This window comes from Limanda limanda, unplaced genomic scaffold (assembly GCF_963576545.1).
Source record: "Limanda limanda unplaced genomic scaffold, fLimLim1.1 SCAFFOLD_34, whole genome shotgun sequence".
Lineage (NCBI taxonomy): Eukaryota > Metazoa > Chordata > Actinopteri > Pleuronectiformes > Pleuronectidae > Limanda > Limanda limanda.
This window is the reverse complement of record NW_026870402.1, coordinates 2,700-74,608: the sequence shown is the minus strand read 5'-3', so window position 1 is coordinate 74,608 and position 71,909 is coordinate 2,700.

Sequence of the window (71,909 nt, the reverse complement as noted above, 5' to 3'; positions counted from 1 at the left end):
GCGCGCATCGATCGGTACCATCCTTGAGCTTCTCCGACTTTCGGAAGGGTTAGGGTTAGGGTTAGGGATGAAAGCACATAGGAGAAAGAGATATTCTTGAATAACTTTTTTTGTGAAGGTCGGAGAGACTTGCAAGTAGGCTCTACCCCCACTAAATGGGGTAGCGCGCATCGATCGGTACCATCCTTGAGCTTCTCCGACTTTCGGAAGGGTTAGGGTTAGGGTTAGGGATGAAAGCACATAGGAGAAAGAGATATTCTTGAATAACTTTTTGTGTGAAGGTCGGAGAGACTTGGAAAGTGGTTGCATCTGGACTAATTTGGGTCCTGCGGATCGATTGGTACCATCCCCGAGCTTGTACAACCTTCGGAAGAGGTCGACCGACGAAATTCCCCCAAATCTGAGGAGATATTCTTGAATAACTTTTTTTGTGAAGGTCGGAGAGACTTGCAAGTAGGCTCTACCCCCACTAAATGGGGTTGCGCGCATCGATCGGTACCATCCTTGAGCTTCTCCGACTTTCGGAAGGGTTAGGGTTAGGGTTAGGGATGAAAGCACATAGGAGAAAGAGATATTCTTGAATAACTTTTTTTGTGAAGGTCGGAGAGACTTGCAAGTAGGCTCTACCCCCACTAAATGGGGTAGCGCGCATCGATCGGTACCATCCTTGAGCTTCTCCGACTTTCGGAAGGGTTAGGGTTAGGGTTAGGGATGAAAGCACATAGGAGAAAGAGATATTCTTGAATAACTTTTTTTGTGAAGGTCGGAGAGACTTGCAAGTAGGCTCTACCCCCACTAAATGGGGTAGTGCACATCGATCGGTACCATCCTTGAGCTTCTCCGACTTTCGGAAGGGTTAGGGTTAGGGTTAGGGATGAAAGCACATAGGAGAAAGAGATATTCTTGAATAACTTTTTTTGTGAAGGTCGGAGAGACTTGCAAGTAGGCTCTACCCCCACTAAATGGGGTAGCGCGCATCGATCGGTACCATCCTTGAGCTTCTCCGACTTTCGGAAGGGTTAGGGTTAGGGTTAGGGATGAAAGCACATAGGAGAAAGAGATATTCTTGAATAACTTTTTTTGTGAAGGTCGGAGAGACTTGGAAAGTGGTTGCATCTGGACTAATTTGGGTCCTGCGGATCGATTGGTACCATCCCCGAGCTTGTACGACCTTCGGAAGAGGTCGACCGACGAAATTCCCCCAAATCTGAGGAGATATTCTTGAATAACTTTTTTTGTGAAGGTCGGAGAGACTTGCAAGTAGGCTCTACCCCCACTAAATGGGGTTGCGCGCATCGATCGGTACCATCCTTGAGCTTCTCCGACTTTCGGAAGGGTTAGGGTTAGGGTTAGGGATGAAAGCACATAGGAGAAAGAGATATTCTTGAATAACTTTTTTTGTGAAGGTCGGAGAGACTTGCAAGTAGGCTCTACTCCCACTAAATGGGGTAGCGCGCATCGATCGGTACCATCCTTGAGCTTCTCCGACTTTCGGAAGGGTTAGGGTTAGGGTTAGGGATGAAAGCACATAGGAGAAAGAGATATTCTTGAATAACTTTTTTTGTGAAGGTCGGAGAGACTTGGAAAGTGGTTGCATCTGGACTAATTTGGGTCCTGCGGATCGATTGGTACCATCCCCGAGCTTGTACGACCTTCGGAAGAGGTCGACCGACGAAATTCCCCCAAATCTGAGGAGATATTCTTGAATAACTTTTTTTGTAAAGGTCGGAGAGACTTGCAAGTAGGCTCTACCCCCACTAAATGGGGTAGCGCGCATCGATCGGTACCATCCTTGAGCTTCTCCGACTTTCGGAAGGGTTAGGGTTAGGGTTAGGGATGAAAGCACATAGGAGAAAGAGATATTCTTGAATAACTTTTTTTGTGAAGGTCGGAGAGACTTGCAAGTAGGCTCTACCCCCACTAAATGGGGTAGCGCGCATCGATCGGTACCATCCTTGAGCTTCTCCGACTTTCGGAAGGGTTAGGGTTAGGGTTAGGGATGAAAGCACATAGGAGAAAGAGATATTCTTGAATAACTTTTTTTGTGAAGGTCGGAGAGACTTGGAAAGTGGTTGCATCTGGACTAATTTGGGTCCTGCGGATCGATTGGTACCATCCCCGAGCTTGTACGACCTTAGGAAGAGGTCGACCGACGAAATTCCCCCAAATCTGAGGAGATATTCTTGAATAACTTTTTTTGTGAAGGTCGGAGAGACTTGCAAGTAGGCTTTACCCCCACTAAATGGGGTAGCGCGCATCGATCGGTACCATCCTTGAGCTTCTCCGACTTTCGGAAGGGTTAGGGTTAGGGTTAGGGTTAGGGATGAAAGCACATAGGAGAAAGAGATATTCTTGAATAACTTTTTTTGTGAAGGTCGGAGAGACTTGCAAGTAGGCTCTACCCCCACTAAATGGGGTAGCGCCCATCGATCGGTACCATCCTTGAGCTTCTCCGACTTTCGGAAGGGTTAGGGTTAGGGTTAGGGATGAAAGCACATAGGAGAAAGAGATATTCTTGAATAACTTTTTTTGTGAAGGTCGGAGAGACTTGGAAAGTGGTTGCATCTGGACTAATTTGGGTCCTGCGGATCAATTGGTACCATTCCCGAGCTTGTACGACCTTCGGAAGAGGTCGACCGACGAAATTCCCCCAAATCTGAGGAGATATTCTTGAATAACTTTTTTTGTGAAGGTCGGAGAGACTTGCAAGTAGGCTCTACCCCCACTAAATGGGGTTGCGCGCATCGATCGGTACCATCCTTGAGCTTCTCCGACTTTCGGAAGGGTTAGGGTTAGGGTTAGGGATGAAAGCACATAGGAGAAAGAGATATTCTTGAATAACTTTTTTTGTGAAGGTCGGAGAGACTTGCAAGTAGGCTCTACCCCCACTAAATGGGGTAGCGCGCATCGATCGGTACCATCCTTGAGCTTCTCCGACTTTCGGAAGGGTTAGGGTTAGGGTTAGGGATGAAAGCACATAGGAGAAAGAGATATTCTTGAATAACTTTTTTTGTGAAGGTCGGAGAGACTTGCAAGTAGGCTCTACCCCCACTAAATGGGGTAGTGCACATCGATCGGTACCATCCCTGAGCTTCTCCGACTTTCGGAAGGGTTAGGGTTAGGGTTAGGGATGAAAGCACATAGGAGAAAGAGATATTCTTGAATAACTTTTTTTGTGAAGGTCGGAGAGACTTGGAAAGTGGTTGCATCTGGACTAATTTGGGTCCTGCGGATCGATTGGTACCATCCCCGAGCTTGTACGACCTTCGGAAGAGGTCGACCGACGAAATTCCCCCAAATCTGAGGAGATATTCTTGAATAACTTTTTTTGTGAAGGTCGGAGAGACTTGCAAGTAGGCTCTACCCCCACTAAATGGGGTTGCGCGCATCGATCGGTACCATCCTTGAGCTTCTCCGACTTTCGGAAGGGTTAGGGTTAGGGTTAGGGATGAAAGCACATAGGAGAAAGAGATATTCTTGAATAACTTTTTTTGTGAAGGTCGGAGAGACTTGCAAGTAGGCTCTACTCCCACTAAATGGGGTAGCGCGCATCGATCGGTACCATCCTTGAGCTTCTCCGACTTTCGGAAGGGTTAGGGTTAGGGTTAGGGATGAAAGCACATAGGAGAAAGAGATATTCTTGAATAACTTTTTTTGTGAAGGTCGGAGAGACTTGGAAAGTGGTTGCATCTGGACTAATTTGGGTCCTGCGGATCGATTGGTACCATCCCCGAGCTTGTACGACCTTCGGAAGAGGTCGACCGACGAAATTCCCCCAAATCTGAGGAGATATTCTTGAATAACTTTTTTTGTAAAGGTCGGAGAGACTTGCAAGTAGGCTCTACCCCCACTAAATGGGGTAGCGCGCATCGATCGGTACCATCCTTGAGCTTCTCCGACTTTCGGAAGGGTTAGGGTTAGGGTTAGGGATGAAAGCACATAGGAGAAAGAGATATTCTTGAATAACTTTTTTTGTGAAGGTCGGAGAGACTTGCAAGTAGGCTCTACCCCCACTAAATGGGGTAGCGCGCATCGATCGGTACCATCCTTGAGCTTCTCCGACTTTCGGAAGGGTTAGGGTTAGGGTTAGGGATGAAAGCACATAGGAGAAAGAGATATTCTTGAATAACTTTTTTTGTGAAGGTCGGAGAGACTTGGAAAGTGGTTGCATCTGGACTAATTTGGGTCCTGCGGATCGATTGGTACCATCCCCGAGCTTGTACGACCTTAGGAAGAGGTCGACCGACGAAATTCCCCCAAATCTGAGGAGATATTCTTGAATAACTTTTTTTGTGAAGGTCGGAGAGACTTGCAAGTAGGCTTTACCCCCACTAAATGGGGTAGCGCGCATCGATCGGTACCATCCTTGAGCTTCTCCGACTTTCGGAAGGGTTAGGGTTAGGGTTAGGGTTAGGGATGAAAGCACATAGGAGAAAGAGATATTCTTGAATAACTTTTTTTGTGAAGGTCGGAGAGACTTGCAAGTAGGCTCTACCCCCACTAAATGGGGTAGCGCCCATCGATCGGTACCATCCTTGAGCTTCTCCGACTTTCGGAAGGGTTAGGGTTAGGGTTAGGGATGAAAGCACATAGGAGAAAGAGATATTCTTGAATAACTTTTTTTGTGAAGGTCGGAGAGACTTGGAAAGTGGTTGCATCTGGACTAATTTGGGTCCTGCGGATCAATTGGTACCATCCCCGAGCTTGTACGACCTTCGGAAGAGGTCGACCGACGAAATTCCCCCAAATCTGAGGAGATATTCTTGAATAACTTTTTTTGTGAAGGTCGGAGAGACTTGCAAGTAGGCTCTACCCCCACTAAATGGGGTAGCGCGCATCGATCGGTACCATCCTTGAGCTTCTCCGACTTTCGGAAGGGTTAGGGTTAGGGATGAAAGCACATAGGAGAAAGAGATATTCTTGAATAACTTTTTTTGTGAAGGTCGGAGAGACTTGCAAGTAGGCTCTACCCCCACTAAATGGGGTAGCGCGCATCGATCGGTACCATCCTTGAGCTTCTCCGACTTTCGGAAGGGTTAGGGTTAGGGTTAGGGATGAAAGCACATAGGAGAAAGAGATATTCTTGAATAACTTTTTGTGTGAAGGTCGGAGAGACATGGAAAGTGGTTGCATCTGGACTAATTTGGGTCCTGCGGATCGATTGGTACCATCCCCGAGCTTGTACGACCTTCGGAAGAGGTCGACCGACGAAATTCCCCCAAATCTGAGGAGATATTCTTGAATAACTTTTTTTGTGAAGGTCGGAGAGACTTGCAAGTAGGCTCTACCCCCACTAAATGGGGTTGCGCGCATCGATCGGTACCATCCTTGAGCTTCTCCGACTTTCGGAAGGGTTAGGGTTAGGGTTAGGGATGAAAGCACATAGGAGAAAGAGATATTCTTGAATAACTTTTTTTGTGAAGGTCGGAGAGACTTGCAAGTAGGCTCTACCCCCACTAAATGGGGTAGCGCGCATCGATCGGTACCATCCTTGAGCTTCTCCGACTTTCGGAAGGGTTAGGGTTAGGGTTAGGGATGAAAGCACATAGGAGAAAGAGATATTCTTGAATAACTTTTTTTGTGAAGGTCGGAGAGACTTGCAAGTAGGCTCTACCCCCACTAAATGGGGTAGTGCACATCGATCGGTACCATCCTTGAGCTTCTCCGACTTTCGGAAGGGTTAGGGTTAGGGTTAGGGATGAAAGCACATAGGAGAAAGAGATATTCTTGAATAACTTTTTTTGTGAAGGTCGGAGAGACTTGCAAGTAGGCTCTACCCCCACTAAATGGGGTAGCGCGCATCGATCGGTACCATCCTTGAGCTTCTCCGACTTTCGGAAGGGTTAGGGTTAGGGTTAGGGATGAAAGCACATAGGAGAAAGAGATATTCTTGAATAACTTTTTTTGTGAAGGTCGGAGAGACTTGGAAAGTGGTTGCATCTGGACTAATTTGGGTCCTGCGGATCGATTGGTACCATCCCCGAGCTTGTACGACCTTCGGAAGAGGTCGACCGACGAAATTCCCCCAAATCTGAGGAGATATTCTTGAATAACTTTTTTTGTGAAGGTCGGAGAGACTTGCAAGTAGGCTCTACCCCCACTAAATGGGGTTGCGCGCATCGATCGGTACCATCCTTGAGCTTCTCCGACTTTCGGAAGGGTTAGGGTTAGGGTTAGGGATGAAAGCACATAGGAGAAAGAGATATTCTTGAATAACTTTTTTTGTGAAGGTCGGAGAGACTTGCAAGTAGGCTCTACTCCCACTAAATGGGGTAGCGCGCATCGATCGGTACCATCCTTGAGCTTCTCCGACTTTCGGAAGGGTTAGGGTTAGGGTTAGGGATGAAAGCACATAGGAGAAAGAGATATTCTTGAATAACTTTTTTTGTGAAGGTCGGAGAGACTTGGAAAGTGGTTGCATCTGGACTAATTTGGGTCCTGCGGATCGATTGGTACCATCCCCGAGCTTGTACGACCTTCGGAAGAGGTCGACCGACGAAATTCCCCCAAATCTGAGGAGATATTCTTGAATAACTTTTTTTGTGAAGGTCGGAGAGACTTGCAAGTAGGCTCTACCCCCACTAAATGGGGTAGCGCGCATCGATCGGTACCATCCTTGAGCTTCTCCGACTTTCGGAAGGGTTAGGGTTAGGGTTAGGGATGAAAGCACATAGGAGAAAGAGATATTCTTGAATAACTTTTTTTGTGAAGGTCGGAGAGACTTGGAAAGTGGTTGCATCTGGACTAATTTGGGTCCTGCGGATCGATTGGTACCATCCCCGAGCTTGTACGACCTTCGGAAGAGGTCGACCGACGAAATTCCCCCAAATCTGAGGAGATATTCTTGAATAACTTTTTTTGTGAAGGTCGGAGAGACTTGCAAGTAGGCTCTACCCCCACTAAATGGGGTAGCGCGCATCGATCGGTACCATCCTTGAGCTTCTCCGACTTTCGGAAGGGTTAGGGTTAGGGTTAGGGATGAAAGCACATAGGAGAAAGAGATATTCTTGAATAACTTTTTTTGTGAAGGTCGGAGAGACTTGCAAGTAGGCTCTACCCCCACTAAATGGGGTAGCGCGCATCGATCGGTACCATCCTTGAGCTTCTCCGACTTTCGGAAGGGTTAGGGTTAGGGTTAGGGATGAAAGCACATAGGAGAAAGAGATATTCTTGAATAACTTTTTTTGTGAAGGTCGGAGAGACTTGGAAAGTGGTTTCATCTGGACTAATTTGGGTCCTGCGGATCGATTGGTACCATCCCCGAGCTTGTACGACCTTCGGAAGAGGTCGACCGACGAAATTCCCCCAAATCTGAGGAGATATTCTTGAATAACTTTTTTTGTGAAGGTCGGAGAGACTTGCAAGTAGGCTCTACCCCCACTAAATGGGGTTGCGCGCATCGATCGGTACCATCCTTGAGCTTCTCCGACTTTCGGAAGGGTTAGGGTTAGGGTTAGGGATGAAAGCACATAGGAGAAAGAGATATTCTTGAATAACTTTTTTTGTGAAGGTCGGAGAGACTTGCAAGTAGGCTCTACCCCCACTAAATGGGGTAGCGCGCATCGATCGGTACCATCCTTGAGCTTCTCCGACTTTCGGAAGGGTTAGGGTTAGGGTTAGGGATGAAAGCACATAGGAGAAAGAGATATTCTTGAATAACTTTTTTTGTGAAGGTCGGAGAGACTTGCAAGTAGGCTCTACCCCCACTAAATGGGGTAGTGCGCATCGATCGGTACCATCCTTGAGCTTCTCCGACTTTCGGAAGGGTTAGGGTTAGGGATGAAAGCACATAGGAGAAAGAGATATTCTTGAATAACTTTTTTTGTGAAGGTCGGAGAGACTTGCAAGTAGGCTCTACCCCCACTAAATGGGGTAGCGCGCATCGATCGGTACCATCCTTGAGCTTCTCCGACTTTCGGAAGGGTTAGGGTTAGGGTTAGGGATGAAAGCACATAGGAGAAAGAGATATTCTTGAATAACTTTTTTTGTGAAGGTCGGAGAGACTTGGAAAGTGGTTGCATCTGGACTAATTTGGGTCCTGCGGATCGATTGGTACCATCCCCGAGCTTGTACGACCTTCGGAAGAGGTCGACCGACGAAATTCCCCCAAATCTGAGGAGATATTCTTGAATAACTTTTTTTGTGAAGGTCGGAGAGACTTGCAAGTAGGCTCTACCCCCACTAAATGGGGTTGCGCGCATCGATCGGTACCATCCTTGAGCTTCTCCGACTTTCGGAAGGGTTAGGGTTAGGGTTAGGGATGAAAGCACATAGGAGAAAGAGATATTCTTGAATAACTTTTTTTGTGAAGGTCGGAGAGACTTGCAAGTAGGCTCTACTCCCACTAAATGGGGTAGCGCGCATCGATCGGTACCATCCTTGAGCTTCTCCGACTTTCGGAAGGGTTAGGGTTAGGGTTAGGGATGAAAGCACATAGGAGAAAGAGATATTCTTGAATAACTTTTTTTGTGAAGGTCGGAGAGACTTGAAAAGTGGTTGCATCTGGACTAATTTGGGTCCTGCGGATCGATTGGTACCATCCCCGAGCTTGTACGACCTTCGGAAGAGGTCGACCGACGAAATTCCCCCAAATCTGAGGAGATATTCTTGAATAACTTTTTTTGTGAAGGTCGGAGAGACTTGCAAGTAGGCTCTACCCCCACTAAATGGGGTTGCGCGCATCGATCGGTACCATCCTTGAGCTTCTCCGACTTTCGGAAGGGTTAGGGTTAGGGTTAGGGATGAAAGCACATAGGAGAAAGAGATATTCTTGAATAACTTTTTTTGTGAAGGTCGGAGAGACTTGGAAAGTGGTTGCATCTGGACTAATTTGGGTCCTGCGGATCGATTGGTACCATCCCCGAGCTTGTACGACCTTCGGAAGAGGTCGACCGACGAAATTCCCCCAAATCTGAGGAGATATTCTTGAATAACTTTTTTTTTGAAGGTCGGAGAGACTTGCAAGTAGGCTCTACCCCCACTAAATGGGGTTGCGCGCATCGATCGGTACCATCCTTGAGCTTCTCCGACTTTCGGAAGGGTTAGGGTTAGGGTTAGGGATGAAAGCACATAGGAGAAAGAGATATTCTTGAATAACTTTTTTTGTGAAGGTCGGAGAGACTTGCAAGTAGGCTCTACCCCCACTAAATGGGGTAGCGCGCATCGATCGGTACCATCCTTGAGCTTCTCCGACTTTCGGAAGGGTTAGGGTTAGGGTTAGGGATGAAAGCACATAGGAGAAAGAGATATTCTTGAATAACTTTTTTTGTGAAGGTCGGAGAGACTTGGAAAGTGGTTGCATCTGGACTAATTTGGGTCCTGCGGATCGATTGGTACCATCCCCGAGCTTGTACGACCTTCGGAAGAGGTCGACCGACGAAATTCCCCCAAATCTGAGGAGATATTCTTGAATAACTTTTTTTGTGAAGGTCGGAGAGACTTGCAAGTAGGCTCTACCCCCACTAAATGGGGTAGCGCGCATCGATCGGTACCATCCTTGAGCTTCTCCGACTTTCGGAAGGGTTAGGGTTAGGGTTAGGGATGAAAGCACATAGGAGAAAGAGATATTCTTGAATAACTTTTTTTGTGAAGGTCGGAGAGACTTGCAAGTAGGCTCTACCCCCACTAAATGGGGTAGCGCGCATCGATCGGTACCATCCTTGAGCTTCTCCGACTTTCGGAAGGGTTAGGGTTAGGGTTAGGGATGAAAGCACATAGGAGAAAGAGATATTCTTGAATAACTTTTTTTGTGAAGGTCGGAGAGACTTGCAAGTAGGCTCTACCCCCACTAAATGGGGTAGTGCGCATCGATCGGTACCATCCTTGAGCTTCTCCGACTTTCGGAAGGGTTAGGGTTAGGGTTAGGGATGAAAGCACATAGGAGAAAGAGATATTCTTGAATAACTTTTTTTGTGAAGGTCGGAGAGACTTGCAAGTAGGCTCTACCCCCACTAAATGGGGTAGCGCCCATCGATCGGTACCATCCTTGAGCTTCTCCGACTTTCGGAAGGGTTAGGGTTAGGGTTAGGGATGAAAGCACATAGGAGAAAGAGATATTCTTGAATAACTTTTTTTGTGAAGGTCGGAGAGACTTGAAAAGTGGTTGCATCTGGACTAATTTGGGTCCTGCGGATCGATTGGTACCATCCCCGAGCTTGTACGACCTTCGGAAGAGGTCGACCGACGAAATTCCCCCAAATCTGAGGAGATATTCTTGAATAACTTTTTTTGTGAAGGTCGGAGAGACTTGCAAGTAGGCTCTACCCCCACTAAATGGGGTAGCGCGCATCGATCGGTACCATCCTTGAGCTTCTCCGACTTTCGGAAGGGTTAGGGTTAGGGTTAGGGATGAAAGCACATAGGAGAAAGAGATATTCTTGAATAACTTTTTTTGTGAAGGTCGGAGAGACTTGCAAGTAGGCTCTACCCCCACTAAATGGGGTAGCGCGCATCGATCGGTACCATCCTTGAGCTTCTCCGACTTTCGGAAGGGTTAGGGTTAGGGTTAGGGATGAAAGCACATAGGAGAAAGAGATATTCTTGAATAACTTTTTTTGTGAAGGTCGGAGAGACTTGGAAAGTGGTTGCATCTGGACTAATTTGGGTCCTGCGGATCGATTGGTACCATCCTTGAGCTTGTACGACCTTCGGAAGAGGTCGACCGACGAAATTCCCCCAAATCTGAGGAGATATTCTTGAATAACTTTTTTTGTGAAGGTCGGAGAGACTTGCAAGTAGGCTCTACCCCCACTAAATGGGGTTGCGCGCATCGATCGGTACCATCCTTGAGCTTCTCCGACTTTCGGAAGGGTTAGGGTTAGGGTTAGGGATGAAAGCACATAGGAGAAAGAGATATTCTTGAATAACTTTTTTTGTGAAGGTCGGAGAAACTTGCAAGTAGGCTCTACCCCCACTAAATGGGGTAGCGCGCATCGATCGGTACCATCCTTGAGCTTCTCCGACTTTCGGAAGGGTTAGGGTTAGGGTTAGGGATGAAAGTACATAGGAGAAAGAGATATTCTTGAATAACTTTTTTTGTGAAGGTCGGAGAGACTTGCAAGTAGGCTCTACCCCCACTAAATGGGGTAGTGCGCATCGATCGGTACCATCCTTGAGCTTCTCCGACTTTCGGAAGGGTTAGGGTTAGGGTTAGGGATGAAAGCACATAGGAGAAAGAGATATTCTTGAATAACTTTTTTTGTGAAGGTCGGAGAGACTTGCAAGTAGGCTCTACCCCCACTAAATGGGGTAGCGCGCATCGATCGGTACCATCCTTGAGCTTCTCCGACTTTCGGAAGGGTTAGGGTTAGGGTTAGGGATGAAAGCACATAGGAGAAAGAGATATTCTTGAATAACTTTTTTTGTGAAGGTCGGAGAGACTTGCAAGTAGGCTCTACCCCCACTAAATGGGGTAGCGCGCATCGATCGGTACCATCCTTGAGCTTCTCCGACTTTCGGAAGGGTTAGGGTTAGGGTTAGGGATGAAAGCACATAGGAGAAAGAGATATTCTTGAATAACTTTTTTTGTGAAGGTCGGAGAGACTTGGAAAGTGGTTGCATCTGGACTAATTTGGGTCCTGCGGATCGATTGGTACCATCCCCGAGCTTGTACGACCTTCGGAAGAGGTCGACCGACGAAATTCCCCCAAATCTGAGGAGATATTCTTGAATAACTTTTTTTGTGAAGGTCGGAGAGACTTGCAAGTAGGCTCTACCCCCACTAAATGGGGTAGCGCGCATCGATCGGTACCATCCTTGAGCTTCTCCGACTTTCGGAAGGGTTAGGGTTAGGGTTAGGGATGAAAGCACATAGGAGAAAGAGATATTCTTGAATAACTTTTTTTGTGAAGGTCGGAGAGACTTGCAAGTAGGCTCTACCCCCACTAAATGGGGTAGCGCGCATCGATCGGTACCATCCTTGAGCTTCTCCGACTTTCGGAAGGGTTAGGGTTAGGGATGAAAGCACATAGGAGAAAGAGATATTCTTGAATAACTTTTTTTGTGAAGGTCGGAGAGACTTGGAAAGTGGTTGCATCTGGACTAATTTGGGTCCTGCGGATCGATTGGTACCATCCCCGAGCTTGTACGACCTTCGGAAGAGGTCGACCGACGAAATTCCCCCAAATCTGAGGAGATATTCTTGAATAACTTTTTTTGTGAAGGTCGGAGAGACTTGCAAGTAGGCTCTACCCCCACTAAATGGGGTTGCGCGCATCGATCGGTACCATCCTTGAGCTTCTCCGACTTTCGGAAGGGTTAGGGTTAGGGTTAGGGATGAAAGCACATAGGAGAAAGAGATATTCTTGAATAACTTTTTTTGTGAAGGTCGGAGAGACTTGCAAGTAGGCTCTACCCCCACTAAATGGGGTAGCGCGCATCGATCGGTACCATCCTTGAGCTTCTCCGACTTTCGGAAGGGTTAGGGTTAGGGTTAGGGATGAAAGCACATAGGAGAAAGAGATATTCTTGAATAACTTTTTTTGTGAAGGTCGGAGAGACTTGCAAGTAGGCTCTACCCCCACTAAATGGGGTAGTGCGCATCGATCGGTACCATCCTTGAGCTTCTCCGACTTTCGGAAGGGTTAGGGTTAGGGTTAGGGATGAAAGCACATAGGAGAAAGAGATATTCTTGAATAACTTTTTTTGTGAAGGTCGGAGAGACTTGCAAGTAGGCTCTACCCCCACTAAATGGGGTAGCGCGCATCGATCGGTACCATCCTTGAGCTTCTCCGACTTTCGGAAGGGTTAGGGTTAGGGTTAGGGATGAAAGCACATAGGAGAAAGAGATATTCTTGAATAACTTTTTTTGTGAAGGTCGGAGAGACTTGCAAGTAGGCTCTACCCCCACTAAATGGGGTAGCTCGCATCGATCGGTACCATCCTTGAGCTTCTCCGACTTTCGGAAGGGTTAGGGTTAGGGTTAGGGATGAAAGCACATAGGAGAAAGAGATATTCTTGAATAACTTTTTTTGTGAAGGTCGGAGAGACTTGCAAGTAGGCTCTACCCCCACTAAATGGGGTTGCGCGCATCGATCGGTACCATCCTTGAGCTTCTCCGACTTTCGGAAGGGTTAGGGTTAGGGATGAAAGCACATAGGAGAAAGAGATATTCTTGAATAACTTTTTTTGTGAAGGTCGGAGAGACTTGCAAGTAGGCTCTACCCCCACTAAATGGGGTAGCGCGCATCGATCGGTACCATCTTTGAGCTTCTCCGACTTTCGGAAGGGTTAGGGTTAGGGTTAGGGATGAAAGCACATAGGAGAAAGAGATATTCTTGAATAACTTTTTTTGTGAAGGTCGGAGAGACTTGGAAAGTGGTTGCATCTGGACTAATTTGGGTCCTGCAGATCGATTGGTACCATCCCCGAGCTTGTACGACCTTCGGAAGAGGTCGACCGACGAAATTCCCCCAAATCTGAGGAGATATTCTTGAATAACTTTTTTTGTGAAGGTCGGAGAGACTTGCAAGTAGGCTCTACCCCCACTAAATGGGGTAGCGCGCATCGATCGGTACCATCCTTGAGCTTCTCCGACTTTCGGAAGGGTTAGGGTTAGGGTTAGGGATGAAAGCACATAGGAGAAAGAGATATTCTTGAATAACTTTTTTTGTGAAGGTCGGAGAGACTTGCAAGTAGGCTCTACCCCCACTAAATGGGGTAGCGCGCATCGATCGGTACCATCTTTGAGCTTCTCCGACTTTCGGAAGGGTTAGGGTTAGGGTTAGGGATGAAAGCACATAGGAGAAAGAGATATTCTTGAATAACTTTTTTTGTGAAGGTCGGAGAGACTTGGAAAGTGGTTGCATCTGGACTAATTTGGGTCCTGCGGATCGATTGGTACCATCCCCGAGCTTGTACGACCTTCGGAAGAGGTCGACCGACGAAATTCCCCCAAATCTGAGGAGATATTCTTGAATAACTTTTTTTGTGAAGGTCGGAGAGACTTGCAAGTAGGCTCTACCCCCACTAAATGGCGTAGCGCGCATCGATCGGTACCATCCTTGAGCTTTTCCGACTTTCGGAAGGGTTAGGGTTAGGGTTAGGGATGAAAGCACATAGGAGAAAGAGATATTCTTGAATAACTTTTTTTGTGAAGGTCGGAGAGACTTGCAAGTAGGCTCTACCCCCACTAAATGGGGTAGCGCGCATCGATCGGTACCATCCTTGAGCTTCTCCGACTTTCGGAAGGGTTAGGGTTAGGGTTAGGGATGAAAGCACATAGGAGAAAGAGATATTCTTGAATAACTTTTTTTGTGAAGGTCGGAGAGACTTGCAAGTAGGCTCTACCCCCACTAAATGGGGTAGCGCGCATCGATCGGTACCATCCTTGAGCTTCTCCGACTTTCGGAAGGGTTAGGGTTAGGGTCAGGGATGAAAGCACATAGGAGAAAGAGATATTCTTGAATAACTTTTTTTGTGAAGGTCGGAGAGACTTGGAAAGTGGTTGCATCTGGACTAATTTGGGTCCTGCGGATCGATTGGTACCATCCCCGAGCTTGTACGACCTTCGGAAGAGGTCGACCGACGAAATTCCCCCAAATCTGAGGAGATATTCTTGAATAACTTTTTTTGTGAAGGTCGGAGAGACTTGCAAGTAGGCTCTACCCCCACTAAATGGGGTTGCGCGCATCGATCGGTACCATCCTTGAGCTTCTCCGACTTTCGGAAGGGTTAGGGTTAGGGTTAGGGATGAAAGCACATAGGAGAAAGAGATATTCTTGAATAACTTTTTTTGTGAAGGTTGGAGAGACTTGCAAGTAGGCTCTACCCCCACTAAATGGGGTAGCGCGCATCGATCGGTACCATCCTTGAGCTTCTCCGACTTTCGGAAGGGTTAGGGTTAGGGTTAGGGATGAAAGCACATAGGAGAAAGAGATATTCTTGAATAACTTTTTTTGTGAAGGTCGGAGAGACTTGGAAAGTGGTTGCATCTGGACTAATTTGGGTCCTGCGGATCGATTGGTACCATCCCCGAGCTTGTACGACCTTCGGAAGAGGTCGACCGACGAAATTCCCCCAAATCTGAGGAGATATTCTTGAATAACTTTTTTTGTGAAGGTCGGAGAGACTTGCAAGTAGGCTCTACCCCCACTAAATGGGGTTGCGCGCATCGATCGGTACCATCCTTGAGCTTCTCCGACTTTCGGAAGGGTTAGGGTTAGGGTTAGGGATGAAAGCACATAGGAGAAAGAGATATTCTTGAATAACTTTTTTTGTGAAGGTCGGAGAGACTTGCAAGTAGGCTCTACCCCCACTAAATGGGGTAGCGCGCATCGATCGGTACCATCTTTGAGCTTCTCCGACTTTCGGAAGGGTTAGGGTTAGGGTTAGGGATGAAAGCACATAGGAGAAAGAGATATTCTTGAATAACTTTTTTTGTGAAGGTCGGAGAGACTTGGAAAGTGGTTGCATCTGGACTAATTTGGGTCCTGCGGATCGATTGGTACCATCCCCGAGCTTGTACGACCTTCGGAAGAGGTCGACCGACGAAATTCCCCCAAATCTGAGGAGATATTCTTGAATAACTTTTTTTGTGAAGGTCGGAGAGACTTGCAAGTAGGCTCTACCCCCACTAAATGGGGTAGCGCGCATCGATCGGTACCATCCTTGAGCTTTTCCGACTTTCGGAAGGGTTAGGGTTAGGGTTAGGGATGAAAGCACATAGGAGAAAGAGATATTCTTGAATAACTTTTTTTGTGAAGGTCGGAGAGACTTGCAAGTAGGCTCTACCCCCACTAAATGGGGTAGCGCGCATCGATCGGTACCATCCTTGAGCTTCTCCGACTTTCGGAAGGGTTAGGGTTAGGGTTAGGGATGAAAGCACATAGGAGAAAGAGATATTCTTGAATAACTTTTTTTGTGAAGGTCGGAGAGACTTGCAAGTAGGCTCTACCCCCACTAAATGGGGTAGCTCGCATCGATCGGTACCATCCTTGAGCTTCTCCGACTTTCGGAAGGGTTAGGGTTAGGGTTAGGGATGAAAGCACATAGGAGAAAGAGATATTCTTGAATAACTTTTTTTTTGAAGGTCGGAGAGACTTGCAAGTAGGCTCTACCCCCACTAAATGGGGTAGTGCGCATCGATCGGTACCATCCTTGAGCTTCTCCGACTTTCGGAAGGGTTAGGGTTAGGGTTAGGGATGAAAGCACATAGGAGAAAGAGATATTCTTGAATAACTTTTTTTGTGAAGGTCGGAGAGACTTGGAAAGTGGTTGCATCTGGACTAATTTGGGTCCTGCGGATCGATTGGTACCATCCCCGAGCTTGTACGACCTTCGGAAGAGGTCGACCGACGAAATTCCCCCAAATCTGAGGAGATATTCTTGAATAACTTTTTTTGTGAAGGTCGGAGAGACTTGCAAGTAGGCTCTACCCCCACTAAATGGGGTAGCGCGCATCGATCGGTACCATCCTTGAGCTTCTCCGACTTTCGGAAGGGTTAGGGTTAGGGTTAGGGATGAAAGCACATAGGAGAAAGAGATATTCTTGAATAACTTTTTTTGTGAAGGTCGGAGAGACTTGCAAGTAGGCTCTACCCCCACTAAATGGGGTAGCGCGCATCGATCGGTACCATCTTTGAGCTTCTCCGACTTTCGGAAGGGTTAGGGTTAGGGTTAGGGATGAAAGCACATAGGAGAAAGAGATATTCTTGAAAAACTTTTTTTGTGAAGGTCGGAGAGACTTGGAAAGCGGTTGCATCTGGACTAATTTGGGTCCTGCGGATCGATTGGTACTATCCCCGAGCTTGTACGACCTTCGGAAGAGGTCGACCGACGAAATTCCCCCAAATCTGAGGAGATATTCTTGAATAACTTTTTTTGTGAAGGTCGGAGAGACTTGCAAGTAGGCTCTACCCCCACTAAATGGGGTTGCGCGCATCGATCGGTACCATCCTTGAGCTTCTCCGACTTTCGGAAGGGTTAGGGTTAGGGTTAGGGATGAAAGCACATAGGAGAAAGAGATATTCTTGAATAACTTTTTTTGTGAAGGTCGGAGAGACTTGGAAAGTGGTTGCATCTGGACTAATTTGGGTCCTGCGGATCGATTGGTACCATCCCCGAGCTTGTACGACCTTCGGAAGAGGTCGACCGACGAAATTCCCCCAAATCTGAGGAGATATTCTTGAATAACTTTTTTTGTGAAGGTCGGAGAGACTTGCAAGTAGGCTCTACCCCCACTAAATGGGGTAGCGCGCATCGATCGGTACCATCCTTGAGCTTTTCCGACTTTCGGAAGGGTTAGGGTTAGGGTTAGGGATGAAAGCACATAGGAGAAAGAGATATTCTTGAATAACTTTTTTTGTGAAGGTCGGAGAGACTTGCAAGTAGGCTCTACCCCCACTAAATGGGGTAGCGCGCATCGATCGGTACCATCCTTGAGCTTCTCCGACTTTCGGAAGGGTTAGGGTTAGGGTTAGGGATGAAAGCACATAGGAGAAAGAGATATTCTTGAATAACTTTTTTTGTGAAGGTCGGAGAGACTTGCAAGTAGGCTCTACCCCCACTAAATGGGGTAGCGCGCATCGATCGGTACCATCCTTGAGCTTCTCCGACTTTCGGAAGGGTTAGGGTTAGGGTTAGGGATGAAAGCACATAGGAGAAAGAGATATTCTTGAATAACTTTTTTTGTGAAGGTCGGAGAGACTTGCAAGTAGGCTCTACCCCCACTAAATGGGGTAGTGCGCATCGATCGGTACCATCCTTGAGCTTCTCCGACTTTCGGAAGGGTTAGGGTTAGGGTTAGGGATGAAAGCACATAGGAGAAAGAGATATTCTTGAATAACTTTTTTTGTGAAGGTCGGAGAGACTTGGAAAGTGGTTGCATCTGGACTAATTTGGGTCCTGCGGATCGATTGGTACCATCCCCGAGCTTGTACGACCTTCGGAAGAGGTCGACCGACGAAATTCCCCCAAATCTGAGGAGATATTCTTGAATAACCTTTTTTGTGAAGGTCGGAGAGACTTGCAAGTAGGCTCTACCCCCACTAAATGGGGTAGCGCGCATCGATCGGTACCATCCTTGAGCTTCTACGACTTTCGGAAGGGTTAGGGTTAGGGTTAGGGATGAAAGCACATAGGAGAAAGAGATATTCTTGAATAACTTTTTTTGTGAAGGTCGGAGAGACTTGCAAGTAGGCTCTACCCCCACTAAATGGGGTAGCGCGCATCGATCGGTACCATCCTTGAGCTTCTCCGACTTTCGGAAGGGTTAGGGTTAGGGTTAGGGATGAAAGCACATAGGAGAAAGAGATATTCTTGAATAACTTTTTTTGTGAAGGTCGGAGAGACTTGGAAAGTGGTTGCATCTGGACAAATTTGGGTCCTGCGGATCGATTGGTACCATCCCCGAGCTTGTACGACCTTCGGAAGAGGTCGACCGACGAAATTCCCCCAAATCTGAGGAGATATTCTTGAATAACTTTTTTTGTGAAGGTCGGAGAGACTTGCAAGTAGGCTCTACCCCCACTAAATGGGGTTGCGCGCATCGATCGGTACCATCCTTGAGCTTCTCCGACTTTCGGAAGGGTTAGGGTTAGGGTTAGGGATGAAAGCACATAGGAGAAAGAGATATTCTTGAATAACTTTTTTTGTGAAGGTCGGAGAGACTTGCAAGTAGGCTCTACCCCCACTAAATGGGGTAGCGCGCATCGATCGGTACCATCCTTGAGCTTCTCCGACTTTCGGAAGGGTTAGGGTTAGGGTTAGGGATGAAAGCACATAGGAGAAAGAGATATTCTTGAATAACTTTTTTTGTGAAGGTCGGAGAGACTTGCAAGTAGGCTCTACCCCCACTAAATGGGGTAGTGCGCATCGATCGGTACCATCCTTGAGCTTCTCCGACTTTCGGAAGGGTTAGGGTTAGGGTTAGGGATGAAAGCACATAGGAGAAAGAGATATTCTTGAATAACTTTTTTTGTGAAGGTCGGAGAGACTTGCAAGTAGGCTCTACCCCCACTAAATGGGGTAGCGCGCATCGATCGGTACCATCCTTGAGCTTCTCCGACTTTCGGAAGGGTTAGGGTTAGGGTTAGGGATGAAAGCACATAGGAGAAAGAGATATTCTTGAATAACTTTTTTTGTGAAGGTCGGAGAGACTTGGAAAGTGGTTGCATCTGGACTAATTTGGGTCCTGCGGATCGATTGGTACCATCCCCGAGCTTGTACGACCTTCGGAAGAGGTCGACCGACGAAATTCCCCCAAATCTGAGGAGATATTCTTGAATAACTTTTTTTGTGAAGGTCGGAGAGACTTGCAAGTAGGCTCTACCCCCACTAAATGGGGTAGCGCGCATCGATCGGTACCATCTTTGAGCTTCTCCGACTTTCGGAAGGGTTAGGGTTAGGGTTAGGGATGAAAGCACATAGGAGAAAGAGATATTCTTGAATAACTTTTTTTGTGAAGGTCGGAGAGACTTGCAAGTAGGCTCTACCCCCACTAAATGGGGTAGCGCGCATCGATCGGTACCATCCTTGAGCTTCTCCGACTTTCGGAAGGGTTAGGGTTAGGGTTAGGGATGAAAGCACATAGGAGAAAGAGATATTCTTGAATAACTTTTTTTGTGAAGGTCGGAGAGACTTGCAAGTAGGCTCTACCCCCACTAAATGGGGTAGTGCGCATCGATCGGTACCATCCTTGAGCTTCTCCGACTTTCGGAAGGGTTAGGGTTAGGGTTAGGGATGAAAGCACATAGGAGAAAGAGATATTCTTGAATAACTTTTTTTGTGAAGGTCGGAGAGACTTGCAAGTAGGCTCTACCCCCACTAAATGGGGTAGCGCGCATCGATCGGTACCATCCTTGAGCTTCTCCGACTTTCGGAAGGGTTAGGGTTAGGGTCAGGGATGAAAGCACATAGGAGAAAGAGATATTCTTGAATAACTTTTTTTGTGAAGGTCGGAGAGACTTGGAAAGTGGTTGCATCTGGACTAATTTGGGTCCTGCGGATCGATTGGTACCATCCCCGAGCTTGTACGACCTTCGGAAGAGGTCGACCGACGAAATTCCCCCAAATCTGAGGAGATATTCTTGAATAACTTTTTTTGTGAAGGTCGGAGAGACTTGCAAGTAGGCTCTACCCCCACTAAATGGGGTTGCGCGCATCGATCGGTACCATCCTTGAGCTTCTCCGACTTTCGGAAGGGTTAGGGTTAGGGTTAGGGATGAAAGCACATAGGAGAAAGAGATATTCTTGAATAACTTTTTTTGTGAAGGTCGGAGAGACTTGCAAGTAGGCTCTACCCCCACTAAATGGGGTAGCGCGCATCGATCGGTACCATCCTTGAGCTTCTCCGACTTTCGGAAGGGTTAGGGTTAGGGTTAGGGATGAAAGCACATAGGAGAAAGAGATATTCTTGAATAACTTTTTTTGTGAAGGTCGGAGAGACTTGGAAAGTGGTTGCATCTGGACTAATTTGGGTCCTGCGAATCGATTGGTACCATCCCCGAGCTTGTACGACCTTCGGAAGAGGTCGACCGACGAAATTCCCCCAAATCTGAGGAGATATTCTTGAATAACTTTTTTTGTGAAGGTCGGAGAGACTTGCAAGTAGGCTCTACCCCCACTAAATGGGGTTGCGCGCATCGATCGGTACCATCCTTGAGCTTCTCCGACTTTCGGAAGGGTTAGGGTTAGGGTTAGGGATGAAAGCACATAGGAGAAAGAGATATTCTTGAATAACTTTTTTTGTGAAGGTCGGAGAGACTTGCAAGTAGGCTCTACCCCCACTAAATGGGGTAGCGCGCATCGATCGGTACCATCCTTGAGCTTCTCCGACCTTCGGAAGGGTTAGGGTTAGGGTCAGGGATGAAAGCACATAGGAGAAAGAGATATTCTTGAATAACTTTTTTTGTGAAGGTCGGAGAGACTTGGAAAGTGGTTGCATCTGGACTAATTTGGGTCCTGCGGATCGATTGGTACCATCCCCGAGCTTGTACGACCTTCGGAAGAGGTCGACCGACGAAATTCCCCCAAATCTGAGGAGATATTCTTGAATAACTTTTTTTGTGAAGGTCGGAGAGACTTGCAAGTAGGCTCTACCCCCACTAAATGGGGTTGCGCGCATCGATCGGTACCATCCTTGAGCTTCTCCGACTTTCGGAAGGGTTAGGGTTAGGGTTAGGGATGAAAGCACATAGGAGAAAGAGATATTCTTGAATAACTTTTTTTGTGAAGGTCGGAGAGACTTGCAAGTAGGCTCTACCCCCACTAAATGGGGTAGCGCGCATCGATCGGTACCATCTTTGAGCTTCTCCGACTTTCGGAAGGGTTAGGGTTAGGGTTAGGGATGAAAGCACATAGGAGAAAGAGATATTCTTGAATAACTTTTTTTGTGAAGGTCGGAGAGACTTGGAAAGTGGTTGCATCTGGACTAATTTGGGTCCTGCAAATCGATTGGTACCATCCCCGAGCTTGTACGACCTTCGGAAGAGGTCGACCGACGAAATTCCCCCAAATCTGAGGAGATATTCTTGAATAACTTTTTTTGTGAAGGTCGGAGAGACTTGCAAGTAGGCTCTACCCCCACTAAATGGGGTTGCGCGCATCGATCGGTACCATCCTTGAGCTTCTCCGACTTTCGGAAGGGTTAGGGTTAGGGTTAGGGATGAAAGCACATAGGAGAAAGAGATATTCTTGAATAACTTTTTTTGTGAAGGTCGGAGAGACTTGCAAGTAGGCTCTACCCCCACTAAATGGGGTAGCGCGCATCGATCGGTACCATCCTTGAGCTTCTCCGACTTTCGGAAGGGTTAGGGTTAGGGTCAGGGATGAAAGCACATAGGAGAAAGAGATATTCTTGAATAACTTTTTTTGTGAAGGTCGGAGAGACTTGGAAAGTGGTTGCATCTGGACTAATTTGGGTCCTGCAGATCGATTGGTACCATCCCCGAGCTTGTACGACCTTCGGAAGAGGTCGACCGACGAAATTCCCCCAAATCTGAGGAGATATTCTTGAATAACTTTTTTTGTGAAGGTCGGAGAGACTTGCAAGTAGGCTCTACCCCCACTAAATGGGGTTGCGCGCATCGATCGGTACCATCCTTGAGCTTCTCCGACTTTCGGAAGGGTTAGGGTTAGGGTTAGGGATGAAAGCACATAGGAGAAAGAGATATTCTTGAATAACTTTTTTTGTGAAGGTCGGAGAGACTTGCAAGTAGGCTCTACCCCCACTAAATGGGGTAGCGCGCATCGATCGGTACCATCCTTGAGCTTCTCCGACTTTCGGAAGGGTTAGGGTTAGGGTTAGGGATGAAAGCACATAGGAGAAAGAGATATTCTTGAATAACTTTTTTTGTGAAGGTCGGAGAGACTTGGAAAGTGGTTGCATCTGGACTAATTTGGGTCCTGCGGATCGATTGGTACCATCCCCGAGCTTGTACGACCTTCGGAAGAGGTCAACCGACGAAATTCCCCCAAATCTGAGGAGATATTCTTGAATAACTTTTTTTGTGAAGGTCGGAGAGACTTGCAAGTAGGCTCTACCCCCACTAAATGGGGTTGCGCGCATCGATCGGTACCATCCTTGAGCTTCTCCGACTTTCGGAAGGGTTAGGGTTAGGGTTAGGGATGAAAGCACATAGGAGAAAGAGATATTCTTGAATAACTTTTTTTGTGAAGGTCGGAGAGACTTGCAAGTAGGCTCTACCCCCACTAAATGGGGTAGCGCGCATCGATCGGTACCATCCTTGAGCTTCTCCGACTTTCGGAAGGGTTAGGGTTAGGGTTAGGGATGAAAGCACATAGGAGAAAGAGATATTCTTGAATAACTTTTTTTGTGAAGGTCGGAGAGACTTGCAAGTAGGCTCTACCCCCACTAAATGGGGTAGTGCGCATCGATCGGTACCATCCTTGAGCTTCTCCGACTTTCGGAAGGGTTAGGGTTAGGGTTAGGGATGAAAGCACATAGGAGAAAGAGATATTCTTGAATAACTTTTTTTGTGAAGGTCGGAGAGACTTGCAAGTAGGCTCTACCCCCACTAAATGGGGTAGCGCGCATCGATCGGTACCATCCTTGAGCTTCTCCGACTTTCGGAAGGGTTAGGGTTAGGGTTAGGGATGAAAGCACATAGGAGAAAGAGATATTCTTGAATAACTTTTTTTGTGAAGGTCGGAGAGACTTGGAAAGTGGTTGCATCTGGACTAATTTGGGTCCTGCGGATCGATTGGTACCATCCCCGAGCTTGTACGACCTTCGGAAGAGGTCGACCGACGAAATTCCCCCAAATCTGAGGAGATATTCTTGAATAACTTTTTTTGTGAAGGTCGGAGAGACTTGCAAGTAGGCTCTACCCCCACTAAATGGGGTAGCGCGCATCGATCGGTACCATCTTTGAGCTTCTCCGACTTTCGGAAGGGTTAGGGTTAGGGTTAGGGATGAAAGCACATAGGAGAAAGAGATATTCTTGAATAACTTTTTTTGTGAAGGTCGGAGAGACTTGCAAGTAGGCTCTACCCCCACTAAATGGGGTAGCGCGCATCGATCGGTACCATCCTTGAGCTTCTCCGACTTTCGGAAGGGTTAGGGTTAGGGTTAGGGATGAAAGCACATAGGAGAAAGAGATATTCTTGAATAACTTTTTTTGTGAAGGTCGGAGAGACTTGCAAGTAGGCTCTACCCCCACTAAATGGGGTAGTGCGCATCGATCGGTACCATCCTTGAGCTTCTCCGACTTTCGGAAGGGTTAGGGTTAGGGTTAGGGATGAAAGCACATAGGAGAAAGAGATATTCTTGAATAACTTTTTTTGTGAAGGTCGGAGAGACTTGCAAGTAGGCTCTACCCCCACTAAATGGGGTAGCGCGCATCGATCGGTACCATCCTTGAGCTTCTCCGACTTTCGGAAGGGTTAGGGTTAGGGTCAGGGATGAAAGCACATAGGAGAAAGAGATATTCTTGAATAACTTTTTTTGTGAAGGTCGGAGAGACTTGGAAAGTGGTTGCATCTGGACTAATTTGGGTCCTGCGGATCGATTGGTACCATCTCCGAGCTTGTACGACCTTCGGAAGAGGTCGACCGACGAAATTCCCCCAAATCTGAGGAGATATTCTTGAATAACTTTTTTTGTGAAGGTCGGAGAGACTTGCAAGTAGGCTCTACCCCCACTAAATGGGGTTGCGCGCATCGATCGGTACCATCCTTGAGCTTCTCCGACTTTCGGAAGGGTTAGGGTTAGGGTTAGGGATGAAAGCACATAGGAGAAAGAGATATTCTTGAATAACTTTTTTTGTGAAGGTCGGAGAGACTTGCAAGTAGGCTCTACCCCCACTAAATGGGGTAGCGCGCATCGATCGGTACCATCCTTGAGCTTCTCCGACTTTCGGAAGGGTTAGGGTTAGGGTTAGGGATGAAAGCACATAGGAGAAAGAGATATTCTTGAATAACTTTTTTTGTGAAGGTCGGAGAGACTTGGAAAGTGGTTGCATCTGGACTAATTTGGGTCCTGCGAATCGATTGGTACCATCCCCGAGCTTGTACGACCTTCGGAAGAGGTCGACCGACGAAATTCCCCCAAATCTGAGGAGATATTCTTGAATAACTTTTTTTGTGAAGGTCGGAGAGACTTGCAAGTAGGCTCTACCCCCACTAAATGGGGTTGCGCGCATCGATCGGTACCATCCTTGAGCTTCTCCGACTTTCGGAAGGGTTAGGGTTAGGGTTAGGGATGAAAGCACATAGGAGAAAGAGATATTCTTGAATAACTTTTTTTGTGAAGGTCGGAGAGACTTGCAAGTAGGCTCTACCCCCACTAAATGGGGTAGCGCGCATCGATCGGTACCATCCTTGAGCTTCTCCGACCTTCGGAAGGGTTAGGGTTAGGGTCAGGGATGAAAGCACATAGGAGAAAGAGATATTCTTGAATAACTTTTTTTGTGAAGGTCGGAGAGACTTGGAAAGTGGTTGCATCTGGACTAATTTGGGTCCTGCGGATCGATTGGTACCATCCCCGAGCTTGTACGACCTTCGGAAGAGGTCGACCGACGAAATTCCCCCAAATCTGAGGAGATATTCTTGAATAACTTTTTTTGTGAAGGTCGGAGAGACTTGCAAGTAGGCTCTACCCCCACTAAATGGGGTTGCGCGCATCGATCGGTACCATCCTTGAGCTTCTCCGACTTTCGGAAGGGTTAGGGTTAGGGTTAGGGATGAAAGCACATAGGAGAAAGAGATATTCTTGAATAACTTTTTTTGTGAAGGTCGGAGAGACTTGCAAGTAGGCTCTACCCCCACTAAATGGGGTAGCGCGCATCGATCGGTACCATCTTTGAGCTTCTCCGACTTTCGGAAGGGTTAGGGTTAGGGTTAGGGATGAAAGCACATAGGAGAAAGAGATATTCTTGAATAACTTTTTTTGTGAAGGTCGGAGAGACTTGGAAAGTGGTTGCATCTGGACTAATTTGGGTCCTGCAAATCGATTGGTACCATCCCCGAGCTTGTACGACCTTCGGAAGAGGTCGACCGACGAAATTCCCCCAAATCTGAGGAGATATTCTTGAATAACTTTTTTTGTGAAGGTCGGAGAGACTTGCAAGTAGGCTCTACCCCCACTAAATGGGGTTGCGCGCATCGATCGGTACCATCCTTGAGCTTCTCCGACTTTCGGAAGGGTTAGGGTTAGGGTTAGGGATGAAAGCACATAGGAGAAAGAGATATTCTTGAATAACTTTTTTTGTGAAGGTCGGAGAGACTTGCAAGTAGGCTCTACCCCCACTAAATGGGGTAGCGCGCATCGATCGGTACCATCCTTGAGCTTCTCCGACTTTCGGAAGGGTTAGGGTTAGGGTCAGGGATGAAAGCACATAGGAGAAAGAGATATTCTTGAATAACTTTTTTTGTGAAGGTCGGAGAGACTTGGAAAGTGGTTGCATCTGGACTAATTTGGGTCCTGCAGATCGATTGGTACCATCCCCGAGCTTGTACGACCTTCGGAAGAGGTCGACCGACGAAATTCCCCCAAATCTGAGGAGATATTCTTGAATAACTTTTTTTGTGAAGGTCGGAGAGACTTGCAAGTAGGCTCTACCCCCACTAAATGGGGTTGCGCGCATCGATCGGTACCATCCTTGAGCTTCTCCGACTTTCGGAAGGGTTAGGGTTAGGGTTAGGGATGAAAGCACATAGGAGAAAGAGATATTCTTGAATAACTTTTTTTGTGAAGGTCGGAGAGACTTGCAAGTAGGCTCTACCCCCACTAAATGGGGTAGCGCGCATCGATCGGTACCATCCTTGAGCTTCTCCGACTTTCGGAAGGGTTAGGGTTAGGGTTAGGGATGAAAGCACATAGGAGAAAGAGATATTCTTGAATAACTTTTTTTGTGAAGGTCGGAGAGACTTGGAAAGTGGTTGCATCTGGACTAATTTGGGTCCTGCGGATCGATTGGTACCATCCCCGAGCTTGTACGACCTTCGGAAGAGGTCAACCGACGAAATTCCCCCAAATCTGAGGAGATATTCTTGAATAACTTTTTTTGTGAAGGTCGGAGAGACTTGCAAGTAGGCTCTACCCCCACTAAATGGGGTTGCGCGCATCGATCGGTACCATCCTTGAGCTTCTCCGACTTTCGGAAGGGTTAGGGTTAGGGTTAGGGATGAAAGCACATAAGAGAAAGAGATATTCTTGAATAACTTTTTTTGTGAAGGTCGGAGAGACTTGCAAGTAGGCTCTACCCCCACTAAATGGGGTAGCGCGCATCGATCGGTACCATCCTTGAGCTTCTCCGACTTTCGGAAGGGTTAGGGTTAGGGTTAGGGATGAAAGCACATAGGAGAAAGAGATATTCTTGAATAACTTTTTTTGTGAAGGTCGGAGAGACTTGCAAGTAGGCTCTACCCCCACTAAATGGGGTAGTGCGCATCGATCGGTACCATCCTTGAGCTTCTCCGACTTTCGGAAGGGTTAGGGTTAGGGTTAGGGATGAAAGCACATAGGAGAAAGAGATATTCTTGAATAACTTTTTTTGTGAAGGTCGGAGAGACTTGCAAGTAGGCTCTACCCCCACTAAATGGGGTAGCGCGCATCGATCGGTACCATCCTTGAGCTTCTCCGACTTTCGGAAGGGTTAGGGTTAGGGTTAGGGATGAAAGCACATAGGAGAAAGAGATATTCTTGAATAACTTTTTTTGTGAAGGTCGGAGAGACTTGGAAAGTGGTTGCATCTGGACTAATTTGGGTCCTGCGGATCGATTGGTACCATCCCCGAGCTTGTACGACCTTCGGAAGAGGTCGACCGACGAAATTCCCCCAAATCTGAGGAGATATTCTTGAATAACTTTTTTTGTGAAGGTCGGAGAGACTTGCAAGTAGGCTCTACCCCCACTAAATGGGGTAGCGCGCATCGATCGGTACCATCTTTGAGCTTCTCTGACTTTCGGAAGGGTTAGGGTTAGGGTTAGGGATGAAAGCACATAGGAGAAAGAGATATTCTTGAATAACTTTTTTTGTGAAGGTCGGAGAGACTTGCAAGTAGGCTCTACCCCCACTAAATGGGGTAGCGCGCATCGATCGGTACCATCCTTGAGCTTCTCCGACTTTCGGAAGGGTTAGGGTTAGGGTTAGGGATGAAAGCACATAGGAGAAAGAGATATTCTTGAATAACTTTTTTTGTGAAGGTCGGAGAGACTTGCAAGTAGGCTCTACCCCCACTAAATGGGGTAGTGCGCATCGATCGGTACCATCCTTGAGCTTCTCCGACTTTCGGAAGGGTTAGGGTTAGGGTTAGGGATGAAAGCACATAGGAGAAAGAGATATTCTTGAATAACTTTTTTTGTGAAGGTCGGAGAGACTTGCAAGTAGGCTCTACCCCCACTAAATGGGGTAGCGCGCATCGATCGGTACCATCCTTGAGCTTCTCCGACTTTCGGAAGGGTTAGGGTTAGGGTCAGGGATGAAAGCACATAGGAGAAAGAGATATTCTTGAATAACTTTTTTTGTGAAGGTCGGAGAGACTTGGAAAGTGGTTGCATCTGGACTAATTTGGGTCCTGCGGATCGATTGGTACCATCCCCGAGCTTGTACGACCTTCGGAAGAGGTCGACCGACGAAATTCCCCCAAATCTGAGGAGATATTCTTGAATAACTTTTTTTGTGAAGGTCGGAGAGACTTGCAAGTAGGCTCTACCCCCACTAAATGGGGTTGCGCGCATCGATCGGTACCATCCTTGAGCTTCTCCGACTTTCGGAAGGGTTAGGGTTAGGGTTAGGGATGAAAGCACATAGGAGAAAGAGATATTCTTGAATAACTTTTTTTGTGAAGGTCGGAAAGACTTGCAAGTAGGCTCTACCCCCACTAAATGGGGTAGCGCGCATCGATCGGTACCATCCTTGAGCTTCTCCGACTTTCGGAAGGGTTAGGGTTAGGGTTAGGGATGAAAGCACATAGGAGAAAGAGATATTCTTGAATAACTTTTTTTGTGAAGGTCGGAGAGACTTGGAAAGTGGTTGCATCTGGACTAATTTGGGTCCTGCGAATCGATTGGTACCATCCCCGAGCTTGTACGACCTTCGGAAGAGGTCGACCGACGAAATTCCCCCAAATCTGAGGAGATATTCTTGAATAACTTTTTTTGTGAAGGTCGGAGAGACTTGCAAGTAGGCTCTACCCCCACTAAATGGGGTTGCGCGCATCGATCGGTACCATCCTTGAGCTTCTCCGACTTTCGGAAGGGTTAGGGTTAGGGTTAGGGATGAAAGCACATAGGAGAAAGAGATATTCTTGAATAACTTTTTTTGTGAAGGTCGGAGAGACTTGCAAGTAGGCTCTACCCCCACTAAATGGGGTAGCGCGCATCGATCGGTACCATCCTTGAGCTTCTCCGACCTTCGGAAGGGTTAGGGTTAGGGTCAGGGATGAAAGCACATAGGAGAAAGAGATATTCTTGAATAACTTTTTTTGTGAAGGTCGGAGAGACTTGGAAAGTGGTTGCATCTGGACTAATTTGGGTCCTGCGGATCGATTGGTACCATCCCCGAGCTTGTACGACCTTCGGAAGAGGTCGACCGACGAAATTCCCCCAAATCTGAGGAGATATTCTTGAATAACTTTTTTTGTGAAGGTCGGAGAGACTTGCAAGTAGGCTCTACCCCCACTAAATGGGGTTGCGCGCATCGATCGGTACCATCCTTGAGCTTCTCCGACTTTCGGAAGGGTTAGGGTTAGGGTTAGGGATGAAAGCACATAGGAGAAAGAGATATTCTTGAATAACTTTTTTTGTGAAGGTCGGAGAGACTTGCAAGTAGGCTCTACCCCCACTAAATGGGGTAGCGCGCATCGATCGGTACCATCCTTGAGCTTCTCCGACTTTCGGAAGGGTTAGGGTTAGGGTTAGGGATGAAAGCACATAGGAGAAAGAGATATTCTTGAATAACTTTTTTTGTGAAGGTCGGAGAGACTTGCAAGTAGGCTCTACCCCCACTAAATGGGGTAGTGCGCATCGATCGGTACCATCCTTGAGCTTCTCCGACTTTCGGAAGGGTTAGGGTTAGGGTTAGGGATGAAAGCACATAGGAGAAAGAGATATTCTTGAATAACTTTTTTTGTGAAGGTCGGAGAGACTTGCAAGTAGGCTCTACCCCCACTAAATGGGGTAGCGCGCATCGATCGGTACCATCCTTGAGCTTCTCCGACTTTCGGAAGGGTTAGGGTTAGGGTCAGGGATGAAAGCACATAGGAGAAAGAGATATTCTTGAATAACTTTTTTTGTGAAGGTCGGAGAGACTTGGAAAGTGGTTGCATCTGGACTAATTTGGGTCCTGCGGATCGATTGGTACCATCCCCGAGCTTGTACGACCTTCGGAAGAGGTCGACCGACGAAATTCCCCCAAATCTGAGGAGATATTCTTGAATAACTTTTTTTGTGAAGGTCGGAGAGACTTGCAAGTAGGCTCTACCCCCACTAAATGGGGTTGCGCGCATCGATCGGTACCATCCTTGAGCTTCTCCGACTTTCGGAAGGGTTAGGGTTAGGGTTAGGGATGAAAGCACATAGGAGAAAGAGATATTCTTGAATAACTTTTTTTGTGAAGGTCGGAGAGACTTGCAAGTAGGCTCTACCCCCACTAAATGGGGTAGCGCGCATCGATCGGTACCATCCTTGAGCTTCTCCGACTTTCGGAAGGGTTAGGGTTAGGGTTAGGGATGAAAGCACATAGGAGAAAGAGATATTCTTGAATAACTTTTTTTGTGAAGGTCGGAGAGACTTGGAAAGTGGTTGCATCTGGACTAATTTGGGTCCTGCGAATCGATTGGTACCATCCCCGAGCTTGTACGACCTTCGGAAGAGGTCGACCGACGAAATTCCCCCAAATCTGAGGAGATATTCTTGAATAACTTTTTTTGTGAAGGTCGGAGAGACTTGCAAGTAGGCTCTACCCCCACTAAATGGGGTTGCGCGCATCGATCGGTACCATCCTTGAGCTTCTCCGACTTTCGGAAGGGTTAGGGTTAGGGTTAGGGATGAAAGCACATAGGAGAAAGAGATATTCTTGAATAACTTTTTTTGTGAAGGTCGGAGAGACTTGCAAGTAGGCTCTACCCCCACTAAATGGGGTAGCGCGCATCGATCGGTACCATCCTTGAGCTTCTCCGACCTTCGGAAGGGTTAGGGTTAGGGTCAGGGATGAAAGCACATAGGAGAAAGAGATATTCTTGAATAACTTTTTTTGTGAAGGTCGGAGAGACTTGGAAAGTGGTTGCATCTGGACTAATTTGGGTCCTGCGGATCGATTGGTACCATCCCCGAGCTTGTACGACCTTCGGAAGAGGTCGACCGACGAAATTCCCCCAAATCTGAGGAGATATTCTTGAATAACTTTTTTTGTGAAGGTCGGAGAGACTTGCAAGTAGGCTCTACCCCCACTAAATGGGGTTGCGCGCATCGATCGGTACCATCCTTGAGCTTCTCCGACTTTCGGAAGGGTTAGGGTTAGGGTTAGGGATGAAAGCACATAGGAGAAAGAGATATTCTTGAATAACTTTTTTTGTGAAGGTCGGAGAGACTTGCAAGTAGGCTCTACCCCCACTAAATGGGGTAGCGCGCATCGATCGGTACCATCTTTGAGCTTCTCCGACTTTCGGAAGGGTTAGGGTTAGGGTTAGGGATGAAAGCACATAGGAGAAAGAGATATTCTTGAATAACTTTTTTTGTGAAGGTCGGAGAGACTTGGAAAGTGGTTGCATCTGGACTAATTTGGGTCCTGCGAATCGATTGGTACCATCCCCGAGCTTGTACGACCTTCGGAAGAGGTCGACCGACGAAATTCCCCCAAATCTGAGGAGATATTCTTGAATAACTTTTTTTGTGAAGGTCGGAGAGACTTGCAAGTAGGCTCTACCCCCACTAAATGGGGTTGCGCGCATCGATCGGTACCATCCTTGAGCTTCTCCGACTTTCGGAAGGGTTAGGGTTAGGGTTAGGGATGAAAGCACATAGGAGAAAGAGATATTCTTGAATAACTTTTTTTGTGAAGGTCGGAGAGACTTGCAAGTAGGCTCTACCCCCACTAAATGGGGTAGCGCGCATCGATCGGTACCATCCTTGAGCTTCTCCGACTTTCGGAAGGGTTAGGGTTAGGGTCAGGGATGAAAGCACATAGGAGAAAGAGATATTCTTGAATAACTTTTTTTGTGAAGGTCGGAGAGACTTGGAAAGTGGTTGCATCTGGACTAATTTGGGTCCTGCAGATCGATTGGTACCATCCCCGAGCTTGTACGACCTTCGGAAGAGGTCGACCGACGAAATTCCCCCAAATCTGAGGAGATATTCTTGAATAACTTTTTTTGTGAAGGTCGGAGAGACTTGCAAGTAGGCTCTACCCCCACTAAATGGGGTTGCGCACATCGATCGGTACCATCCTTGAGCTTCTCCGACTTTCGGAAGGGTTAGGGTTAGGGTTAGGGATGAAAGCACATAGGAGAAAGAGATATTCTTGAATAACTTTTTTTGTGAAGGTCGGAGAGACTTGCAAGTAGGCTCTACCCCCACTAAATGGGGTAGCGCGCATCGATCGGTACCATCCTTGAGCTTCTCCGACTTTCGGAAGGGTTAGGGTTAGGGTTAGGGATGAAAGCACATAGGAGAAAGAGATATTCTTGAATAACTTTTTTTGTGAAGGTCGGAGAGACTTGGAAAGTGGTTGCATCTGGACTAATTTGGGTCCTGCGAATCGATTGGTACCATCCCCGAGCTTGTACGACCTTCGGAAGAGGTCGACCGACGAAATTCCCCCAAATCTGAGGAGATATTCTTGAATAACTTTTTTTGTGAAGGTCGGAGAGACTTGCAAGTAGGCTCTACCCCCACTAAATGGGGTTGCGCGCATCGATCGGTACCATCCTTGAGCTTCTCCGACTTTCGGAAGGGTTAGGGTTAGGGTTAGGGATGAAAGCACATAGGAGAAAGAGATATTCTTGAATAACTTTTTTTGTGAAGGTCGGAGAGACTTGCAAGTAGGCTCTACCCCCACTAAATGGGGTAGCGCGCATCGATCGGTACCATCTTTGAGCTTCTCCGACTTTCGGAAGGGTTAGGGTTAGGGTTAGGGATGAAAGCACATAGGAGAAAGAGATATTCTTGAATAACTTTTTTTGTGAAGGTCGGAGAGACTTGGAAAGTGGTTGCATCTGGACTAATTTGGGTCCTGCGGATCGATTGGTACCATCCCCGAGCTTGTACGACCTTCGGAAGAGGTCGACCGACGAAATTCCCCCAAATCTGAGGAGATATTCTTGAATAACTTTTTTTGTGAAGGTCGGAGAGACTTGCAAGTAGGCTCTACCCCCACTAAATGGGGTAGCGCGCATCGATCGGTAACATCCTTGAGCTTCTCCGACTTTCGGAAGGGTTAGGGTTAGGGTTAGGGATGAAAGCACATAGGAGAAAGAGATATTCTTGAATAACTTTTTTTGTGAAGGTCGGAGAGACTTGCAAGTAGGCTCTACCCCCACTAAATGGGGTAGCGCGCATCGATCGGTACTATCTTTGAGCTTCTCCGACTTTCGGAAGGGTTAGGGTTAGGGTTAGGGATGAAAGCACATAGGAGAAAGAGATATTCTTGAATAACTTTTTTTGTGAAGGTCGGAGAGACTTGGAAAGTGGTTGCATCTGGACTAATTTGGGTCCTGCGGATCGATTGGTACCATCCCCGAGCTTGTACGACCTTCGGAAGAGGTCGACCGACGAAATTCCCCCAAATCTGAGGAGATATTCTTGAATAACTTTTTTTGTGAAGGTCGGAGAGACTTGCAAGTAGGCTCTACCCCCACTAAATGGGGTAGCGCGCATCGATCGGTACCATCCTTGAGCTTCTCCGACTTTCGGAAGGGTTAGGGTTAGGGTTAGGGATGAAAGCACATAGGAGAAAGAGATATTCTTGAATAACTTTTTTTGTGAAGGTCGGAGAGACTTGCAAGTAGGCTCTACCCCCACTAAATGGGGTAGCGCGCATCGATCGGTACCATCCTTGAGCTTCTCCGACTTTCGGAAGGGTTAGGGTTAGGGTTAGGGATGAAAGCACATAGGAGAAAGAGATATTCTTGAATAACTTTTTTTGTGAAGGTCGGAGAGACTTGCAAGTAGGCTCTACCCCCACTAAATGGGGTAGCGCGCATCGATCGGTACCATCCTTGAGCTTCTCCGACTTTCGGAAGGGTTAGGGTTAGGGTCAGGGATGAAAGCACATAGGAGAAAGAGATATTCTTGAATAACTTTTTTTGTGAAGGTCGGAGAGACTTGGAAAGTGGTTGCATCTGGACTAATTTGGGTCCTGCGGATCGATTGGTACCATCCCCGAGCTTGTACGACCTTCGGAAGAGGTCGACCGACGAAATTCCCCCAAATCTGAGGAGATATTCTTGAATAACTTTTTTTGTGAAGGTCGGAGAGACTTGCAAGTAGGCTCTACCCCCACTAAATGGGGTTGCGCGCATCGATCGGTACCATCCTTGAGCTTCTCCGACTTTCGGAAGGGTTAGGGTTAGGGTTAGGGATGAAAGCACATAGGAGAAAGAGATATTCTTGAATAACTTTTTTTGTGAAGGTCGGAGAGACTTGCAAGTAGGCTCTACCCCCACTAAATGGGGTAGCGCGCATCGATCGGTACCATCCTTGAGCTTCTCCGACTTTCGGAAGGGTTAGGGTTAGGGTTAGGGATGAAAGCACATAGGAGAAAGAGATATTCTTGAATAACTTTTTTTGTGAAGGTCGGAGAGACTTGAAAAGTGGTTGCATCTGGACTAATTTGGGTCCTGCGGATCGATTGGTACCATCCCCGAGCTTGTACGACCTTCGGAAGAGGTCGACCGACGAAATTCCCCCAAATCTGAGGAGATATTCTTGAATAACTTTTTTTGTGAAGGTCGGAGAGACTTGCAAGTAGGCTCTACCCCCACTAAATGGGGTTGCGCGCATCGATCGGTACCATCCTTGAGCTTCTCCGACTTTCGGAAGGGTTAGGGTTAGGGTTAGGGATGAAAGCACATAGGAGAAAGAGATATTCTTGAATAACTTTTTTTGTGAAGGTCGGAGAGACTTGCAAGTAGGCTCTACCCCCACTAAATGGGGTAGCGCGCATCGATCGGTACCATCTTTGAGCTTCTCCGACTTTCGGAAGGGTTAGGGTTAGGGTTAGGGATGAAAGCACATAGGAGAAAGAGATATTCTTGAATAACTTTTTTTGTGAAGGTCGGAGAGACTTGGAAAGTGGTTGCATCTGGACTAATTTGGGTCCTGCGGATCGATTGGTACCATCCCCGAGCTTGTACGACCTTCGGAAGAGGTCGACCGACGAAATTCCCCCAAATCTGAGGAGATATTCTTGAATAACTTTTTTTGTGAAGGTCGGAGAGACTTGCAAGTAGGCTCTACCCCCACTAAATGGGGTAGCGCGCATCGATCGGTACCATCCTTGAGCTTTTCCGACTTTCGGAAGGGTTAGGGTTAGGGTTAGGGATGAAAGCACATAGGAGAAAGAGATATTCTTGAATAACTTTTTTTGTGAAGGTCGGAGAGACTTGCAAGTAGGCTCTACCCCCACTAAATGGGGTAGCGCGCATCGATCGGTACCATCCTTGAGCTTCTCCGACTTTCGGAAGGGTTAGGGTTAGGGTTAGGGATGAAAGCACATAGGAGAAAGAGATATTCTTGAATAACTTTTTTTGTGAAGGTCGGAGAGACTTGCAAGTAGGCTCTACCCCCACTAAATGGGGTAGCGCGCATCGATCGGTACCATCCTTGAGCTTCTCCGACTTTCGGAAGGGTTAGGGTTAGGGTTAGGGATGAAAGCACATAGGAGAAAGAGATATTCTTGAATAACTTTTTTTGTGAAGGTCGGAGAGACTTGCAAGTAGGCTCTACCCCCACTAAATGGGGTAGTGCGCATCGATCGGTACCATCCTTGAGCTTCTCCGACTTTCGGAAGGGTTAGGGTTAGGGTTAGGGATGAAAGCACATAGGAGAAAGAGATATTCTTGAATAACTTTTTTTGTGAAGGTCGGAGAGACTTGGAAAGTGGTTGCATCTGGACTAATTTGGGTCCTGCGGATCGATTGGTACCATCCCCGAGCTTGTACGACCTTCGGAAGAGGTCGACCGACGAAATTCCCCCAAATCTGAGGAGATATTCTTGAATAACTTTTTTTGTGAAGGTCGGAGAGACTTGCAAGTAGGCTCTACCCCCACTAAATGGGGTAGCGCGCATCGATCGGTACCATCTTTGAGCTTCTCCGACTTTCGGAAGGGTTAGGGTTAGGGTTAGGGATGAAAGCACATAGGAGAAAGAGATATTCTTGAATAACTTTTTTTGTGAAGGTCGGAGAGACTTGCAAGTAGGCTCTACCCCCACTAAATGGGGTAGCGCGCATCGATCGGTACCATCCTTGAGCTTCTCCGACTTTCGGAAGGGTTAGGGTTAGGGTTAGGGATGAAAGCACATAGGAGAAAGAGATATTCTTGAATAACTTTTTTTGTGAAGGTCGGAGAGACTTGCAAGTAGGCTCTACCCCCACTAAATGGGGTAGTGCGCATCGATCGGTACCATCCTTGAGCTTCTCCGACTTTCGGAAGGGTTAGGGTTAGGGTTAGGGATGAAAGCACATAGGAGAAAGAGATATTCTTGAATAACTTTTTTTGTGAAGGTCGGAGAGACTTGCAAGTAGGCTCTACCCCCACTAAATGGGGTAGCGCGCATCGATCGGTACCATCCTTGAGCTTCTCCGAAGGGTTAGGGTTAGGGTTAGGGATGAAAGCACATAGGAGAAAGAGATATTCTTGAATAACTTTTTTTGTGAAGGTCGGAGAGACTTGGAAAGTGGTTGCATCTGGACTAATTTGGGTCCTGCGGATCGATTGGTACCATCCCCGAGCTTGTACGACCTTCGGAAGAGGTCGACCGACGAAATTCCCCCAAATCTGAGGAGATATTCTTGAATAACTTTTTTTGTGAAGGTCGGAGAGACTTGCAAGTAGGCTCTACCCCCACTAAATGGGGTTGCACGCATCGATCGGTACCATCCTTGAGCTTTTCCGACTTTCGGAAGGGTTAGGGTTAGGGTTAGGGATGAAAGCACATAGGAGAAAGAGATATTCTTGAATAACTTTTTTTGTGAAGGTCGGAGAGACTTGCAAGTAGGCTCTACCCCCACTAAATGGGGTAGCGCGCATCGATCAGTACCATCCTTGAGCTTCTCCGACTTTCGGAAGGGTTAGGGTTAGGGTTAGGGATGAAAGCACATAGGAGAAAGAGATATTCTTGAATAACTTTTTTTGTGAAGGTCGGAGAGACTTGCAAGTAGGCTCTACCCCCACTAAATGGGGTAGCGCGCATCGATCGGTACCATCCTTGAGCTTCTCCGACTTTCGGAAGGGTTAGGGTTAGGGTTAGGGATGAAAGCACATAGGAGAAAGAGATATTCTTGAATAACTTTTTTTGTGAAGGTCGGAGAGACTTGCAAGTAGGCTCTACCCCCACTAAATGGGGTAGTGCGCATCGATCGGTACCATCCTTGAGCTTCTCCGACTTTCGGAAGGGTTAGGGTTAGGGTTAGGGATGAAAGCATATAGGAGAAAGAGATATTCTTGAATAACTTTTTTTGTGAAGGTCGGAGAGACTTGGAAAGTGGTTGCATCTGGACTAATTTGGGTCCTGCGGATCGATTGGTACCATCCCCGAGCTTGTACGACCTTCGGAAGAGGTCGACCGACGAAATTCCCCCAAATCTGAGGAGATATTCTTGAATAACTTTTTTTGTGAAGGTCGGAGAGACTTGCAAGTAGGCTCTACCCCCACTAAATGGGGTAGCGCGCATCGATCGGTACCATCCTTGAGCTTCTCCGACTTTCGGAAGGGTTAGGGTTAGGGTTAGGGATGAAAGCACATAGGAGAAAGAGATATTCTTGAATAACTTTTTTTGTGAAGGTCGGAGAGACTTGCAAGTAGGCTCTACCCCCACTAAATGGGGTAGCGCGCATCGATCGGTACCATCCTTGAGCTTCTCCGACTTTCGGAAGGGTTAGGGTTAGGGTTAGGGATGAAAGCACATAGGAGAAAGAGATATTCTTGAATAACTTTTTTTGTGAAGGTCGGAGAGACTTGCAAGTAGGCTCTACCCCCACTAAATGGGGTAGCGCGCATCGATCGGTACCATCCTTGAGCTTCTCCGACTTTCGGAAGGGTTAGGGTTAGGGTTAGGGATGAAAGCACATAGGAGAAAGAGATATTCTTGAATAACTTTTTTTGTGAAGGTCGGAGAGACTTGCAAGTAGGCTCTACCCCCACTAAATGGGGTAGTGCGCATCGATCGGTACCATCCTTGAGCTTCTCCGACTTTCGGAAGGGTTAGGGTTAGGGTTAGGGATGAAAGCATATAGGAGAAAGAGATATTCTTGAATAACTTTTTTTGTGAAGGTCGGAGAGACTTGGAAAGTGGTTGCATCTGGACTAATTTGGGTCCTGCGGATCGATTGGTACCATCCCCGAGCTTGTACGACCTTCGGAAGAGGTCGACCGACGAAATTCCCCCAAATCTGAGGAGATATTCTTGAATAACTTTTTTTGTGAAGGTCGGAGAGACTTGCAAGTAGGCTCTACCCCCACTAAATGGGGTAGCGCGCATCGATCGGTACCATCCTTGAGCTTCTCCGACTTTCGGAAGGGTTAGGGTTAGGGTTAGGGATGAAAGCACATAGGAGAAAGAGATATTCTTGAATAACTTTTTTTGTGAAGGTCGGAGAGACTTGCAAGTAGGCTCTACCCCCACTAAATGGGGTAGCGCGCATCGATCGGTACCATCCTTGAGCTTCTCCGACTTTCGGAAGGGTTAGGGTTAGGGTTAGGGATGAAAGCACATAGGAGAAAGAGATATTCTTGAATAACTTTTTTTGTGAAGGTCGGAGAGACTTGGAAAGCGGTTGCATCTGGACTAATTTGGGTCCTGCGGATCGATTGGTACCATCCCCGAGCTTGTACGACCTTCGGAAGAGGTCGACCGACGAAATTCCCCCAAATCTGAGGAGATATTCTTGAATAACTTTTTTTGTGAAGGTCGGAGAGACTTGCAAGTAGGCTTTACCCCCACTAAATGGGGTAGCGCGCATCGATCGGTACCATCCTTGAGCTTCTCCGACTTTCGGAAGGGTTAGGGTTAGGGTTAGGGATGAAAGCACATAGGAGAAAGAGATATTCTTGAATAACTTTTTTTGTGAAGGTCGGAGAGACTTGCAAGTAGGCTCTACCCCCACTAAATGGGGTAGCGCGCATCGATCGGTACCATCCTTGAGCTTCTCCGACTTTCGGAAGGGTTAGGGTTAGGGTTAGGGATGAAAGCACATAGGAGAAAGAGATATTCTTGAATAACTTTTTTTGTGAAGGTCGGAGAGACTTGGAAAGTGGTTGCATCTGGACTAATTTGGGTCCTGCGGATCGATTGGTACCATCCCCGAGCTTGTACGACCTTCGGAAGAGGTCGACCGACGAAATTCCCCCAAATCTGAGGAGATATTCTTGAATAACTTTTTTTGTGAAGGTCGGAGAGACTTGCAAGTAGGCTCTACCCCCACTAAATGGGGTAGCGCGCATCGATCGGTACCATCCTTGAGCTTCTCCGACTTTCGGAAGGGTTAGGGTTAGGGTTAGGGATGAAAGCACATAGGAGAAAGAGATATTCTTGAATAACTTTTTTTGTGAAGGTCGGAGAGACTTGCAAGTAGGCTCTACCCCCACTAAATAGGGTAGCGCGCATCGATCGGTACCATCCTTGAGCTTCTCCGACTTTCGGAAGGGTTAGGGTTAGGGTTAGGGATGAAAGCACATAGGAGAAAGAGATATTCTTGAATAACTTTTTTTGTGAAGGTCGGAGAGACTTGCAAGTAGGCTCTACCCCCACTAAATGGGGTAGCGCGCATCGATCGGTACCATCCTTGAGCTTCTCCGACTTTCGGAAGGGTTAGGGTTAGGGTTAGGGATGAAAGCACATAGGAGAAAGAGATATTCTTGAATAACTTTTTTTGTGAAGGTCGGAGAGACTTGCAAGTAGGCTCTACCCCCACTAAATGGGGTAGTGCGCATCGATCGGTACCATCCTTGAGCTTCTCCGACTTTCGGAAGGGTTAGGGTTAGGGTTAGGGATGAAAGCACATAGGAGAAAGAGATATTCTTGAATAACTTTTTTTGTGAAGGTCGGAGAGACTTGGAAAGTGGTTGCATCTGGACTAATTTGGGTCCTGCGGATCGATTGGTACCATCCCCGAGCTTGTACGACCTTCGGAAGAGGTCGACCGACGAAATTCCCCCAAATCTGAGGAGATATTCTTGAATAACTTTTTTTGTGAAGGTCGGAGAGACTTGCAAGTAGCCTCTACCCCCACTAAATGGGGTAGCGCGCATCGATCGGTACCATCCTTGAGCTTCTCCGACTTTCGGAAGGGTTAGGGTTAGGGTTAGGGATGAAAGCACATAGGAGAAAGAGATATTCTTGAATAACTTTTTTTGTGAAGGTCGGAGAGACTTGCAAGTAGGCTCTACCCCCACTAAATGGGGTAGCGCGCATCGATCGGTACCATCCTTGAGCTTCTCCGACTTTCGGAAGGGTTAGGGTTAGGGTTAGGGATGAAAGCACATAGGAGAAAGAGATATTCTTGAATAACTTTTTTTGTGAAGGTCGGAGAGACTTGGAAAGTGGTTGCATCTGGACTAATTTGGGTCCTGCGGATCGATTGGTACCATCCCCGAGCTTGTACGACCTTCGGAAGAGGTCGACCGACGAAATTCCCCCAAATCTGAGGAGATATTCTTGAATAACTTTTTTTGTGAAGGTCGGAGAGACTTGCAAGTAGGCTTTACCCCCACTAAATGGGGTAGCGCGCATCGATCGGTACCATCCTTGAGCTTCTCCGACTTTCGGAAGGGTTAGGGTTAGGGTTAGGGATGAAAGCACATAGGAGAAAGAGATATTCTTGAATAACTTTTTTTGTGAAGGTCGGAGAGACTTGCAAGTAGGCTCTACCCCCACTAAATGGGGTAGTGCGCATCGATCGGTACCATCCTTGAGCTTCTCCGACTTTCGGAAGGGTTAGGGTTAGGGTTAGGGATGAAAGCACATAGGAGAAAGAGATATTCTTGAATAACTTTTTTTGTGAAGGTCGGAGAGACTTGGAAAGTGGTTGCATCTGGACTAATTTGGGTCCTGCGGATCGATTGGTACCATCCCCGAGCTTGTACGACCTTCGGAAGAGGTCGACCGACGAAATTCCCCCAAATCTGAGGAGATATTCTTGAATAACTTTTTTTGTGAAGGTCGGAGAGACTTGCAAGTAGGCTCTACCCCCACTAAATGGGGTAGCGCGCATCGATCGGTACCATCCTTGAGCTTCTCCGACTTTCGGAAGGGTTAGGGTTAGGGTTAGGGATGAAAGCACATAGGAGAAAGAGATATTCTTGAATAACTTTTTTTGTGAAGGTCGGAGAGACTTGCAAGTAGGCTATACCCCCACTAAATGGGGTAGCGCGCATCGATCGGTACCATCCTTGAGCTTCTCCGACTTTCGGAAGGGTTAGGGTTAGGGTTAGGGATGAAAGCACATAGGAGAAAGAGATATTCTTGAATAACTTTTTTTGTGAAGGTCGGAGAGACTTGCAAGTAGGCTCTACCCCCACTAAATGGGGTAGTGCGCATCGATCGGTACCATCCTTGAGCTTCTCCGACTTTCGGAAGGGTTAGGGTTAGGGTTAGGGATGAAAGCACATAGGAGAAAGAGATATTCTTGAATAACTTTTTTTGTGAAGGTCGGAGAGACTTGCAAGTAGGCTCTACCCCCACTAAATGGGGTAGCGCGCATCGATCGGTACCATCCTTGAGCTTCTCCGACTTTCGGAAGGGTTAGGGTTAGGGTTAGGGATGAAAGCACATAGGAGAAAGAGATATTCTTGAATAACTTTTTTTGTGAAGGTCGGAGAGACTTGGAAAGTGGTTGCATCTGGACTAATTTGGGTCCTGCGGATCGATTGGTACCATCCCCGAGCTTGTACGACCTTCGGAAGAGGTCGACCGACGAAATTCCCCCAAATCTGAGGAGATATTCTTGAATAACTTTTTTTGTGAAGGTCGGAGAGACTTGCAAGTAGGCTCTACCCCCACTAAATGGGGTTGCGCGCATCGATCGGTACCATCCTTGAGCTTCTCCGACTTTCGGAAGGGTTAGGGTTAGGGTTAGGGATGAAAGCACATAGGAGAAAGAGATATTCTTGAATAACTTTTTTTGTGAAGGTCGGAGAGACTTGCAAGTAGGCTCTACCCCCACTAAATGGGGTAGCGCGCATCGATCGGTACCATCCTTGAGCTTCTCCGACTTTCGGAAGGGTTAGGGTTAGGGTTAGGGATGAAAGCACATAGGAGAAAGAGATATTCTTGAATAACTTTTTTTTTGAAGGTCGGAGAGACTTGGAAAGTGGTTGCATCTGGACTAATTTGGGTCCTGCGGATCGATTGGTACCATCCCCGAGCTTGTACGACCTTCGGAAGAGGTCGACCGACGAAATTCCCCCAAATCTGAGGAGATATTCTTGAATAACTTTTTTTGTGAAGGTCGGAGAGACTTGCAAGTAGGCTCTACCCCCACTAAATGGGGTTGCGCGCATCGATCGGTACCATCCTTGAGCTTCTCCGACTTTCGGAAGGGTTAGGGTTAGGGTTAGGGATGAAAGCACATAGGAGAAAGAGATATTCTTGAATAACTTTTTTTGTGAAGGTCGGAGAGACTTGCAAGTAGGCTCTACCCCCACTAAATGGGGTAGCGCGCATCGATCGGTACCATCTTTGAGCTTCTCCGACTTTCGGAAGGGTTAGGGTTAGGGTTAGGGATGAAAGCACATAGGAGAAAGAGATATTCTTGAATAACTTTTTTTGTGAAGGTCGGAGAGACTTGGAAAGTGGTTGCATCTGGACTAATTTGGGTCCTGCGGATCGATTGGTACCATCCCCGAGCTTGTACGACCTTCGGAAGAGGTCGACCGACGAAATTCCCCCAAATCTGAGGAGATATTCTTGAATAACTTTTTTTGTGAAGGTCGGAGAGACTTGCAAGTAGGCTCTACCCCCACTAAATGGGGTAGCGCGCATCGATCGGTACCATCCTTGAGCTTTTCCGACTTTCGGAAGGGTTAGGGTTAGGGTTAGGGATGAAAGCACATAGGAGAAAGAGATATTCTTGAATAACTTTTTTTGTGAAGGTCGGAGAGACTTGCAAGTAGGCTCTACCCCCACTAAATGGGGTAGCGCGCATCGATCGGTACCATCCTTGAGCTTCTCCGACTTTCGGAAGGGTTAGGGTTAGGGTTAGGGATGAAAGCACATAGGAGAAAGAGATATTCTTGAATAACTTTTTTTGTGAAGGTCGGAGAGACTTGCAAGTAGGCTCTACCCCCACTAAATGGGGTAGCGCGCATCGATCGGTACCATCCTTGAGCTTCTCCGACTTTCGGAAGGGTTAGGGTTAGGGTTAGGGATGAAAGCACATAGGAGAAAGAGATATTCTTGAATAACTTTTTTTGTGAAGGTCGGAGAGACTTGCAAGTAGGCTCTACCCCCACTAAATGGGGTAGTGCGCATCGATCGGTACCATCCTTGAGCTTCTCCGACTTTCGGAAGGGTTAGGGTTAGGGTTAGGGATGAAAGCACATAGGAGAAAGAGATATTCTTGAATAACTTTTTTTGTGAAGGTCGGAGAGACTTGGAAAGTGGTTGCATCTGGACTAATTTGGGTCCTGCGGATCGATTGGTACCATCCCCGAGCTTGTACGACCTTTGGAAGAGGTCGACCGACGAAATTCCCCCAAATCTGAGGAGATATTCTTGAATAACTTTTTTTGTGAAGGTCGGAGAGACTTGCAAGTAGGCTCTACCCCCACTAAATGGGGTAGCGCGCATCGATCAGTACCATCCTTGAGCTTCTCCGACTTTCGGAAGGGTTAGGGTTAGGGTTAGGGATGAAAGCACATAGGAGAAAGAGATATTCTTGAATAACTTTTTTTGTGAAGGTCGGAGAGACTTGCAAGTAGGCTCTACCCCCACTAAATGGGGTAGCGCGCATCGATCGGTACCATCCTTGAGCTTCTCCGACTTTCGGAAGGGTTAGGGTTAGGGTTAGGGATGAAAGCACATAGGAGAAAGAGATATTCTTGAATAACTTTTTTTGTGAAGGTCGGAGAGACTTGGAAAGTGGTTGCATCTGGACTAATTTGGGTCCTGCGGATCGATTGGTACCATCCCCGAGCTTGTACGACCTTCGGAAGAGGTTGACCGACGAAATTCCCCCAAATCTGAGGAGATATTCTTGAATAACTTTTTTTGTGAAGGTCGGAGAGACTTGCAAGTAGGCTTTACCCCCACTAAATGGGGTAGCGCGCATCGATCGGTACCATCCTTGAGCTTCTCCGACTTTCGGAAGGGTTAGGGTTAGGGTTAGGGATGAAAGCACATAGGAGAAAGAGATATTCTTGAATAACTTTTTTTGTGAAGGTCGGAGAGACTTGCAAGTAGGCTCTACCCCCACTAAATGGGGTAGCGCGCATCGATCGGTACCATCCTTGAGCTTCTCCGACTTTCGGAAGGGTTAGGGTTAGGGTTAGGGATGAAAGCACATAGGAGAAAGAGATATTCTTGAATAACTTTTTTTGTGAAGGTCGGAGAGACTTGCAAGTAGGCTCTACCCCCACTAAATGGGGTAGCGCGCATCGATCGGTACCATCCTTGAGCTTCTCCGACTTTCGGAAGGGTTAGGGTTAGGGTTAGGGATGAAAGCACATAGGAGAAAGAGATATTCTTGAATAACTTTTTTTGTGAAGGTCGGAGAGACTTGGAAAGTGGTTGCATCTGGACTAATTTGGGTCCTGCGGATCGATTGGTACCATCCCCGAGCTTGTACGACCTTCGGAAGAGGTCGACCGACGAAATTCCCCCAAATCTGAGGAGATATTCTTGAATAACTTTTTTTGTGAAGGTCGGAGAGACTTGCAAGTAGGCTCTACCCCCACTAAATGGGGTAGCGCGCATCGATCGGTACCATCCTTGAGCTTCTCCGACTTTCGGAAGGGTTAGGGTTAGGGTTAGGGATGAAAGCACATAGGAGAAAGAGATATTCTTGAATAACTTTTTTTGTGAAGGTCGGAGAGACTTGCAAGTAGGCTCTACCCCCACTAAATGGGGTAGCGCGCATCGATCGGTACCATCCTTGAGCTTCTCCGACTTTCGGAAGGGTTAGGGTTAGGGTTAGGGATGAAAGCACATAGGAGAAAGAGATATTCTTGAATAACTTTTTTTGTGAAGGTCGGAGAGACTTGCAAGTAGGCTCTACCCCCACTAAATGGGGTAGCGCGCATCGATCAGTACCATCCTTGAGCTTCTCCGACTTTCGGAAGGGTTAGGGTTAGGGTTAGGGATGAAAGCACATAGGAGAAAGAGATATTCTTGAATAACTTTTTTTGTGAAGGTCGGAGAGACTTGGAAAGTGGTTGCATCTGGACTAATTTGGGTCCTGCGGATCGATTGGTACCATCCCCGAGCTTGTACGACCTTCGGAAGAGGTCGACCGACGAAATTCCCCCAAATCTGAGGAGATATTCTTGAATAACTTTTTTTGTGAAGGTCGGAGAGACTTGCAAGTAGGCTCTACCCCCACTAAATGGGGTTGCGCGCATCGATCGGTACCATCCTTGAGCTTCTCCGACTTTCGGAAGGGTTAGGGTTAGGGTTAGGGATGAAAGCACATAGGAGAAAGAGATATTCTTGAATAACTTTTTTTGTGAAGGTCGGAGAGACTTGCAAGTAGGCTCTACCCCCACTAAATGGGGTTGCGCGCATCGATCGGTACCATCCTTGAGCTTCTCCGACTTTCGGAAGGGTTAGGGTTAGGGTTAGGGATGAAAGCACATAGGAGAAAGAGATATTCTTGAATAACTTTTTTTGTGAAGGTCGGAGAGACTTGCAAGTAGGCTCTACCCCCACTAAATGGGGTTGCGCGCATCGATCGGTACCATCCTTGAGCTTCTCCGACTTTCGGAAGGGTTAGGGTTAGGGTTAGGGATGAAAGCACATAGGAGAAAGAGATATTCTTGAATAACTTTTTTTGTGAAGGTCGGAGAGACTTGCAAGTAGGCTCTACCCCCACTAAATGGGGTTGCGCGCATCGATCGGTACCATCCTTGAGCTTCTCCGACTTTCGGAAGGGTTAGGGTTAGGGTTAGGGATGAAAGCACATAGGAGAAAGAGATATTCTTGAATAACTTTTTTTGTGAAGGTCGGAGAGACTTGCAAGTAGGCTCTACCCCCACTAAATGGGGTTGCGCGCATCGATCGGTACCATCCTTGAGCTTCTCCGACTTTCGGAAGGGTTAGGGTTAGGGTTAGGGATGAAAGCACATAGGAGAAAGAGATATTCTTGAATAACTTTTTTTGTGAAGGTCGGAGAGACTTGCAAGTAGGCTCTACCCCCACTAAATGGGGTTGCGCGCATCGATCGGTACCATCCTTGAGCTTCTCCGACTTTCGGAAGGGTTAGGGTTAGGGTTAGGGATGAAAGCACATAGGAGAAAGAGATATTCTTGAATAACTTTTTTTGTGAAGGTCGGAGAGACTTGCAAGTAGGCTCTACCCCCACTAAATGGGGTAGCGCGCATCGATCGGTACCATCCTTGAGCTTCTCCGACTTTCGGAAGGGTTAGGGTTAGGGTTAGGGATGAAAGCACATAGGAGAAAGAGATATTCTTGAATAACTTTTTTTTTGAAGGTCGGAGAGACTTGGAAAGTGGTTGCATCTGGACTAATTTGGGTCCTGCGGATCGATTGGTACCATCCCCGAGCTTGTACGACCTTCGGAAGAGGTCGACCGACGAAATTCCCCCAAATCTGAGGAGATATTCTTGAATAACTTTTTTTGTGAAGGTCGGAGAGACTTGCAAGTAGGCTCTACCCCCACTAAATGGGGTTGCGCGCATCGATCGGTACCATCCTTGAGCTTCTCCGACTTTCGGAAGGGTTAGGGTTAGGGTTAGGGATGAAAGCACATAGGAGAAAGAGATATTCTTGAATAACTTTTTTTGTGAAGGTCGGAGAGACTTGCAAGTAGGCTCTACCCCCACTAAATGGGGTTGCGCGCATCGATCGGTACCATCCTTGAGCTTCTCCGACTTTCGGAAGGGTTAGGGTTAGGGTTAGGGATGAAAGCACATAGGAGAAAGAGATATTCTTGAATAACTTTTTTTGTGAAGGTCGGAGAGACTTGCAAGTAGGCTCTACCCCCACTAAATGGGGTAGCGCGCATCGATCGGTACCATCCTTGAGCTTCTCCGACTTTCGGAAGGGTTAGGGTTAGGGTTAGGGATGAAAGCACATAGGAGAAAGAGATATTCTTGAATAACTTTTTTTTTGAAGGTCGGAGAGACTTGGAAAGTGGTTGCATCTGGACTAATTTGGGTCCTGCGGATCGATTGGTACCATCCCCGAGCTTGTACGACCTTCGGAAGAGGTCGACCGACGAAATTCCCCCAAATCTGAGGAGATATTCTTGAATAACTTTTTTTGTGAAGGTCGGAGAGACTTGCAAGTAGGCTCTACCCCCACTAAATGGGGTTGCGCGCATCGATCGGTACCATCCTTGAGCTTCTCCGACTTTCGGAAGGGTTAGGGTTAGGGTTAGGGATGAAAGCACATAGGAGAAAGAGATATTCTTGAATAACTTTTTTTGTGAAGGTCGGAGAGACTTGCAAGTAGGCTCTACCCCCACTAAATGGGGTAGCGCGCATCGATCGGTACCATCTTTGAGCTTCTCCGACTTTCGGAAGGGTTAGGGTTAGGGTTAGGGATGAAAGCACATAGGAGAAAGAGATATTCTTGAATAACTTTTTTTGTGAAGGTCGGAGAGACTTGGAAAGTGGTTGCATCTGGACTAATTTGGGTCCTGCGGATCGATTGGTACCATCCCCGAGCTTGTACGACCTTCGGAAGAGGTCGACCGACGAAATTCCCCCAAATCTGAGGAGATATTCTTGAATAACTTTTTTTGTGAAGGTCGGAGAGACTTGCAAGTAGGCTCTACCCCCACTAAATGGGGTAGCGCGCATCGATCGGTACCATCCTTGAGCTTTTCCGACTTTCGGAAGGGTTAGGGTTAGGGTTAGGGATGAAAGCACATAGGAGAAAGAGATATTCTTGAATAACTTTTTTTGTGAAGGTCGGAGAGACTTGCAAGTAGGCTCTACCCCCACTAAATGGGGTAGCGCGCATCGATCGGTACCATCCTTGAGCTTCTCCGACTTTCGGAAGGGTTAGGGTTAGGGTTAGGGATGAAAGCACATAGGAGAAAGAGATATTCTTGAATAACTTTTTTTGTGAAGGTCGGAGAGACTTGCAAGTAGGCTCTACCCCCACTAAATGGGGTAGCGCGCATCGATCGGTACCATCCTTGAGCTTCTCCGACTTTCGGAAGGGTTAGGGTTAGGGTTAGGGATGAAAGCACATAGGAGAAAGAGATATTCTTGAATAACTTTTTTTGTGAAGGTCGGAGAGACTTGCAAGTAGGCTCTACCCCCACTAAATGGGGTAGTGCGCATCGATCGGTACCATCCTTGAGCTTCTCCGACTTTCGGAAGGGTTAGGGTTAGGGTTAGGGATGAAAGCACATAGGAGAAAGAGATATTCTTGAATAACTTTTTTTGTGAAGGTCGGAGAGACTTGGAAAGTGGTTGCATCTGGACTAATTTGGGTCCTGCGGATCGATTGGTACCATCCCCGAGCTTGTACGACCTTTGGAAGAGGTCGACCGACGAAATTCCCCCAAATCTGAGGAGATATTCTTGAATAACTTTTTTTGTGAAGGTCGGAGAGACTTGCAAGTAGGCTCTACCCCCACTAAATGGGGTAGCGCGCATCGATCGGTACCATCCTTGAGCTTCTCCGACTTTCGGAAGGGTTAGGGTTAGGGTTAGGGATGAAAGCACATAGGAGAAAGAGATATTCTTGAATAACTTTTTTTGTGAAGGTCGGAGAGACTTGCAAGTAGGCTCTACCCCCACTAAATGGGGTAGCGCGCATCGATCGGTACCATCCTTGAGCTTCTCCGACTTTCGGAAGGGTTAGGGTTAGGGTTAGGGATGAAAGCACATAGGAGAAAGAGATATTCTTGAATAACTTTTTTTGTGAAGGTCGGAGAGACTTGGAAAGTGGTTGCATCTGGACTAATTTGGGTCCTGCGGATCGATTGGTACCATCCCCGAGCTTGTACGACCTTCGGAAGAGGTCGACCGACGAAATTCCCCCAAATCTGAGGAGATATTCTTGAATAACTTTTTTTGTGAAGGTCGGAGAGACTTGCAAGTAGGCTCTACCCCCACTAAATGGGGTAGCGCGCATCGATCGGTACCATCCTTGAGCTTCTCCGACTTTCGGAAGGGTTAGGGTTAGGGTTAGGGATGAAAGCACATAGGAGAAAGAGATATTCTTGAATAACTTTTTTTGTGAAGGTCGGAGAGACTTGCAAGTAGGCTCTACCCCCACTAAATGGGGTAGCGCGCATCGATCGGTACCATCCTTGAGCTTCTCCGACTTTCGGAAGGGTTAGGGTTAGGGTTAGGGATGAAAGCACATAGGAGAAAGAGATATTCTTGAATAACTTTTTTTGTGAAGGTCGGAGAGACTTGCAAGTAGGCTCTACCCCCACTAAATGGGGTAGCGCGCATCGATCAGTACCATCCTTGAGCTTCTCCGACTTTCGGAAGGGTTAGGGTTAGGGTTAGGGATGAAAGCACATAGGAGAAAGAGATATTCTTGAATAACTTTTTTTGTGAAGGTCGGAGAGACTTGGAAAGTGGTTGCATCTGGACTAATTTGGGTCCTGCGGATCGATTGGTACCATCCCCGAGCTTGTACGACCTTCGGAAGAGGTCGACCGACGAAATTCCCCCAAATCTGAGGAGATATTCTTGAATAACTTTTTTTGTGAAGGTCGGAGAGACTTGCAAGTAGGCTCTACCCCCACTAAATGGGGTTGCGCGCATCGATCGGTACCATCCTTGAGCTTCTCCGACTTTCGGAAGGGTTAGGGTTAGGGTTAGGGATGAAAGCACATAGGAGAAAGAGATATTCTTGAATAACTTTTTTTGTGAAGGTCGGAGAGACTTGCAAGTAGGCTCTACCCCCACTAAATGGGGTAGCGCGCATCGATCGGTACCATCCTTGAGCTTCTCCGACTTTCGGAAGGGTTAGGGTTAGGGTTAGGGATGAAAGCACATAGGAGAAAGAGATATTCTTGAATAACTTTTTTTGTGAAGGTCGGAGAGACTTGGAAAGTGGTTGCATCTGGACTAATTTGGGTCCTGCGGATCGATTGGTACCATCCCCGAGCTTTTACGACCTTCGGAAGAGGTCGACCGACGAAATTCCCCCAAATCTGAGGAGATATTCTTGAATAACTTTTTTTGTGAAGGTCGGAGAGACTTGCAAGTAGGCTCTACCCCCACTAAATGGGGTTGCACGCATCGATCAGTACCATCCTTGAGCTTCTCCGACTTTCGGAAGGGTTAGGGTTAGGGTTAGGGATGAAAGCACATAGGAGAAAGAGATATTCTTGAATAACTTTTTTTGTGAAGGTCGGAGAGACTTGCAAGTAGGATCTACCCCCACTAAATGGGGTAGCGCGCATCGATCGGTACCATCCTTGAGCTTCTCCGACTTTCGGAAGGGTTAGGGTTAGGGTTAGGGATGAAAGCACATAGGAGAAAGAGATATTCTTGAATAACTTTTTTTGTGAAGGTCGGAGAGACTTGCAAGTAGGCTCTACCCCCACTAAATGGGGTAGCGCGCATCGATTAGTACCATCCTTGAGCTTCTCCGACTTTCGGAAGGGTTAGGGTTAGGGTTAGGGATGAAAGCACATAGGAGAAAGAGATATTCTTGAATAACTTTTTTTGTGAAGGTCGGAGAGACTTGGAAAGTGGTTGCATCTGGACTAATTTGGGTCCTGCGGATCGATTGGTACCATCCCCGAGCTTTTACGACCTTCGGAAGAGGTCGACCGACGAAATTCCCCCAAATCTGAGGAGATATTCTTGAATAACTTTTTTTGTGAAGGTCGGAGAGACTTGCAAGTAGGCTCTACCCCCACTAAATGGGGTTGCGCGCATCGATCAGTACCATCCTTGAGCTTCTCCGACTTTCGGAAGGGTTAGGGTTAGGGTTAGGGATGAAAGCACATAGGAGAAAGAGATATTCTTGAATAACTTTTTTTGTGAAGGTCGGAGAGACTTGGAAAGTGGTTGCATCTGGACTAATTTGGGTCCTGCGGATCGATTGGTACCATCCCCGAGCTTGTACGACCTTCGGAAGAGGTCGACCGACGAAATTCCCCCAAATCTGAGGAGATATTCTTGAATAACTTTTTTTGTGAAGGTCGGAGAGACTTGCAAGTAGGCTCTACCCCCACTAAATGGGGTTGCGCGCATCGATCAGTACCATCCTTGAGCTTCTCCGACTTTCGGAAGGGTTAGGGTTAGGGTTAGGGATGAAAGCACATAGGAGAAAGAGATATTCTTGAATAACTTTTTTTGTGAAGGTCGGAGAGACTTGCAAGTAGGCTCTACCCCCACTAAATGGGGTAACGCGCATCGATCGGTACCATCCTTGAGCTTCTCCGACTTTCGGAAGGGTTAGGGTTAGGGTTAGGGATGAAAGCACATAGGAGAAAGAGATATTCTTGAATAACTTTTTTTGTGAAGGTCGGAGAGACTTGCAAGTAGGCTCTACCCCCACTAAATGGGGTAGCGCGCATCGATCGGTACCATCCTTGAGCTTCTCCGACTTTCGGAAGGGTTAGGGTTAGGGTTAGGGATGAAAGCACATAGGAGAAAGAGATATTCTTGAATAACTTTTTTTGTGAAGGTCGGAGAGACTTGCAAGTAGGCTCTACCCCCACTAAATGGGGTTGCGCGCATCGATCAGTACCATCCTTGAGCTTCTCCGACTTTCGGAAGGGTTAGGGTTAGGGTTAGGGATGAAAGCACATAGGAGAAAGAGATATTCTTGAATAACTTTTTTTGTGAAGGTCGGAGAGACTTGGAAAGTGGTTGCATCTGGACTAATTTGGGTCCTGCGGATCGATTGGTACCATCCCCGAGCTTGTACGACCTTCGGAAGAGGTCGACCGACGAAATTCCCCCAAATCTGAGGAGATATTCTTGAATAACTTTTTTTGTGAAGGTCGGAGAGACTTGCAAGTAGGCTCTACCCCCACTAAATGGGGTTGCGCGCATCGATCAGTACCATCCTTGAGCTTCTCCGACTTTCGGAAGGGTTAGGGTTAGGGTTAGGGATGAAAGCACATAGGAGAAAGAGATATTCTTGAATAACTTTTTTTGTGAAGGTCGGAGAGACTTGCAAGTAGGCTCTACCCCCACTAAATGGGGTAGCGCGCATCGATCGGTACCATCCTTGAGCTTCTCCGACTTTCGGAAGGGTTAGGGTTAGGGTTAGGGATGAAAGCACATAGGAGAAAGAGATATTCTTGAATAACTTTTTTTGTGAAGGTCGGAGAGACTTGCAAGTAGGCTCTACCCCCACTAAATGGGGTAGCGCGCATCGATCGGTACCATCCTTGAGCTTCTCCGACTTTCGGAAGGGTTAGGGTTAGGGTTAGGGATGAAAGCACATAGGAGAAAGAGATATTCTTGAATAACTTTTTTTGTGAAGGTCGGAGAGACTTGCAAGTAGGCTCTACCCCCACTAAATGGGGTAGCGCGCATCGATCGGTACCATCCTTGAGCTTCTCCGACTTTCGGAAGGGTTAGGGTTAGGGTTAGGGATGAAAGCACATAGGAGAAAGAGATATTCTTGAATAACTTTTTTTGTGAAGGTCGGAGAGACTTGGAAAGTGGTTGCATCTGGACTAATTTGGGTCCTGCGGATCGATTGGTACCATCCCCGAGCTTTTACGACCTTCGGAAGAGGTCGACCGACGAAATTCCCCCAAATCTGAGGAGATATTCTTGAATAACTTTTTTTGTGAAGGTCGGAGAGACTTGCAAGTAGGCTCTACCCCCACTAAATGGGGTTGCACGCATCGATCAGTACCATCCTTGAGCTTCTCCGACTTTCGGAAGGGTTAGGGTTAGGGTTAGGGATGAAAGCACATAGGAGAAAGAGATATTCTTGAATAACTTTTTTTGTGAAGGTCGGAGAGACTTGGAAAGTGGTTGCATCTGGACTAATTTGGGTCCTGCGGATCGATTGGTACCATCCCCGAGCTTGTACGACCTTCGGAAGAGGTCGACCGACGAAATTCCCCCAAATCTGAGGAGATATTCTTGAATAACTTTTTTTGTGAAGGTCGGAGAGACTTGCAAGTAGGCTCTACCCCCACTAAATGGGGTTGCGCGCATCGATCAGTACCATCCTTGAGCTTCTCCGACTTTCGGAAGGGTTAGGGTTAGGGTTAGGGATGAAAGCACATAGGAGAAAGAGATATTCTTGAATAACTTTTTTTGTGAAGGTCGGAGAGACTTGCAAGTAGGATCTACCCCCACTAAATGGGGTAGCGCGCATCGATCGGTACCATCCTTGAGCTTCTCCGACTTTCGGAAGGGTTAGGGTTAGGGTTAGGGATGAAAGCACATAGGAGAAAGAGATATTCTTGAATAACTTTTTTTGTGAAGGTCGGAGAGACTTGCAAGTAGGCTCTACCCCCACTAAATGGGGTAGCGCGCATCGATCAGTACCATCCTTGAGCTTCTCCGACTTTCGGAAGGGTTAGGGTTAGGGTTAGGGATGAAAGCACATAGGAGAAAGAGATATTCTTGAATAACTTTTTTTGTGAAGGTCGGAGAGACTTGGAAAGTGGTTGCATCTGGACTAATTTGGGTCCTGCGGATCGATTGGTACCATCCCCGAGCTTTTACGACCTTCGGAAGAGGTCGACCGACGAAATTCCCCCAAATCTGAGGAGATATTCTTGAATAACTTTTTTTGTGAAGGTCGGAGAGACTTGCAAGTAGGCTCTACCCCCACTAAATGGGGTTGCGCGCATCGATCAGTACCATCCTTGAGCTTCTCCGACTTTTGGAAGGGTTAGGGTTAGGGTTAGGGATGAAAGCACATAGGAGAAAGAGATATTCTTGAATAACTTTTTTTGTGAAGGTCGGAGAGACTTGGAAAGTGGTTGCATCTGGACTAATTTGGGTCCTGCGGATCGATTGGTACCATCCCCGAGCTTGTACGACCTTCGGAAGAGGTCGACCGACGAAATTCCCCCAAATCTGAGGAGATATTCTTGAATAACTTTTTTTGTGAAGGTCGGAGAGACTTGCAAGTAGGCTCTACCCCCACTAAATGGGGTTGCGCGCATCGATCAGTACCATCCTTGAGCTTCTCCGACTTTCGGAAGGGTTAGGGTTAGGGTTAGGGATGAAAGCACATAGGAGAAAGAGATATTCTTGAATAACTTTTTTTGTGAAGGTCGGAGAGACTTGCAAGTAGGATCTACCCCCACTAAATGGGGTAGCGCGCATCGATCGGTACCATCCTTGAGCTTCTCCGACTTTCGGAAGGGTTAGGGTTAGGGTTAGGGATGAAAGCACATAGGAGAAAGAGATATTCTTGAATAACTTTTTTTGTGAAGGTCGGAGAGACTTGCAAGTAGGCTCTACCCCCACTAAATGGGGTAGCGCGCATCGATCAGTACCATCCTTGAGCTTCTCCGACTTTCGGAAGGGTTAGGGTTAGGGTTAGGGATGAAAGCACATAGGAGAAAGAGATATTCTTGAATAACTTTTTTTGTGAAGGTCGGAGAGACTTGGAAAGTGGTTGCATCTGGACTAATTTGGGTCCTGCGGATCGATTGGTACCATCCCCGAGCTTTTACGACCTTCGGAAGAGGTCGACCGACGAAATTCCCCCAAATCTGAGGAGATATTCTTGAATAACTTTTTTTGTGAAGGTCGGAGAGACTTGCAAGTAGGCTCTACCCCCACTAAATGGGGTTGCGCGCATCGATCAGTACCATCCTTGAGCTTCTCCGACTTTCGGAAGGGTTAGGGTTAGGGTTAGGGATGAAAGCACATAGGAGAAAGAGATATTCTTGAATAACTTTTTTTGTGAAGGTCGGAGAGACTTGCAAGTAGGCTCTACCCCCACTAAATGGGGTTGCGCGCATCGATCAGTACCATCCTTGAGCTTCTCCGACTTTTGGAAGGGTTAGGGTTAGGGTTAGGGATGAAAGCACATAGGAGAAAGAGATATTCTTGAATAACTTTTTTTGTGAAGGTCGGAGAGACTTGGAAAGTGGTTGCATCTGGACTAATTTGGGTCCTGCGGATCGATTGGTACCATCCCCGAGCTTGTACGACCTTCGGAAGAGGTCGACCGACGAAATTCCCCCAAATCTGAGGAGATATTCTTGAATAACTTTTTTTGTGAAGGTCGGAGAGACTTGCAAGTAGGCTCTACCCCCACTAAATGGGGTTGCGCGCATCGATCAGTACCATCCTTGAGCTTCTCCGACTTTCGGAAGGGTTAGGGTTAGGGTTAGGGATGAAAGCACATAGGAGAAAGAGATATTCTTGAATAACTTTTTTTGTGAAGGTCGGAGAGACTTGCAAGTAGGATCTACCCCCACTAAATGGGGTAGCGCGCATCGATCGGTACCATCCTTGAGCTTCTCCGACTTTCGGAAGGGTTAGGGTTAGGGTTAGGGATGAAAGCACATAGGAGAAAGAGATATTCTTGAATAACTTTTTTTGTGAAGGTCGGAGAGACTTGCAAGTAGGCTCTACCCCCACTAAATGGGGTAGCGCGCATCGATCAGTACCATCCTTGAGCTTCTCCGACTTTCGGAAGGGTTAGGGTTAGGGTTAGGGATGAAAGCACATAGGAGAAAGAGATATTCTTGAATAACTTTTTTTGTGAAGGTCGGAGAGACTTGGAAAGTGGTTGCATCTGGACTAATTTGGGTCCTGCGGATCGATTGGTACCATCCCCGAGCTTTTACGACCTTCGGAAGAGGTCGACCGACGAAATTCCCCCAAATCTGAGGAGATATTCTTGAATAACTTTTTTTGTGAAGGTCGGAGAGACTTGCAAGTAGGCTCTACCCCCACTAAATGGGGTTGCGCGCATCGATCAGTACCATCCTTGAGCTTCTCCGACTTTCGGAAGGGTTAGGGTTAGGGTTAGGGATGAAAGCACATAGGAGAAAGAGATATTCTTGAATAACTTTTTTTGTGAAGGTCGGAGAGACTTGGAAAGTGGTTGCATCTGGACTAATTTGGGTCCTGCGGATCGATTGGTACCATCCCCGAGCTTGTACGACCTTCGGAAGAGGTCGACCGACGAAATTCCCCCAAATCTGAGGAGATATTCTTGAATAACTTTTTTTGTGAAGGTCGGAGAGACTTGCAAGTAGGCTCTACCCCCACTAAATGGGGTTGCGCGCATCGATCAGTACCATCCTTGAGCTTCTCCGACTTTCGGAAGGGTTAGGGTTAGGGTTAGGGATGAAAGCACATAGGAGAAAGAGATATTCTTGAATAACTTTTTTTGTGAAGGTCGGAGAGACTTGCAAGTAGGCTCTACCCCCACTAAATGGGGTAGCGCGCATCGATCGGTACCATCCTTGAGCTTCTCCGACTTTCGGAAGGGTTAGGGTTAGGGTTAGGGATGAAAGCACATAGGAGAAAGAGATATTCTTGAATAACTTTTTTTGTGAAGGTCGGAGAGACTTGCAAGTAGGCTCTACCCCCACTAAATGGGGTAGCGCGCATCGATCGGTACCATCCTTGAGCTTCTCCGACTTTCGGAAGGGTTAGGGTTAGGGTTAGGGATGAAAGCACATAGGAGAAAGAGATATTCTTGAATAACTTTTTTTGTGAAGGTCGGAGAGACTTGGAAAGTGGTTGCATCTGGACTAATTTGGGTCCTGCGGATCGATTGGTACCATCCCCGAGCTTGTACGACCTTCGGAAGAGGTCGACCGACGAAATTCCCCCAAATCTGAGGAGATATTCTTGAATAACTTTTTTTGTGAAGGTCGGAGAGACTTGCAAGTAGGCTCTACCCCCACTAAATGGGGTTGCGCGCATCGATCGGTACCATCCTTGAGCTTCTCCGACTTTCGGAAGGGTTAGGGTTAGGGTTAGGGATGAAAGCACATAGGAGAAAGAGATATTCTTGAATAACTTTTTTTGTGAAGGTCGGAGAGACTTGCAAGTAGGCTCTACCCCCACTAAATGGGGTAGCGCGCATCGATCGGTACCATCCTTGAGCTTCTCCGACTTTCGGAAGGGTTAGGGTTAGGGTTAGGGATGAAAGCACATAGGAGAAAGAGATATTCTTGAATAACTTTTTTTGTGAAGGTCGGAGAGACTTGGAAAGTGGTTGCATCTGGACTAATTTGGGTCCTGCGGATCGATTGGTACCATCCCCGAGCTTTTACGACCTTCGGAAGAGGTCGACCGACGAAATTCCCCCAAATCTGAGGAGATATTCTTGAATAACTTTTTTTGTGAAGGTCGGAGAGACTTGCAAGTAGGCTCTACCCCCACTAAATGGGGTTGCGCGCATCGATCAGTACCATCCTTGAGCTTCTCCGACTTTTGGAAGGGTTAGGGTTAGGGTTAGGGATGAAAGCACATAGGAGAAAGAGATATTCTTGAATAACTTTTTTTGTGAAGGTCGGAGAGACTTGGAAAGTGGTTGCATCTGGACTAATTTGGGTCCTGCGGATCGATTGGTACCATCCCCGAGCTTGTACGACCTTCGGAAGAGGTCGACCGACGAAATTCCCCCAAATCTGAGGAGATATTCTTGAATAACTTTTTTTGTGAAGGTCGGAGAGACTTGCAAGTAGGCTCTACCCCCACTAAATGGGGTTGCGCGCATCGATCAGTACCATCCTTGAGCTTCTCCGACTTTCGGAAGGGTTAGGGTTAGGGTTAGGGATGAAAGCACATAGGAGAAAGAGATATTCTTGAATAACTTTTTTTGTGAAGGTCGGAGAGACTTGCAAGTAGGATCTACCCCCACTAAATGGGGTAGCGCGCATCGATCGGTACCATCCTTGAGCTTCTCCGACTTTCGGAAGGGTTAGGGTTAGGGTTAGGGATGAAAGCACATAGGAGAAAGAGATATTCTTGAATAACTTTTTTTGTGAAGGTCGGAGAGACTTGCAAGTAGGCTCTACCCCCACTAAATGGGGTAGCGCGCATCGATCAGTACCATCCTTGAGCTTCTCCGACTTTCGGAAGGGTTAGGGTTAGGGTTAGGGATGAAAGCACATAGGAGAAAGAGATATTCTTGAATAACTTTTTTTGTGAAGGTCGGAGAGACTTGGAAAGTGGTTGCATCTGGACTAATTTGGGTCCTGCGGATCGATTGGTACCATCCCCGAGCTTTTACGACCTTCGGAAGAGGTCGACCGACGAAATTCCCCCAAATCTGAGGAGATATTCTTGAATAACTTTTTTTGTGAAGGTCGGAGAGACTTGCAAGTAGGCTCTACCCCCACTAAATGGGGTTGCGCGCATCGATCAGTACCATCCTTGAGCTTCTCCGACTTTCGGAAGGGTTAGGGTTAGGGTTAGGGATGAAAGCACATAGGAGAAAGAGATATTCTTGAATAACTTTTTTTGTGAAGGTCGGAGAGACTTGGAAAGTGGTTGCATCTGGACTAATTTGGGTCCTGCGGATCGATTGGTACCATCCCCGAGCTTGTACGACCTTCGGAAGAGGTCGACCGACGAAATTCCCCCAAATCTGAGGAGATATTCTTGAATAACTTTTTTTGTGAAGGTCGGAGAGACTTGCAAGTAGGCTCTACCCCCACTAAATGGGGTTGCGCGCATCGATCAGTACCATCCTTGAGCTTCTCCGACTTTCGGAAGGGTTAGGGTTAGGGTTAGGGATGAAAGCACATAGGAGAAAGAGATATTCTTGAATAACTTTTTTTGTGAAGGTCGGAGAGACTTGCAAGTAGGCTCTACCCCCACTAAATGGGGTAGCGCGCATCGATCGGTACCATCCTTGAGCTTCTCCGACTTTCGGAAGGGTTAGGGTTAGGGTTAGGGATGAAAGCACATAGGAGAAAGAGATATTCTTGAATAACTTTTTTTGTGAAGGTCGGAGAGACTTGCAAGTAGGCTCTACCCCCACTAAATGGGGTAGCGCGCATCGATCGGTACCATCCTTGAGCTTCTCCGACTTTCGGAAGGGTTAGGGTTAGGGTTAGGGATGAAAGCACATAGGAGAAAGAGATATTCTTGAATAACTTTTTTTGTGAAGGTCGGAGAGACTTGGAAAGTGGTTGCATCTGGACTAATTTGGGTCCTGCGGATCGATTGGTACCATCCCCGAGCTTTTACGACCTTCGGAAGAGGTCGACCGACGAAATTCCCCCAAATCTGAGGAGATATTCTTGAATAACTTTTTTTGTGAAGGTCGGAGAGACTTGCAAGTAGGCTCTACCCCCACTAAATGGGGTTGCGCGCATCGATCAGTACCATCCTTGAGCTTCTCCGACTTTTGGAAGGGTTAGGGTTAGGGTTAGGGATGAAAGCACATAGGAGAAAGAGATATTCTTGAATAACTTTTTTTGTGAAGGTCGGAGAGACTTGGAAAGTGGTTGCATCTGGACTAATTTGGGTCCTGCGGATCGATTGGTACCATCCCCGAGCTTGTACGACCTTCGGAAGAGGTCGACCGACGAAATTCCCCCAAATCTGAGGAGATATTCTTGAATAACTTTTTTTGTGAAGGTCGGAGAGACTTGCAAGTAGGCTCTACCCCCACTAAATGGGGTTGCGCGCATCGATCAGTACCATCCTTGAGCTTCTCCGACTTTCGGAAGGGTTAGGGTTAGGGTTAGGGATGAAAGCACATAGGAGAAAGAGATATTCTTGAATAACTTTTTTTGTGAAGGTCGGAGAGACTTGCAAGTAGGATCTACCCCCACTAAATGGGGTAGCGCGCATCGATCGGTACCATCCTTGAGCTTCTCCGACTTTCGGAAGGGTTAGGGTTAGGGTTAGGGATGAAAGCACATAGGAGAAAGAGATATTCTTGAATAACTTTTTTTGTGAAGGTCGGAGAGACTTGCAAGTAGGCTCTACCCCCACTAAATGGGGTAGCGCGCATCGATCAGTACCATCCTTGAGCTTCTCCGACTTTCGGAAGGGTTAGGGTTAGGGTTAGGGATGAAAGCACATAGGAGAAAGAGATATTCTTGAATAACTTTTTTTGTGAAGGTCGGAGAGACTTGGAAAGTGGTTGCATCTGGACTAATTTGGGTCCTGCGGATCGATTGGTACCATCCCCGAGCTTTTACGACCTTCGGAAGAGGTCGACCGACGAAATTCCCCCAAATCTGAGGAGATATTCTTGAATAACTTTTTTTGTGAAGGTCGGAGAGACTTGCAAGTAGGCTCTACCCCCACTAAATGGGGTTGCGCGCATCGATCAGTACCATCCTTGAGCTTCTCCGACTTTCGGAAGGGTTAGGGTTAGGGTTAGGGATGAAAGCACATAGGAGAAAGAGATATTCTTGAATAACTTTTTTTGTGAAGGTCGGAGAGACTTGGAAAGTGGTTGCATCTGGACTAATTTGGGTCCTGCGGATCGATTGGTACCATCCCCGAGCTTGTACGACCTTCGGAAGAGGTCGACCGACGAAATTCCCCCAAATCTGAGGAGATATTCTTGAATAACTTTTTTTGTGAAGGTCGGAGAGACTTGCAAGTAGGCTCTACCCCCACTAAATGGGGTTGCGCGCATCGATCAGTACCATCCTTGAGCTTCTCCGACTTTCGGAAGGGTTAGGGTTAGGGTTAGGGATGAAAGCACATAGGAGAAAGAGATATTCTTGAATAACTTTTTTTGTGAAGGTCGGAGAGACTTGCAAGTAGGCTCTACCCCCACTAAATGGGGTAGCGCGCATCGATCGGTACCATCCTTGAGCTTCTCCGACTTTCGGAAGGGTTAGGGTTAGGGTTAGGGATGAAAGCACATAGGAGAAAGAGATATTCTTGAATAACTTTTTTTGTGAAGGTCGGAGAGACTTGCAAGTAGGCTCTACCCCCACTAAATGGGGTAGCGCGCATCGATCGGTACCATCCTTGAGCTTCTCCGACTTTCGGAAGGGTTAGGGTTAGGGTTAGGGATGAAAGCACATAGGAGAAAGAGATATTCTTGAATAACTTTTTTTGTGAAGGTCGGAGAGACTTGCAAGTAGGCTCTACCCCCACTAAATGGGGTTGCGCGCATCGATCAGTACCATCCTTGAGCTTCTCCGACTTTCGGAAGGGTTAGGGTTAGGGTTAGGGATGAAAGCACATAGGAGAAAGAGATATTCTTGAATAACTTTTTTTGTGAAGGTCGGAGAGACTTGGAAAGTGGTTGCATCTGGACTAATTTGGGTCCTGCAGATCGATTGGTACCATCCCCGAGCTTGTACGACCTTCGGAAGAGGTCGACCGACGAAATTCCCCCAAATCTGAGGAGATATTCTTGAATAACTTTTTTTGTGAAGGTCGGAGAGACTTGCAAGTAGGCTCTACCCCCACTAAATGGGGTTGCGCGCATCGATCAGTACCATCCTTGAGCTTCTCCGACTTTCGGAAGGGTTAGGGTTAGGGTTAGGGATGAAAGCACATAGGAGAAAGAGATATTCTTGAATAACTTTTTTTGTGAAGGTCGGAGAGACTTGCAAGTAGGCTCTACCCCCACTAAATGGGGTAGCGCGCATCGATCGGTACCATCCTTGAGCTTCTCCGACTTTCGGAAGGGTTAGGGTTAGGGTTAGGGATGAAAGCACATAGGAGAAAGAGATATTCTTGAATAACTTTTTTTGTGAAGGTCGGAGAGACTTGCAAGTAGGCTCTACCCCCACTAAATGGGGTAGCGCGCATCGATCGGTACCATCCTTGAGCTTCTCCGACTTTCGGAAGGGTTAGGGTTAGGGTTAGGGATGAAAGCACATAGGAGAAAGAGATATTCTTGAATAACTTTTTTTGTGAAGGTCGGAGAGACTTGCAAGTAGGCTCTACCCCCACTAAATGGGGTAGCGCGCATCGATCGGTACCATCTTTGAGCTTCTCCGACTTTCGAAAGGGTTAGGGTTAGGGTTAGGGATGAAAGCACATAGGAGAAAGAGATATTCTTGAATAACTTTTTTTGTGAAGGTCGGAGAGACTTGCAAGTAGGCTCTACCCCCACTAAATGGGGTAGTGCGCATCGATCGGTACCATCCTTGAGCTTCTCCGACTTTCGGAAGGGTTAGGGTTAGGGTTAGGGATGAAAGCACATAGGAGAAAGAGATATTCTTGAATAACTTTTTTTGTGAAGGTCGGAGAGACTTGGAAAGTGGTTGCATCTGGACTAATTTGGGTCCTGCGGATCGATTGGTACCATCCCCGAGCTTGTACGACCTTCGGAAGAGGTCGACCGACGAAATTCCCCCAAATCTGAGGAGATATTCTTGAATAACTTTTTTTGTGAAGGTCGGAGAGACTTGCAAGTAGGCTCTACCCCCACTAAATGGGGTAGCGCGCATCGATCGGTACCATCCTTGAGCTTCTCCGACTTTCGGAAGGGTTAGGGTTAGGGTTAGGGATGAAAGCACATAGGAGAAAGAGATATTCTTGAATAACTTTTTTTGTGAAGGTCGGAGAGACTTGCAAGTAGGCTCTACCCCCACTAAATGGGGTAGCGCGCATCGATCGGTACTATCCTTGAGCTTCTCCGACTTTCGGAAGGGTTAGGGTTAGGGTTAGGGATGAAAGCACATAGGAGAAAGAGATATTCTTGAATAACTTTTTTTGTGAAGGTCGGAGAGACTTGCAAGTAGGCTCTACCCCCACTAAATGGGGTAGCGCGCATCGATCGGTACCATCCTTGAGCTTCTCCGACTTTCGGAAGGGTTAGGGTTAGGGTTAGGGATGAAAGCACATAGGAGAAAGAGATATTCTTGAATAACTTTTTTTGTGAAGGTCGGAGAGACTTGCAAGTAGGCTCTACCCCCACTAAATGGGGTAGCGCGCATCGATCGGTACCATCCTTGAGCTTCTCCGACTTTCGGAAGGGTTAGGGTTAGGGTTAGGGATGAAAGCACATAGGAGAAAGAGATATTCTTGAATAACTTTTTTTGTGAAGGTCGGAGAGACTTGGAAAGTGGTTGCATCTGGACTAATTTGGGTCCTGCGGATCGATTGGTACCATCCCCGAGCTTGTACGACCTTCGGAAGAGGTCGACCGACGAAATTCCCCCAAATCTGAGGAGATATTCTTGAATAACTTTTTTTGTGAAGGTCGGAGAGACTTGCAAGTAGGCTCTACCCCCACTAAATGGGGTTGCGCGCATCGATCAGTACCATCCTTGAGCTTCTCCGACTTTCGGAAGGGTTAGGGTTAGGGTTAGGGATGAAAGCACATAGGAGAAAGAGATATTCTTGAATAACTTTTTTTGTGAAGGTCGGAGAGACTTGCAAGTAGGCTCTACCCCCACTAAATGGGGTAGCGCGCATCGATCGGTACCATCCTTGAGCTTCTCCGACTTTCGGAAGGGTTAGGGTTAGGGTTAGGGATGAAAGCACATAGGAGAAAGAGATATTCTTGAATAACTTTTTTTGTGAAGGTCGGAGAGACTTGCAAGTAGGCTCTACCCCCACTAAATGGGGTAGCGCGCATCGATCGGTACCATCCTTGAGCTTCTCCGACTTTCGGAAGGGTTAGGGTTAGGGTTAGGGATGAAAGCACATAGGAGAAAGAGATATTCTTGAATAACTTTTTTTGTGAAGGTCGGAGAGACTTGCAAGTAGGCTCTACCCCCACTAAATGGGGTAGCGCGCATCGATCGGTACCATCCTTGAGCTTCTCCGACTTTCGGAAGGGTTAGGGTTAGGGTTAGGGATGAAAGCACATAGGAGAAAGAGATATTCTTGAATAACTTTTTTTGTGAAGGTCGGAGAGACTTGCAAGTAGGCTCTACCCCCACTAAATGGGGTAGTGCGCATCGATCGGTACCATCCTTGAGCTTCTCCGACTTTCGGAAGGGTTAGGGTTAGGGTTAGGGATGAAAGCACATAGGAGAAAGAGATATTCTTGAATAACTTTTTTTGTGAAGGTCGGAGAGACTTGGAAAGTGGTTGCATCTGGACTAATTTGGGTCCTGCGGATCGATTGGTACCATCCCCGAGCTTGTACGACCTTCGGAAGAGGTCGACCGACGAAATTCCCCCAAATCTGAGGAGATATTCTTGAATAACTTTTTTTGTGAAGGTCGGAGAGACTTGCAAGTAGGCTCTACCCCCACTAAATGGGGTAGCGCGCATCGATCGGTACCATCCTTGAGCTTCTCCGACTTTCGGAAGGGTTAGGGTTAGGGTTAGGGATGAAAGCACATAGGAGAAAGAGATATTCTTGAATAACTTTTTTTGTGAAGGTCGGAGAGACTTGCAAGTAGGCTCTACCCCCACTAAATGGGGTAGCGCGCATCGATCGGTACTATCCTTGAGCTTCTCCGACTTTCGGAAGGGTTAGGGTTAGGGTTAGGGATGAAAGCACATAGGAGAAAGAGATATTCTTGAATAACTTTTTTTGTGAAGGTCGGAGAGACTTGCAAGTAGGCTCTACCCCCACTAAATGGGGTAGCGCGCATCGATCGGTACCATCCTTGAGCTTCTCCGACTTTCGGAAGGGTTAGGGTTAGGGTTAGGGATGAAAGCACATAGGAGAAAGAGATATTCTTGAATAACTTTTTTTGTGAAGGTCGGAGAGACTTGGAAAGTGGTTGCATCTGGACTAATTTGGGTCCTGCGGATCGATTGGTACCATCCCCGAGCTTGTACGACCTTCGGAAGAGGTCGACCGACGAAATTCCCCCAAATCTGAGGAGATATTCTTGAATAACTTTTTTTGTGAAGGTCGGAGAGACTTGCAAGTAGGCTCTACCCCCACTAAATGGGGTTGCGCGCATCGATCGGTACCATCCTTGAGCTTCTCCGACTTTCGGAAGGGTTAGGGTTAGGGTTAGGGATGAAAGCACATAGGAGAAAGAGATATTCTTGAATAACTTTTTTTGTGAAGGTCGGAGAGACTTGCAAGTAGGCTCTACCCCCACTAAATGGGGTAGCGCGCATCGATCGGTACCATCCTTGAGCTTCTCCGACTTTCGGAAGGGTTAGGGTTAGGGATGAAAGCACATAGGAGAAAGAGATATTCTTGAATAACTTTTTTTGTGAAGGTCGGAGAGACTTGGAAAGTGGTTGCATCTGGACTAATTTGGGTCCTGCGGATCGATTGGTACCATCCCCGAGCTTGTACGACCTTCGGAAGAGGTCGACCGACGAAATTCCCCCAAATCTGAGGAGATATTCTTGAATAACTTTTTTTGTGAAGGTCGGAGAGACTTGCAAGTAGGCTCTACCCCCACTAAATGGGGTTGCGCACATCGATCAGTACCATCCTTGAGCTTCTCCGACTTTCGGAAGGGTTAGGGTTAGGGTTAGGGATGAAAGCACATAGGAGAAAGAGATATTCTTGAATAACTTTTTTTGTGAAGGTCGGAGAGACTTGGAAAGTGGTTGCATCTGGACTAATTTGGGTCCTGCGGATCGATTGGTACCATCCCCGAGCTTGTACGACCTTCGGAAGAGGTCGACCGACGAAATTCCCCCAAATCTGAGGAGATATTCTTGAATAACTTTTTTTGTGAAGGTCGGAGAGACTTGCAAGTAGGCTCTACCCCCACTAAATGGGGTTGCGCGCATCGATCAGTACCATCCTTGAGCTTCTCCGACTTTCGGAAGGGTTAGGGTTAGGGTTAGGGATGAAAGCACATAGGAGAAAGAGATATTCTTGAATAACTTTTTTTGTGAAGGTCGGAGAGACTTGCAAGTAGGCTCTACCCCCACTAAATGGGGTAGCGCGCATCGATCGGTACCATCCTTGAGCTTCTCCGACTTTCGGAAGGGTTAGGGTTAGGGTTAGGGATGAAAGCACATAGGAGAAAGAGATATTCTTGAATAACTTTTTTTGTGAAGGTCGGAGAGACTTGGAAAGTGGTTGCATCTGGACTAATTTGGGTCCTGCGGATCGATTGGTACCATCCCCGAGCTTGTACGACCTTCGGAAGAGGTCGACCGACGAAATTCCCCCAAATCTGAGGAGATATTCTTGAATAACTTTTTTTGTGAAGGTCGGAGAGACTTGCAAGTAGGCTCTACCCCCACTAAATGGGGTAGCGCGCATCGATCGGTACCATCCTTGAGCTTCTCCGACTTTCGGAAGGGTTAGGGTTAGGGTTAGGGATGAAAGCACATAGGAGAAAGAGATATTCTTGAATAACTTTTTTTGTGAAGGTCGGAGAGACTTGCAAGTAGGCTCTACCCCCACTAAATGGGGTAGCGCGCATCGATCGGTACTATCCTTGAGCTTCTCCGACTTTCGGAAGGGTTAGGGTTAGGGTTAGGGATGAAAGCACATAGGAGAAAGAGATATTCTTGAATAACTTTTTTTGTGAAGGTCGGAGAGACTTGCAAGTAGGCTCTACCCCCACTAAATGGGGTAGCGCGCATCGATCGGTACCATCCTTGAGCTTCTCCGACTTTCGGAAGGGTTAGGGTTAGGGTTAGGGATGAAAGCACATAGGAGAAAGAGATATTCTTGAATAACTTTTTTTGTGAAGGTCGGAGAGACTTGGAAAGTGGTTGCATCTGGACTAATTTGGGTCCTGCGGATCGATTGGTACCATCCCCGAGCTTGTACGACCTTCGGAAGAGGTCGACCGACGAAATTCCCCCAAATCTGAGGAGATATTCTTGAATAACTTTTTTTGTGAAGGTCGGAGAGACTTGCAAGTAGGCTCTACCCCCACTAAATGGGGTTGCGCGCATCGATCGGTACCATCCTTGAGCTTCTCCGACTTTCGGAAGGGTTAGGGTTAGGGTTAGGGATGAAAGCACATAGGAGAAAGAGATATTCTTGAATAACTTTTTTTGTGAAGGTCGGAGAGACTTGCAAGTAGGCTCTACCCCCACTAAATGGGGTAGCGCGCATCGATCGGTACCATCCTTGAGCTTCTCCGACTTTCGGAAGGGTTAGGGTTAGGGATGAAAGCACATAGGAGAAAGAGATATTCTTGAATAACTTTTTTTGTGAAGGTCGGAGAGACTTGGAAAGTGGTTGCATCTGGACTAATTTGGGTCCTGCGGATCGATTGGTACCATCCCCGAGCTTGTACGACCTTCGGAAGAGGTCGACCGACGAAATTCCCCCAAATCTGAGGAGATATTCTTGAATAACTTTTTTTGTGAAGGTCGGAGAGACTTGCAAGTAGGCTCTACCCCCACTAAATGGGGTTGCGCACATCGATCAGTACCATCCTTGAGCTTCTCCGACTTTCGGAAGGGTTAGGGTTAGGGTTAGGGATGAAAGCACATAGGAGAAAGAGATATTCTTGAATAACTTTTTTTGTGAAGGTCGGAGAGACTTGGAAAGTGGTTGCATCTGGACTAATTTGGGTCCTGCGGATCGATTGGTACCATCCCCGAGCTTGTACGACCTTCGGAAGAGGTCGACCGACGAAATTCCCCCAAATCTGAGGAGATATTCTTGAATAACTTTTTTTGTGAAGGTCGGAGAGACTTGCAAGTAGGCTCTACCCCCACTAAATGGGGTTGCGCGCATCGATCAGTACCATCCTTGAGCTTCTCCGACTTTCGGAAGGGTTAGGGTTAGGGTTAGGGATGAAAGCACATAGGAGAAAGAGATATTCTTGAATAACTTTTTTTGTGAAGGTCGGAGAGACTTGCAAGTAGGCTCTACCCCCACTAAATGGGGTAGCGCGCATCGATCGGTACCATCCTTGAGCTTCTCCGACTTTCGGAAGGGTTAGGGTTAGGGTTAGGGATGAAAGCACATAGGAGAAAGAGATATTCTTGAATAACTTTTTTTGTGAAGGTCGGAGAGACTTGCAAGTAGGCTCTACCCCCACTAAATGGGGTAGCGCGCATCGATCGGTACCATCCTTGAGCTTCTCCGACTTTCGGAAGGGTTAGGGTTAGGGTTAGGGATGAAAGCACATAGGAGAAAGAGATATTCTTGAATAACTTTTTTTGTGAAGGTCGGAGAGACTTGCAAGTAGGCTCTACCCCCACTAAATGGGGTAGCGCGCATCGATCGGTACCATCCTTGAGCTTCTCCGACTTTCGGAAGGGTTAGGGTTAGGGTTAGGGATGAAAGCACATAGGAGAAAGAGATATTCTTGAATAACTTTTTTTGTGAAGGTCGGAGAGACTTGCAAGTAGGCTCTACCCCCACTAAATGGGGTAGCGCGCATCGATCGGTACCATCCTTGAGCTTCTCCGACTTTCGGAAGGGTTAGGGTTAGGGTTAGGGATGAAAGCACATAGGAGAAAGAGATATTCTTGAATAACTTTTTTTGTGAAGGTCGGAGAGACTTGGAAAGTGGTTGCATCTGGACTAATTTGGGTCCTGCGGATCGATTGGTACTATCCCCGAGCTTGTACGACCTTCGGAAGAGGTCGACCGACGAAATTCCCCCAAATCTGAGGAGATATTCTTGAATAACTTTTTTTGTGAAGGTCGGAGAGACTTGCAAGTAGGCTCTACCCCCACTAAATGGGGTTGCGCGCATCGATCGGTACCATCCTTGAGCTTCTCCGACTTTCGGAAGGGTTAGGGTTAGGGTTAGGGATGAAAGCACATAGGAGAAAGAGATATTCTTGAATAACTTTTTTTGTGAAGGTCGGAGAGACTTGCAAGTAGGCTCTACCCCCACTAAATGGGGTAGCGCGCATCGATCGGTACCATCCTTGAGCTTCTCCGACTTTCGGAAGGGTTAGGGTTAGGGTTAGGGATGAAAGCACATAGGAGAAAGAGATATTCTTGAATAACTTTTTTTGTGAAGGTCGGAGAGACTTGCAAGTAGGCTCTACCCCCACTAAATGGGGTAGCGCGCATCGATCGGTACCATCCTTGAGCTTCTCCGACTTTCGGAAGGGTTAGGGTTAGGGTTAGGGATGAAAGCACATAGGAGAAAGAGATATTCTTGAATAACTTTTTTTGTGAAGGTCGGAGAGACTTGCAAGTAGGCTCTACCCCCACTAAATGGGGTAGCGCGCATCGATCGGTACCATCCTTGAGCTTCTCCGACTTTCGGAAGGGTTAGGGTTAGGGTTAGGGATGAAAGCACATAGGAGAAAGAGATATTCTTGAATAACTTTTTTTGTGAAGGTCGGAGAGACTTGGAAAGTGGTTGCATCTGGACTAATTTGGGTCCTGCGGATCGATTGGTACCATCCCCGAGCTTGTACGACCTTCGGAAGAGGTCGACCGACGAAATTCCCCCAAATCTGAGGAGATATTCTTGAATAACTTTTTTTGTGAAGGTCGGAGAGACTTGCAAGTAGGCTCTACCCCCACTAAATGGGGTTGCGCGCATCGATCGGTACCATCCTTGAGCTTCTCCGACTTTCGGAAGGGTTAGGGTTAGGGTTAGGGATGAAAGCACATAGGAGAAAGAGATATTCTTGAATAACTTTTTTTGTGAAGGTCGGAGAGACTTGCAAGTAGGCTCTACCCCCACTAAATGGGGTAGCGCGCATCGATCAGTACCATCCTTGAGCTTCTCCGACTTTCGGAAGGGTTAGGGTTAGGGTTAGGGATGAAAGCACATAGGAGAAAGAGATATTCTTGAATAACTTTTTTTGTGAAGGTCGGAGAGACTTGGAAAGTGGTTGCATCTGGACTAATTTGGGTCCTGCGGATCGATTGGTACCATCCCCGAGCTTGTACGACCTTCGGAAGAGGTCGACCGACGAAATTCCCCCAAATCTGAGGAGATATTCTTGAATAACTTTTTTTGTGAAGGTCGGAGAGACTTGCAAGTAGGCTCTACCCCCACTAAATGGGGTTGCGCGCATCGATCGGTACCATCCTTGAGCTTCTCCGACTTTCGGAAGGGTTAGGGTTAGGGTTAGGGATGAAAGCACATAGGAGAAAGAGATATTCTTGAATAACTTTTTTTGTGAAGGTCGGAGAGACTTGCAAGTAGGCTCTACCCCCACTAAATGGGGTAGCGCGCATCGATCGGTACCATCCTTGAGCTTCTCCGACTTTCGGAAGGGTTAGGGTTAGGGTTAGGGATGAAAGCACATAGGAGAAAGAGATATTCTTGAATAACTTTTTTTGTGAAGGTCGGAGAGACTTGCAAGTAGGCTCTACCCCCACTAAATGGGGTAGCGCGCATCGATCGGTACCATCCTTGAGCTTCTCCGACTTTCGGAAGGGTTAGGGTTAGGGTTAGGGATGAAAGCACATAGGAGAAAGAGATATTCTTGAATAACTTTTTTTGTGAAGGTCGGAGAGACTTGCAAGTAGGCTCTACCCCCACTAAATGGGGTAGCGCGCATCGATCGGTACCATCCTTGAGCTTCTCCGACTTTCGGAAGGGTTAGGGTTAGGGTTAGGGATGAAAGCACATAGGAGAAAGAGATATTCTTGAATAACTTTTTTTGTGAAGGTCGGAGAGACTTGGAAAGTGGTTGCATCTGGACTAATTTGGGTCCTGCGGATCGATTGGTACCATCCCCGAGCTTGTACGACCTTCGGAAGAGGTCGACCGACGAAATTCCCCCAAATCTGAGGAGATATTCTTGAATAACTTTTTTTGTGAAGGTCGGAGAGACTTGCAAGTAGGCTCTACCCCCACTAAATGGGGTAGCGCGCATCGATCGGTACCATCCTTGAGCTTCTCCGACTTTCGGAAGGGTTAGGGTTAGGGTTAGGGATGAAAGCACATAGGAGAAAGAGATATTCTTGAATAACTTTTTTTGTGAAGGTCGGAGAGACTTGGAAAGTGGTTGCATCTGGACTAATTTGGGTCCTGCGGATCGATTGGTACCATCCCCGAGCTTGTACGACCTTCGGAAGAGGTCGACCGACGAAATTCCCCCAAATCTGAGGAGATATTCTTGAATAACTTTTTTTGTGAAGGTCGGAGAGACTTGCAAGTAGGCTCTACCCCCACTAAATGGGGTTGCGCGCATCGATCAGTACCATCTTTGAGCTTCTCCGACTTTCGGAAGGGTTAGGGTTAGGGTTAGGGATGAAAGCACATAGGAGAAAGAGATATTCTTGAATAACTTTTTTTGTGAAGGTCGGAGAGACTTGCAAGTAGGCTCTACCCCCACTAAATGGTGTAGCGCGCATCGATCGGTACCATCCTTGAGCTTCTCCGACTTTCGGAAGGGTTAGGGTTAGGGTTAGGGATGAAAGCACATAGGAGAAAGAGATATTCTTGAATAACTTTTTTTTGAAGGTCGGAGAGACTTGGAAAGTGGTTGCATCTGGACTAATTTGGGTCCTGCGGATCGATTGGTACCATCCCCGAGCTTGTACGACCTTCGGAAGAGGTCGACCGACGAAATTCCCCCAAATCTGAGGAGATATTCTTGAATAACTTTTTTTGTGAAGGTCGGAGAGACTTGCAAGTAGGCTCTACCCCCACTAAATGGGGTTGCGCGCATCGATCGGTACCATCCTTGAGCTTCTCCGACTTTCGGAAGGGTTAGGGTTAGGGATGAAAGCACATAGGAGAAAGAGATATTCTTGAATAACTTTTTTTGTGAAGGTCGGAGAGACTTGCAAGTAGGCTCTACCCCCACTAAATGGGGTAGCGCGCATCGATCGGTACTATCCTTGAGCTTCTCCGACTTTCGGAAGGGTTAGGGTTAGGGTTAGGGATGAAAGCACATAGGAGAAAGAGATATTCTTGAATAACTTTTTTTGTGAAGGTCGGAGAGACTTGGAAAGTGGTTGCATCTGGACTAATTTGGGTCCTGCGGATCGATTGGTACCATCCCCGAGCTTGTACGACCTTCGGAAGAGGTCGACCGACGAAATTCCCCCAAATCTGAGGAGATATTCTTGAATAACTTTTTTTGTGAAGGTCGGAGAGACTTGCAAGTAGGCTCTACCCCCACTAAATGGGGTAGCGCGCATCGATCGGTACCATCCTTGAGCTTCTCCGACTTTCGGAAGGGTTAGGGTTAGGGTTAGGGATGAAAGCACATAGGAGAAAGAGATATTCTTGAATAACTTTTTTTGTGAAGGTCGGAGAGACTTGCAAGTAGGCTCTACCCCCACTAAATGGGGTAGCGCGCATCGATCGGTACCATCCTTGAGCTTCTCCGACTTTCGGAAGGGTTAGGGTTAGGGTTAGGGATGAAAGCACATAGGAGAAAGAGATATTCTTGAATAACTTTTTTTGTGAAGGTCGGAGAGACTTGCAAGTAGGCTCTACCCCCACTAAATGGGGTAGCGCGCATCGATCGGTACCATCCTTGAGCTTCTCCGACTTTCGGAAGGGTTAGGGTTAGGGTT